Source organism: Mercenaria mercenaria, chromosome 15 (assembly GCF_021730395.1).
Source record: "Mercenaria mercenaria strain notata chromosome 15, MADL_Memer_1, whole genome shotgun sequence".
NCBI classification, from domain to species: Eukaryota; Metazoa; Mollusca; class Bivalvia; order Venerida; family Veneridae; genus Mercenaria; species Mercenaria mercenaria.
This window is the reverse complement of record NC_069375.1, coordinates 30,463,346-30,535,434: the sequence shown is the minus strand read 5'-3', so window position 1 is coordinate 30,535,434 and position 72,089 is coordinate 30,463,346. Positions and strand designations below refer to the sequence as shown.

Sequence of the window (72,089 nt, the reverse complement as noted above, 5' to 3'; positions counted from 1 at the left end):
CTCTTGTTTAAAATTCTATTTTAAATGTAATACTTTGTCACAAGGAAGATCTAATTAGGTCAAATTTTGCTTCAGTTGAGCGACTAAGGCCCACTTGGGCCTCTTGTTTTCTGAAGTCTTATTATAAAACTTACTGAATGATTTTCCAGTCAGTAAACTGTGATCTTTCAGTGCAGACCTCGGGCAAACTTTTGACTGTATATCTTGCAAGTTATGCAATAAGTGTATATTATCAGGACTCCTTATAATAGTTAATGTTGTCTGCTGTGTTAATAGTTGTGCACAACTTAAATAAGTCATTAACCTAAAGAAATAATAAAGTAACTGACAGCCATATATTCAGAGTTGAAATCGTTTGGAACTGAGGATTTTTTATTCGGACATTTAACCACAATATATGTTAGAAACGTCTTTGAATTATTTTGAAATTTATTTTATGCTATCCCGGACATAGATTTTACAACATTAAAGCAAATATATACGTGAATGATGTAGTTCGGAATTTCAGTTTTGGAAATAGTCAACTCATTAAAACAACTAAGCAAATGTGACTGATGCCATTTAGGTTTCGGGATTACAGACAATTAGAACAATAACTATCGGTAATTTCATTACGTCAGTCACCCAATGGATATCTCAAAAAATGGCATATTATAACAAATGGTACTTTCATTTTCTTAAAATATGCTGGTTTTCCTGTGTTTTAAATACAGTTTTGTTCTAAATATAGTTTTAACCTTTACCCTGCTAAATTTCTAAAATGGACTAGTCTGTCATAAAGTTTGGGCAGTGTCATTTATTATTAGAAGGGGTGTTCACTCAAAATTTAGTGACCGAATAGCAAACAATGCAGGCCATGATCGGCCCGCACATCTTGGCCTGCACTGGTCGCAAAGTCAGAATAACTTGCCGCCAAAAAGTACATCATTTTGCTAAGGCGTAGCCAGGGGTGGTTCGACTGGTACGGCCGCGTTGAACTTTTTTTCCGGCTAAGATTTTACTGATAAGATAAAGATACGTTTTCATGCTAATTGTACATTTATGTGTAATTACAATTTTCCACTTTTTATTTATATGTAATATGTCAGACAGTCGGTACACATTTCGGAAAGAAATCCAAAATATCTTAGGATTTCTATAAGTTTACGAAGCTCCAAAATGACAAGTGTGCGTTATTAGCTCCGCTATTCAAATAATAGGTATACAACTTATATAGGGACAAAAAAATATTTTTTTTCTGAAAGTTCAAGGCTTACGCCTTTGATATTTGGTATGTAGCATTTCCTAGAGGATCTCTAACAAGATTGTTCAAATTATGCCCCTGGGTGAAAAGAGGACACACACTGGGGTCACTTGTTACATGAGTTATATAGGAATAGATACTTCGAAAATTATCAGATCATATTTCCTACACTGTTTAATTATAATTACCTGATGACCCCGAGCAATAAGGGGTCACTTGACTGTGACATTGACTTACTGGCCTACTTCCTTGTTTTTTTAAGATGCAGCCTTGAAATTTGGATGACATGTACAGTTTTGCACACTGGTCTTAAAACTGACTTTCAGTGACCATGAATGTGACTTACTGACCTACTTTCTAATTCTTTAGCATCAGTTTGCCATTTTAAACATGTGGCTCATATTACTAGGTGAGCGATTCAGAGTCATATGACCATGTTGTTTTGTAAAACGATATTTAAATAATTCGTCCTATAACTGATTCTATTTTCTCGTGTTAGTTTGTATTCTACTTTATTTATTTTTCTATTACTCATTTCCAGGGGTAGGTCATACAAATACAATGTTTACGACATTATTGTTCTTTTTACAGGTCATGTAAACGTAACAAAAAGTCATGCGAATGGACATCAAAATGTTGACACAGATCGGTATTTGAGACTTAAATCTTCAGGATATAACTTCATAAAACTGGCGGATAAATCAAACTGCGAAGTTCTTTCGAATGGCGAGTAAAACAGTTGTGTCTCTTCGTAGGAACGATGATACAATATTTACGTTGCTGTTCAAGGTAACAAGAAGAAGTTAACATTTAGCAGTGTGAGAAAGGAAATTTACTTCTGCATGACGGGAAAATGATGTTTGCATGCATACTTTATCGGAGGCAGCTGCAAAACCACCAACAGGAAACTCTTTTTGATATTATGTTGTGATAGACTGTTTGACTGTTTTCGGCCCGCTTTGGCGAGACGGTATTACGATAGTTTTATACGAAAATCTGCGATAAAGTCCGGAAATCTCGCTTGTGGAAAGAAAAAAACTTGATTATGATGTTCCCGCTAAGGAAAAAAATCTTGCGTCGAACCAGAAGCTGTGTGAATACATCCCCGAGAAGAAAGTCACTGCGTCGGGCCAGCTGCAGTTTTTTACTATCATCTGAAGATTGTATCTTTCAGGAATAAAGTCTTTTCGCTGGACCAGCTACTCTGGCTAACTGTGACCTCTTTTTCTCTGTCTCTCCTTCCGGTGGTGCTCAAACTCCGGAGCTCTCGATCAATAGGCGGACGCCCTACGACTGAGCTATCATGGCACACGATTCCGTTAACAGTGCTGTGATTGTGTCTTATTGTAGAGCGATGTTTAAAAATGTTAAAATAATTATTTACGACGTTAAGTCAGCAACGGTCGCATACTAGCGTTTTTATAAAGCTAAGCTTATTTACATTAAATTCATTTACAATTAATGTGCGAAGCCACTGCTGCGACGACAATTTATATTGGAAGCGAGACAAGAACAGACGAATACAATACATATCACTTCGCGCTAAGGTAACCACAGAGACAGTTTGCTGAGGTATTGACTCAGTAAATACTCTATATGAAATAGGGGGACTTTGAGCTGCTGCAGCGCGCACTGAACAATGCACACACCGCGGGCCATTTGAAAGGACTGTGGCTTAGTTATTTTTTCTTGAGGAATGTTGTCAGTGCAGTATACAAATTGAAAAAATGACTTATTTTCCGTGACAAGTTCTGTTTTTTTTTTACGACGAAAATGCTACCAACATATCAAGGATATCTGTTAAATAATTTGAGCCAAAAGAATGCATCACAAGAAAGGAATGTATTTCTTCAGAGCCAAAACTGCGAACTATTAGAATCCGTTATTTTCTGTCATTTTTTTCGCGCCATTTTCCTATTTGTTGATGTCTGTATACCTACTGAATTGCAATTTTGCACTTTTGAAACAAATTTTTTTAAAATGCAGAATTTAATTGAATCCTTATTTTTGAAAACGAAGGACATTCAGCTATTAAAATGATAAGATCTCGTATGCTTGATTTATTGTAAGACCGATTCGGCCTTAATTGGTTCGAAAATTGTAGTAGATTGACAGTTTTCATACTTCGACAGTGTTTCTGTTATGTAATGACGGACAGTTAACCAAACCAGTGTTCATTTATTTTGTACCTGTACAAACTTCTTCTCCGCAAGTAACTGCCAACTTCCCCACATAAATCAGAGGTGGAGGACAATGATTTCAGGTAAAGTGTCTTTTATCAAATCGTCACAGAGAACATACGCCTCGCCCAGGAATCGAACTCACGACCCTGCAGTACGTAGATCGGCGCATTCCTTAAGCTTAGCGGGCGGACTGAAACAAGTACTAAATAACCCTGGATTCTACAAATGGTTTGATTGTTGCAGCTATTTTTTTATCCACTGAATGACAGATATTACTGCACAAGACCAATTATTGCTTAGTTTTTAGCTCACCTGCCACAAAGTGACAAGGTGAGCTTTTGTGATCACCCTTCGTCCGTCGTCAGTCCGTGCGTGCGTCAACAATTTCTTATCTGCACGATAGAGGTTTCATTAATGATTTTATTTTAACCAAACCTGCACATAACTTTTATCACCATAAGGTCTTAGTTCCTTTCTTGAACCGGCAAAACTACATTATGGGTTCCAGAGTGATGGGGTTCCAGAGTGATGGCCCCTGAAAGAGCCAGAATTAGCTTTTTTGACCTTATCTGCACAATAGCAGCTTCATTTATGATTTGAATTAAATCAAGCTTGCACACAACTTGTGTCACCATAAGATCTCGGTTTCTTTCTTGAACTGGCCAGATCCCATCTTGGGTTCGAGAGTTATGGCCCTTGAAAGGGCCAAAATTAGCTATTTTGACCTGTCTGCACAATAGCAGCTTCATTTATGATTTGACTTTAACTAAACTTGCGCACAACTTGTATCACCACAAGATCTTGGCTCCTTTCTTGAACTGGCCAGATTCCATCATGGGTACTAGAGTAATGGCCCCTGAGAGGGCCAAAAATAAGCTATTTTGACCTTGTCTGCACAATAGCAGCTTCATTTATGATTTGACTTTAACTAAACTTGCGCACAACTTGTATCACCACAAGATCTTGGTTCCGTTCTTGAACTGGGCAGATTCCATCATGGGTTCTAGAGTTATGGCCCCTCAAAGGTCCAAAATTGGCTATGTTGGCCTTTGCAACCATATAGAGTATTCTTATATGGTTTGACTTGATACGAACTTCTAAAATATCTTCAACAACAATAAATCTTGGATTCCATGAGTTATTTAATATCTGATTACCTCCCCTGATTGTAATCAAAATGGATTTATATCAGTAAGTACTTATAGGACTTATTTGAAATTTCATTATTGTCATTAGTTGGACTGAGACAATCAGGGTAATGGATTAACCATGGATATTGTCACAAGTTACCAATTGCTTTTCAATGTTGGAAACATGTAAAATTGGAAAAATATCATTTTTTGATACTAACAATATTCCCCAAGATACGGTTCATGAATCTGGAATTTGCATTATGGTTACAATCAGTTGATGGCCTCGTGGAGCAATCAGTGGAAAGGGGTACATTATTGACTGATGAATTTATAGGACATAATAAACCTCTTCGTTTATTTTGTTTAATCTAAATGGAAATATTTACACCCCATTAAGCATCTGTAACAAAATGAGATTTTTGTTGAGAATGCCAAAGAGGTTTGATTATATGTCTTTCATGGTAAGAAATAGTCATATTAGGTAACTCTTGATAGAACATTTATCGATATGAATACTTTACTAATATATTGCTGTATAGGCTTGTACTCTGTATCTTCTACATGCATATACCAATGCATCATTACCACCCCTGATTTTAATAAAAATGGATGTTGATATAACTCATTTGGAATTTCATTATTGTTTTTAGTTTGACTGAGGCAACCAGGGTAGATAATATGGACTGATTTTATGTCAAATTACCTCTCTTTGTTTCAGATTAAAATGGTTGTATCTCAGTAATCAATGAAGACACTGATTTGAAATGTCATTTGTGCCATCAGATGGACTCGGACAATCAGGGTAGATAACTTTTAACTGAATTTATGACAAATTACCTCCCCTTCATTTTATGTAAACGAATATATAAGTATGTAAGGAATATCATGTTAGTACAAAAATGCAGCATTTGAGCCTAGGACCCTCTATGTCAAAACTTGATCTTATCATTTTGAGCAATGGTACTCCGGTGAGCGATAAAGGGCCATTATGGCCCTCTTTTTGTAATTGAAAAACGTACCACGTAGAAGTTGCTTATTATGAAAATGATATTTTTGTTTTAAAACTTACTTACTTTAAAATATTTTGTGTTTTTAGGATAGATGATACATCGGTTTTTATCACATGACGTGTTTAAAACATGTAAAGGTAGCTGTTCCTGTTTAATTTTGCTTCTTACTGTATTTTCTTTCGATATAATAATATCTTATAGTATCAATAAAGTTGATTTATTTCATGTTGAGATTTTAAATATTGTTATCGCTTTTTCTGTCTGTTCGACCTTTACTCACATTTTGCTACTGGTGCATTACCAACCTTTAGAAACATCTTTAAAACGATAAAGCGGGACAGCTCTATCTATCACGAAATCAATAATCCTATATCAGCGCTACCAGATGCATTCGTCGATTTCCGTATTAATTGTTGTTGTTGTAGTAACACGAGGATGGGGGCCGATAATTAACAGCTTTGGTCATTTTCTGATGCATTTTCTGGCGGGCGGTTTGCGAAACGATATACTTGAATGAAGTTTTAATAATATTAAAGTGTCGAAAATTTATATTATACTTTATCAGTTGTCAAATAAAAGTGATATTTAAGAATACAAATATGTTATCTAAAATATTTAGAAATCGTTACATTTTATACATTAATTTGATTAAACACATAAATTTACGTTCTTTTCAATACATGAAACATCATGTTAAACATATATCTACGTCCAAAAAAAAAAAAAAAGAAATATTTACGCACAAGAAACAGTCTGTAAACAAAATAAATATTCAAGAATATGAATAGGCCATCTAAAGTATTTTAAAAGCGTAACATTTTTCTTTAAAAAATCTAACACATAAATTTACGATCAGTGTAGATGATGATCAGCCTGCACATCCGTGCAGACTGATCATGATCTGCACTGTTTGCAGGGGTAAACAATATCCGGTCAGAGTTGTTTCAAATCGGGTCATAAAAATACGTTACCCCAATTACTTCAAGTGATACTATTAGGTATTTTTATGGTTTTTGCGTTGATATGTATATATTTCACTTTCTTCTGTCTTTTCTGTAGTCTTTTCCCTTTCCACAGTCAAAATATATTTGGTCCGTTTTGACATGACTTATCGCAGAATTTTCCATTCTTTCACATAATTCATTCCTTTCCCCAAATATATGACAGAGTGCACCCGCATAACACTACGTGTTTAATTACAAAAAAGGGTTGTTTTTTTTTTTAATTGATACATAGACTAAGTGCGTTTATTCTATTAGAAGGATTTGATTTTAACTGCATGAAGACAGTTTTAAACAGCTGGCCGTTTGGGAAAAGTTTTCTTCAATTTACCCCAATATTTGCAATATAGAGATATTGCCCGAAGCTATTCGAGACAAAAATGTACTAATTGTGAGACTCTTATTCTGATTAGGTAGATCACAAATAACACGTAACGTTCCGCCAAAGGCGGTATTGCACTTTGATCCTCTGACTAGCAGGATGGGATATTGTGTCATCCGGTTTCCATTAATTGTTTAGCGGGAGTAGCATTTTGCGCATGTTTAAATATGTATAATCTTTAGTAACTATGATAGTGTATGTACAATTTTGCGAAAAGAACTTGTGTTTCTTCTTTTTATTACGATATTTTTAGAGACATTCCTTATGATAAGTTTTCTGATTTTCGTTGAATATTATAGTTGAATAATAAATTACATATTATATAAGGTTACGCATTTCTCCCTTTCTTTTTTTTTGATTGATTTTTAGACAGATGAGAGTTTATAGTACATACTAGGAAGAAAAACTTATCTATTCTAATATACGCTAACTTCCGTATAAAAGCTGTATTTTTTGCCCTAATGTGAATAATCTATCAAATCATCACACTAAATCTAGCCTGTATTCTGTGACAGAGTTTACTCTTAGCGTAAATTTATATTTATAATTATTTAGCCTCAAAGGTTATTTAAAACATTTCATACAAGAATAATTATGATAACTTGGCATACATCATTCTTGTAACAGTGGATTGAAAAACGCAGCAAAATCCATTAAAAATGTATAAGATCATCACCGAGGCATTTGGAAATATATGGATAATTTCACCTTATACTTCTTTTTATTATCTGTTCATACAGTATGTTTCTTTTGATTTCATTTTGGTTGTGCGCTTGTATGTTCAGTCTGTCATAACAAGTAGTTTAATATGTATAGTAATTATAGGAGAAGGACACAATAAGTTACACTAACTTTGTTTCCTAATCCTCATTTTATCTTTAGAACTGTTGCATCATGTTATGCATACTTGTATAAAATACTGTTTAAACTAATTTCACCTTTTCATTTAATGACTTATGTAAAACAGCATGTGTTTGAAATAATAGAGAAGTTCACTGAAATGGAATTAAAAATGTATTTTAACACTTGTTTAGAACGAAACGATATGACATAAAAATCAAAGGCCTGAATGGCCTGAGTCGGCTAATGATTGATGTACTGACTGTATAGTCTACCAGTTTCAGTTTGTTTTTAGTTTTTTTCTTAAAATTTCATAACACAGCTCGATATGTACCCAAAATATTATATCCGGATACGATTACACTTTTCTCCAGTTTGAACAATATATTTTACAAATTGTGATGATACGAAGACATTTAGCAGCAATTGGCAGTATCTGACATTGAAGTTTACGGTTAAATTACCTCTTATTTAAATCTTTTCATAAAAAAGTTGTTTCGTTTCGCAAAACATGAATTGAGTCATAGAAACATAGACGATCTACTTTCGATTTCAAAAACTACAAGAAAATACAATTTAATGTTTCGCCGATTTGTTTATTTCTCGAAAAATAAGAATTAAAATCATTTTTAATATCAGTAGTAACTAAACAAACCAGTAAGAACTTCTTCTTCCGATAATTTATCCGTTTACTGACTGCAAAATTCAACCCACGCAAAGTTTATAGAAATCATACGATGCGTGTTTACGTTCAATGTGGGAGAATTAAGGCTGATTGGCTATGTTACCTAACGCATCCAGACGATTCAGATTTTGTTTTTAAAAAAGCATTGTGTGCGTTTCTGTAATTTTATATACGTTTTCATACGCTTAGAAATTATTAGACATGCGTATTTGCATTATTTCTATACGTAATTTACGCTAATACGCATCTTATCTGGAGCCCTGCTGGAACTATTTTTTGTCTTTCGCTGGATGTTACCCAAGCTTTGTAAGCCTGCGCAATTCTTAAAATGCACATTTATGCTTAATGAGTTACATTCGAGAATTGCACAATTACAAGTCATAAATATGACAGATTACATCGTATATTGGTCATAGCAAAGGGAATTGACGCAACTTAACTTCATTCATGTAGTGAACTGTTTGAAGTTTGAGAAATCTAATGGAACTACATCCCTTCACTGTGTTATTTGGTCCGTTTAGAGAATCATTGGATAGCAAGGACTCGTCAAAAGGCTTTCAGCCTTTAGCCGACTCAAAAATCGGTAATTAATGAAGACCAATTAGTAAATATATTTCAATTCCATTTAAATTTTGAAATGGAAGCAACAAAAGTTAAAAAATTCCATTTGTGATCAATCACAGGCATCACGCAGACGACGCGAGCTGCGCATGCGCTTTACCATCTCCAATCTACACGCTGCGCATGCGTATAATGCAAAAAACTCGTCTCCCGCTTCCGCACGCTTACACGGTTTAAAACTAATTTGATTGGCTGCACGATTAACTAAGTGTGTAACGTGAAACGTTTATGAATGGTGCCACGTAAGGGTTTAATCGTGTGCACGGGGAACCAACTATGTATTGACAACAGCTTGGTATTATACAGCCGAGTAGATGGATATATAACATACAGCAGCCAGTCGTCTTTTCAGCCTCATCCGAGCGGAAATGATCCAAAAGCAAAGCGGAAAATAAAGGCAAATCGAGTAATATACATGTATAGGTATAATGCTTGTCTTGAAAATAATAACATTAACAGCCATTGCAGTTTATCTTGTTTATATATGAAGAATTAATATAGATCTACATGGCTTTGTTTTGTGGCTCTAAAGTAAAACAATGGATTTATCTATTATTAATTTTGCTTATGATGTTGTGGCGAAGTATGAGTCATCTTGTAAATTATTTCAGAATTAAGCACGTCTATTACGGTTAAATGTTTCAGGAATTTTATTCAAGTAAATATAGAATATGGAACAAAAATCAACAATTCAACAGCGACACATGTTAAAGGACTTTTCAGTAAAATGTCCTTTTGTGAATTTTTTTCATTTTATACGAATAGTGGAAGAGGCACAGTAAATCACAATTTGACAAAAAAATTCATCAAAATTGAGTTTGATATTTGGCGCATTTTTAAATTTGACAAAATCATGTTCAAATAATGCAGGAAATGGAAAAAGTTCATTCACAGAGGGGCAATGTTTATCTTTTTTTAACATTTCAGAAAGCAAAGACACTGATGATTTTGACTTGGCACTGTTAGCTGCAACTTCATGGCCAAATGCATCGACATTAGAAACGTCTAAAGACAATACAAGTCAACACGTGAGTATTCAATTTAAAGAAAAACACTACATTTTTAAAGTGTAAAGTATCTTTTCTACTTCCTTCTGTCAACTGTCAAGTTGTGTTTAATGTCATACCGTCTCAGTTATAATTCATATGGCGATTTTCTAGCTTTTCATTGTGGATAGAGACACAGGGGTGCTCATCCGGATATTATTTCATCGACCTTCCGTAAATCAGCCGGATGGCTTCCTCACATGCAGAACTCTACGCCAAAATGAGGCTCGAACCAAAATCAGTGAGAAACAAGTGATTTGAAGTCAACGACTTTATCCATTCGACCGCGGAGACCCCCGTTACCTATCAAGGTGATACAAGCATTGCTGCTCTATGCTAACTCGTTTGAAGTTATTCCAATCTGAAATATTATTTGATTGCACAGCCTTTTGTTTAAGTCTATCGCGTTTTCTTGATGCTCTGCGTATTTCGGAGTTGTACCATGACTTATCACAGGGGCGTACTGTTACAAATAAGGTTGGAATACATGATTTAGCCATGTCAAGAAATTTACTGACAAAAGATGAGAAAGCTTCATCAATTGAACCATTTAAAAGAAATGACCAGTCTGTTAATCTTATAGTACGGTTTAGTTTATCAAAATCTGCATTTTTATAGTTCCAAACACACCGCTTAAAAGGAGCACTAAATTTAAATTCAATTTTTATATGAGCATATGTGGCATAGTGATCCCTTATAAGTCGGTCTGTTTCAAAAATACCAGATTCATATGTGATAATGTTGTTTGAAATGGCAATTGGATCAATTAATGTACTTGAATAGTCACTTACACGAGTTGTTTCTTCTATAATATTTCTCATATTATTCAGATTTGTTTATATTAAATGAACATGATACACTATAGAATTTAAATTAGTATTTTGGTTAAAGAATAATACGCCTTGTATTCGGCCAACTTGCACGAAGGCACGAAGACATATCGTTTGTATGCAAAACAAATAATTCAGTGGAGTGATTTCTGATTCTTCGACAAAAAGGAAGGAGACACCGACAATCAGAGTAATTGTGATAGATTGTGATAGATTGTAATGAAGAAAAAAAACGATTGTTTGTTATTGTTTTGACCGTTAGACTTCAAATGCGACTGAAAATGTTACGTAGAGATAGCACCTAAATTACGAAATTAAAAAAAAGGCGAGTGTTTATATATATATATATATATATATATATATATCCAAAATGTACTGTTGTTGAACAATACGGATAATATAGCGATATATATATATATATATATATATATATATATATATATATATATATAATGCATTTAAGACCGAATATGATACTACAGTCTAATTCTGTAAAATAAGAGAAGAACAACGAAGACTATGTTTTGTACTTGTTATTATTAACATTTGCTGCCAAGTGAAGTTATTATTATTTATCATCACCAATGAAACATTTGGCCTGAGTTAAATTGATACAGGCCACAACGCCGCTTGATTCAGAAAAAAAGATGACCGTTTCCTCGACAATCTGAATTCAATAACATTCCTTTCTTTTAATTCAAGTGCAGAAACCTTGATCCATTCCGTTGTGGTAATGCAAATACATATCTAACAGTCTCTATTACCTGATAAAAACTGGTTTATGAAATTCGCTGCATAAATGTGTCTTTTGTCACATCGTTATTTTAAAAGATGTCAAAAAGGAAGTTCGACACATTCTTATTTCGTCATTGACCTAATAAAGCAAAACGTCTCATACCCCTGAAATAAAGGTAATGTAAAGTTAAGCAGGCTGAAAATATTATCTGAATGACGTGCTGCTCATGTGGACAATAAATAGGAACAGACGTTATTAATTCTAATTATTTTCACAATTTCCGGTTAATAAGCCTACATGTTATGTATTTGTTTAGGTTGGCGTGGCCCTCACCCTGTATTCATGAATCTTGCAACATCAAGCCGTAATAATGAAATGAATGAACTGGCACGCAGAAAAGTGCCATTCAAATATTCCAAAGGACATCGGACATTATGCTAGGGATTTTGCCCTAAGTTAAATGCTATTTCTTGACTTCAGTAGCTGATAGTTTTATATAACAGCTTAAAATACTGATAAATAAGTTATATTTCTATCAACCTGTCACAAAAGATAGTTTTATTTTATATTCGTTTTCTTGAAATTCGAACAGTTTGTAACTAAGGGTCATATTTTTGAAAAATTTAAAATGTGTATTTTTAGTTAAAATAAGCATTGGTATTTAAGGTATGTCTACTATGAAATATTTTAACACAGTAAATAAACTGATACCATGCAGATTATCAGTTTTATTGACATTTTTGAAAAAAAAAAAAAAAAAAACGAAACAGAAAAAATAAAAGTGGAACAAAACATTTGGTCCCTAACTGTACTTCAGTTATTTCCACCCGAGTGCCCATGATAACACTGATGCATTGATCATATCCTATTGTTTGTTTTCTATACCTCTATTGCTATACTGTATTTATACACATGTACAATACTGACCGGGCATTATGTGGAGGATTATTATTGAATACATGCAGTGGTGTAGCTGGCCATACATTGGCGTAGTTGGCCTTTTTCAGTTGAAACGGAGGAGTGCAGGAGACTGCCTATTCCACTGCGGATTCAGGGATGCCTTACTTTTAGCATTTTATATCAGTGGAACTTCACTAGCTAGTATCAGCATTTATATAGATATTCTTGGGGTGTCTGTGTTAGTTCTTTGAGGTCCTTACTAGTACTTCGGTTGGCTTCGAAATAAGTTTCAGACGTGTGAGCGAATTGATGTTAATTCTGGGGGTGTCAGTGTTAGTTATGGGCAAGTCAGTATTAGTTCTATGGGTGTCAGTGTAAGTTCTGGAAGCAATTAGGTTAGTTAATGAGATGGTGTCTGGTGTAGTTCTGTTACGGTATAGGATGCTGGATCAAATAAAAGCAAATGTTGCTCTTAAAATGCATTCGCTTCAACTGTGTCCTACAAAAGGTAACAAAAAGGCACCTAAGTGGCACTATTCCCATAGAAGTTCGTCTGTATTTCTTTGTCATGTTTACATTGAAGACACATATGTAGTATGTCGAAGCCACTTGCTTGGTTCTTGACTTATGACAGATGCAGTTGTCTCAATCCTGATAACACTCAATCGACGGACTTAGAGTGTCTGCTTTCTAGCTTCACTTTCTATGTCCCCTATTTATTTACTTTAGTGTTTTCTGTGCTTGAAATATTTACAAAAATGAATAAAGCTGTAGATATGTAAGGTTTAGGAAACACATGCAATAAGTGTCAAATATTTATGTAAAAATTTATTTGCTGACACCCTGTACTTAGTTTTTTTTTTCAATTTTAAACACTTTCCCACCTGTGACCAAGTGCCATTTTTGCAGCATACGTATATAATAATTATTTACAAAGACATGTGAACTATTTTGTTGCGTCACTGGTGGGAAAGATGTTTAAAACTTAAAAATGATTTATGTTCATATTTTAACAGAAAAGAGAATGAGAAATGTCTAGAAAGTCTTCTTCTTTTGTTCAAAAACTTGTAAAATGAAGTCGCATTTATCAAGAAATGGTCTTCAACTATTATAACTATGCAATTTCAGAAGTCTATCCCTATGTCACGTTTTCCTTAATCGGATAGGCAATCTGAATAGGAAAATGTCCGAGGTCCTTTAAATGTAAACACAAAGTCACCGCATCCGAATGTTCAAACGAAGTAAGTATAATACTTTTGTTCAGCACTACCACACTAATGCATCAAGCACCACCACAATCCGATAATATTATAATACAAAATTAATTCAGAATTAACAGTTCTGTCTATTATTCAAGAATTTTAAAGGTGAACTTACGTTTATAAAGGTGTAGCACTGTTGAAACAAAACTGCATGTCCCTTTTTACTAAAATAATTAACCTAAATTCATCTTAAGGTAGCTGTATTATTTTTAAGGTAGCATTCCACAGACAGCAATCTGCATACATTTTAAGGTATTGACATTAATTTTTAAAGTAGCAGTTCTAAGGTAGTGAGTTTTATATATCTTAAGGTATTAATTTAATAGGAAACGAAAATAAAATAAAATAAGGTATCATGCATCCTTAGCCAGCACTACAGACACTATATTTCGGTTCAGCCTGTGCTGGAAAAAAAACCCCAAGAATATATGACATTATACATTCCTTGTGAAAATGTTGTGGAAATGTAGCAAAATTAAGCAGGCTGAAACTATTATCTGAAAATATTATCTGAATGATATGCTACTCATGTGGACAATAATAAGAACAGACGTTATTAATTCTAATTAATTTTCACAATTTCCGACTAATAACCCTACATGTTTTGAATAAAGTCCGTTCATATAGCACAAACTATGGGATGTCAAACTATGTCCGGAGTCATGTAACGATGAATAATATTCATCGAAATATGGTGATCTAGTGTTTATTTGTTAAAAAAGGTGAAACTGGTGGGCCAGAGAAAAGATCTGTGTTCAAGTTACTATTAAGTCTTAAGTTATTTGTACAAGAACAGATGGAATTGGTTTAAACTGTATTTATCTCCACAAATTTTATATACAAACATGAGTACTATATTTAAATTAACAAAGTTTGATAAAAAGACATACATCAATCAAAATAGTACAAACAAAGAAATTGACATCACTATTGCATGTTATACATGTAGAGTTAGGTGTAAAACACTCACATATTATTGTGTAAAAAAATTAGTGCACAACTTACAGACAGAATTTCAGAATATGTTGCGATTAAGTAAATTTATGTTCTCTTATGAAATAAATTGTTTTAATTTTGGTGGGTATCGTCTTGTCTAACATAACGCATCACTGCTAATCCGCCCCTGTATTTGTATTTATTGTCGTATCAGTTCAAATACTAGTCTGACAAGTTTTAATCCCACGGGATTTTCATGGGCAAATTTAGTGCAGTGACAAGTACATTCTTTATCGGAAATCCGTAGAGGACAGATCGTTTACAAAAATTTAAAGAAGATTACGACGGAAAACTGCAGCGCTACTGTTTCGAGAATTCACAATTGAGATGAGTATACATTATATATTTTCTTTAGATGTCTGCGCTTATAATTTTGATTGCTGAACTTTCTGTTTATACGGCATTTGAATATGTCCTCTGGAAAGTAATGGAGACACGTGTTCATCGTACAATCAGCAAGATATTGGCTATTTGGTTTTATTCAATCACTGACTGAATCAGTCTGAAGTGAATTTTAGTTATTAAAAAAAAAAAATAAATAAATAAATAAATAAAATTAACAGACATAGTGAGCTGACAAACACTCACAGGTAAAACATGGGTGTGGTCGAGCGGTCTTTTGTTTGCATGTACATACGCAAAAATGCAGTACGTTAGTTACTGTACATTATTCTCGGTCATTATTATTTATGGACTTTAATCATATGTACAATATGCATGTACTGGTTTCACCCGAGGTGTATTGAGGATTATGCATTTCTAACGTACATTGTTGCGGAAATATTTTGTAACATGATTTAGTATCGCTAGGATTAATCAAAGAATTTTGCTTTGTAGCCTAATATAATTAAAAAAAAAAAAATCACAAACTTTTAAGTCATTAAATCAAATAGAAATATACATTTGGTTGTTTCTTACCAATTGTCAAAATTATACGTTAAATATCTTGCTTCAAATGATAAAAAACATGCTGCATAGTCTAGTTACAGCTTAACAGATCCGATGAGAAAGGAGCGACATACAATTAATTGGTTCCATGCCGTTTTCAACAGTATTTCAGTCAGATGGTTAAAGTGTTCGTAGAGACTGCACATGGGAAAATTGGTATGTAATAAGGTAATGTAAGCTTACGCTTTTTACGTGTCCAGGAACGAAACTGGCTATATTAACTTGATTAGCTAACTGGCAAGAGAGTGTTCCAGTTGGGTTCGTACCATGGCATGAAACATTAACAGCTGACAAGAAAGATACGTGTATATTGGATGTTTTCATAATGTAACATATTGGTTAGCTGCTGTTTGTTAGATATCGAAAGAAATGTAAGATATATTTTCATTATACATCACTAGGGTAACCTAGATCTCAACTGTTGTAATGTATAATAGTAAATGGTAAGTGATGCTTATGAAAATTAATAACATACTGTCACAATTCTAAGTCGTAGAAATATTTCTTAAAGCACGAAAGCGTCATGTTTAAATCAAATAATTCACGGATTTATAGATATATTATTTATTCATTGTAATGAAATTACAAAGCTCTTTCAGAACTGTTAAACAATATAATCCGGACATGTTCGAAGTTTAAAAAAAAAAAAAATCACAAACTTTTAAGTCATTAAATCAAATAGAAATATACATTTGGTTGTTTCTTACCAATTGTCAAAATTATACGTTAAATATCTTGCTTTTCATACTTAAGTCTGGTTACTGTTTCTGAGAGTATTTTACATAAGAATAAAATCCAGCAAAACAACGAAACTTATGGAGAACGGTGCTATAGAAATAAAAACACAAACATTCTGAACTAAATGGAATAAGCCACACTATACTTGGGAGTGCCACGAGTGATTTCCCATGAACCAAGTTAATCGAACCGAATCTGCTAATACTTTGCATGGTTCCGTTCTGCAAAAGATTATCATATACAAGGACTAATATAAATTAATACAGATTATTGTTATATTTTGAACAATATTCAGCTTTAAATGTATTTCTTAATGACTAAAATATGGATTTGGGTTATCAATTTTGTTACACGCTAATGAAATGCATACACATAAATTTTAGACGCAGTTCTAGCCTATACGATTTGATGCGGATTATCCATTACGTCAGCAACTGTAACACCAGCATTAACACGGTCAATCTCTGGTATAAGGGACTGCAGAAAACTAATGTCGTCAACCGGCTATTCTCCTAATGTCTTTAAACAGTTTAGCTATAGGAGCGGCGTGGCATGGTCGGGATCGGCAGCTATTGAGGCACCTTGTGTTGAAAGGTAACTGCTGTACCTGGTTAATTTTATTAGATCCGATTTATCTAGGTCCGTTGCATGCATTACTTAGCTGCCTGCATGTAAAAGAATAAGTTATAAAAATGCATTGATATGGAAAACGAAATAATCAAGAAATATCGAAAATAGGTGTAAAACAGAATTGAATCAATTATGAGAATAATGTTAATAATAATAATAATAATCATAATAACAATAATGATATGAATAATAATTTCAATAATATGAATGCAAAGAAGACGTCACATGAAACTGTCCAAGCATATACTGTTTATGACGTAACAAGTCAGTGGCAGTAAGACTCTTCTAATTGAAAGTCTTATGGCTATTGGTTTCCTATTCGTCCGCCTGTCCGTCCGTTCGTCTGATGTTCGTTCAAAATAAATAGATAATACATTTCGACTGAAACCTCAGCAAAAGGTTTCATGATGACCCTAGCTTATAGTAATCGAACTATTGGATAATATGTACATGTACCTGAATGACATTGTAACATTTAAAGATATACAATATGTAAAATATGCAGCGAGTTTCATAGATTTTGATACATCTTAAAAAATTAAGGTACATAGCAAAAAGTAATTTCTAGCTCTAGACTTTTAACTGTTTGTCAATGACCTACTGTACCTATTGAGTAAACGTGTATTCACTGCATACCTCGTTTTGGCGAATTTTATTTTCATAAAATGTTGAGTGGCCCTCAATACACGTAATGTGCATTTCAATATGACATATTGTAAATCTTATTAGTACTAAAATCTAAAATGCATTACATTCGTTGAAATCTATAGTTATCATCTTATATCACAGAAATCGGTGAGAGCATCTTTGTCACGTTTCTCATTAGTGCGAAGTACTAGAACCTACAATTTCCTATTAGGTCTGGTATGTTCTGCTCTTATTTTCATAGATTTCTGCACCTTCGCGCTGCTATGTTGCTTCCAGGCATTTTAGCTGGAGCTTTGTCTTTCATATTTTCTCATCATTTTCATATATACCATGCTATATATTTACAATATGCCATAATTTTCATTTGAAAATTTACAATAAAGTCACGGCCTTATCCCACATAATTTTGTTTTGTTTTTGCTATATTAGTTGGTACATTTACCTTTGTCATAGAACCGATGAACTCCCTTATGCAGTCAGACCCGTACTGTAGACAGCCTCCAAAAAATATAACCTGCTTACTATGGTCACACGTCACCTGTCTTGCGAAAATATATGTTATCACAAATACCGGCATTTTTCAGTCCCCAAGGGAGGTTCTGCAGCCGGGTTTGACTGTATATATATATAAATACCCTAGCACCCACCAATAAATTAAGTAAATTATTTCCTTTATGATATAAATTTTTTAATTTGGTGGGTATCGTTTTGTCTAACATGAAACGCATCACTGCTAAATGCACCCTGTATCTGTCTTACTGCATAGGTTCATAAATAGTCCGGTATATTTATTTTCTTTCGGCATATTGATGCTTAAGTACATGCATACTTGGAAAGATTATGATTTTCTGTCTATATATATTCGAAGGCGTTCTATTGATTGCATTGTGTTATTGGGATATTGATTGTTATATGAACGTAGTTAACCACCATCATTGAAACCACTTTAAGTGTTTGTTTGGTATTAGTAATAGTAAAGGAAAGAAATAAGGCGTGGATGCGTAATAACTGATTATTAGTAAACATACTTATTGCATTGATCTGATTTCATCAATTTAGATTTTATTGTCGTGACTTAATGCGCTTTACAAATGTAATCTTTATTCGGTACAGTAAACAGTCCTCTGTATTAATGTTTGGCTCAAGTCAATTCTATTTCATTTAATTTTTGTCGTATTAGGAGCAATATTTAGTGATCCACAAATATTTTATTCTTGTATACTCGGCAGATCAAATAAAGCTCAACTTGTCTAGGTTGACCTTCTCGTATCTGCAACTCGCGCTCGTTGGTCATCTCTTATTATTGGTGTTTTGGGCGGTCTCTTTTAACCGTTGTAGAGGGGTCCTTGTACCATGTGGCTGCATTCACTGGTCCATGGATTGACTGTGTCTTATATAACAGGGTTGTTCAAGTTATCGGCCATACGATTATTAGTGATCAGTCGAAAGTTGCATTTGTTATATGTAACGTGTAGGTCCGTACATATTTTTATAATTTGTGGATCACTTTGCTAATAACCTCTAAACACATGGGTTATGTTGAAACAGACATGTAAATCCCCTTGTTTTTCTTACGTTTCCTGTCTGCTGGTTAGCTCAGTCAATCGCTTGAGTTGGATTATTTATTATTGTAGCATAGTTTGCTATAAACCATTCCCTCGCACCGGTCCGTTTGCCATATTTATTACATTGAAACAATTTTTTTCATATTTTAATATTTTGTGCGTTTGTTTGCTGAAGACTTTCTTGATTACATCAGATTTATTTTGATCTTGGTGTTATTGTTCATTTGCATTTACTTAATCTAGGAAGAATATTTTGTTGTTATATCATTATGCATAGAGATCTGTGAGAGCACTTTGTCACGTTTCCATTAGTGCGAAGTACTAGAACTACAATTTCCTATTAGGTCTGGTATGTTCTGCTCTTATTTTCATAGTTTTCTGCACCTTCGCGCTGCTATGTTGCTTCCAGGCATTTTAGCTGGAGCTTTGTCTTTCATATTTTTCTCATCATTTTCATATATACCATGCTATATATTTACAATATGCCATAATTTTCATTTGAAAATTTACAATAAAGTCACGGCCTTATCCCACATAATTTTGTTTTGTTTTTGCTATATTAGTTGGTACATTTACCTTTGTCATAGAACCGATGAACTCCCTTATGCAGTCAGACCCGTACTGTAGACAGCCTCCAAAAAATATAACCTGCTTACTATGGTCACACGTCACCTGTCTTGCGAAAATATATGTTATCACAAATACTGGCATTTTTCAGTCCCCAAGGGAGGTTCTGCAGCCGGGTTTGACTGTATATATATATAAATACCCTAGCACCCACCAATAAATTAAGGTACGATAACAGAATTGAAAATATTTACCCTTTTGTTGATCTTAATTTATATATAATAAGGATATCTACTGTGATTTCTGCTAACACTGAAAGGCACATTTTGAAGAAAATTGCTAACTCTCTGTAAATGTAAAACTTCAGCAAGGTCAAAATAATATGTGAGTGTTTTACACCTTAATGAAGAAATAGTCAAATATAAACATATCTCTGGACAACACTGTGTAATTGTTAGACAGACAAACATACATACAGATAGGCTATTGGAATATCTTCTGTTCATATTCTACACTCTAGACAGACTATGGATTCATGCTGTATTCAAATCCTACAATCGCCCATTGTCTGTTTTTTCAGACACGAAGGCAGGAAAGAGCATGTCAATGACAGGATAGTAGGGTGGTAGGATATCGCTATTGTACCATCTTATTGCCCTTGTTCTACAATCCTATCAGTTTACTATCCTTTCATCCTGTCATCCTACTTTCACAATCGTATTTTTTTACAACCGCCATCCTGTATTCTACCATCCATCATTTCCGTATTGAAAGACGCAACAACATTCAGGTTAATTAGCAGTAAATTAAGGACTAATTTAGTATAACTCCTCATATTACGCTTATGACGATGGATACCTTCAGGATTGGAGTGTCTAGCATAACTTGCTTCACAATCGTTCTAAAATTAATTAGTAAAAAGTATGTTTAATGTATAATTATTATGTATTTTTCTTACTGTTATATGTAACCAGCATGTGCTATTTTAGATTTCTCTCACTCGCATTTGCTTGCTTATCATATCTCGGTCATGGTCAGACTGTGATGATTAAGCGGCCTTTACATTTACAGAAAGGAATACACGTGTCATTTATTTTGAGAAAGTGCATACTAATTTTTGTAAAGTTGGACAGATACATGATAGCCTTTGCGTAAAAGATAAATGGCCACTGTACTGCGTAATGGTATCATTTAAAACTGAAACGGAAGATATATGCTATTCATTCATTATAATATTGTTACACACACCTGGTATATTATTTAAATTTCTCTGTCTCTGCTAAGTGTAGGTACTAGTAATACAATCTTATAAGCATGTGTAATTGTTGGTGGAAAGGTTATTTTGAATCTTTCTATATTTTGTTTCATGCATTTAACAACCGACTTCAAACACGAGGTGTCATTTCAAATATTGATGGAATATGGTAAACATGCGTAAACTGAATTCCTGTCTTTGAGACATTATATTTTAGAAGTACACGGGTACTGTGTTCTAGGTTGTTCTGGTATATTTAAATCAATCATGTGAGTATTGACATAAATAATGAAAAAAGGCATTTGACTCATCATGCTACTAACGATAGTTTACAGGGTACAAATATTACATTCCCTTTTCGATTGACTAAAAGAAGTAAAGCGGACAATGTCGATGAATAGACCCTTGATGAAAATCAAACTTGCAGAGTTTAACGAATGAACGGTTCTTTTGTATCGTCTATGATCTATAAAAGAATAGGTAAAACGGCTGACTTTCAATTCAGAATAATATTCCTTCACGAAATGGCAACAGATTTGTACTTCGAGTAGGTAGGTGTACATAAAACCATTCATATATTCCTATCCGAGTGGAACTGATGCAAATTAAGGAAAGCTGAAATAGTATTGATTAAAGCAGCCATATGTTTTCTTATAAGTAGTATGTATAGATAATGGTTACAGCAAAAATAAATGATCGTTTTTCAAGTTTTATAAATAACAAGAATATCTAATTTAATTCTGAATGGCTTTATTAGATGCTGTAGAGTTAAACAGTGGATGTCTCGATTAATATTCCTAGGTATCCTCTTATTTGTATTGTTGCAGCAAAGTATGTTAAATTCACATAATAATCGTCTATATATAGAGCTCAACTTGTTCTGTTTAAAACAACATTTGTCATAGGATATCTACTTTTTATAATAAGTAAAGTTATATAAAGGAACTATTACAATTTTGAAAAGAACAGGTCTTATAGATTTTAAACGACATTTCACTTTAATATCTATTTAGAAAGATAGATCTTTTTATGCGGAATACTATATTAATGATAAAAGAATAAATGCGCAATAGCTAAGTCTGAACTTACTTTAAAATCTCTATTGAAGTCTTTGGTCCCTTGACAAAACTGTCAAATTTCAAAGTTTTGCCAAATCTTTCATCTATAAACAATTTAATTTATCATCAAATTCAGACAGCAAAGAAATTGTTGAATTCAAATCGGCGCCATCAGATGCAACTGACAGAACTTCTCCAATTGCCTATACTACAACGTCGTTTCGGTCTACGGTATGTGGAAATACCAAATCGAGGAAACTACTGACTTTCGAAAGATGTTAACTTCCTTTTCTTTTTAAGTTCGTTTGCATTCTAACTTGATTATCATTTTTACAAAGTATTATGCAACCGTGTGTTATTTAGAAAGGTGTCAGTGATTAGATTGAAAAATTGCTGTTTTTCTTGCGCCACTCGTGAAAATATCAATTATTGTGTTCCCGAGTGTAATATGTGTCGATCTTAAACTGAAACAAACAATTTTTCCATTTATTTTATGTATTTTTAATGTTTTTAACCAAATTATATCCAGTTTGTCCGTGCATCGTCACGTGCATCGCATCATAATGTCGTGACGTCAGGATGTCTTTGTAGAAAAACTGTAAATAGTTCCATTACGTTTCCTGTTTTCTTGTACATTTTATTGTAATAGAATGTGAATATTTATGATCTTTTTATTATTTTTATACATCTATACCTTTACTGAAGAACATTTTGCAAGGAATATTCTATCATTGATAATTCATATTATTTCGCATTCAAATGAAGTTCCTTGCTAGTGTAAAATAAAAATGATATTTTGACTGTTTCAAACAATGCAAATATCAATTTTATTTCGCTGATAAATTTCAGTAATTCACTGAAGAGCATAAAATAAAGCAAATTACAGAGACTTTTTTTTCGATGTTCTAACGAATATATAAAGAATGCTTTTCACTTCTGAATGACAACATATTGACAACAGCTTGGTATTATAAAGTCGAGTAGATGTACATAAAACATATAGCAGTCAGTCATGTTTTCAGCCTCATCCGAGCGGAAATGATCCAAAAGCAAAGCGGAAAATAAAGGCATATCGGGTAATACTCATGTATAGGTATAATGCTTGTCTTGAAAATAATAACATTAACAGCCATTACAATTTTTCTTGTTTAAATATGAAGATTTAATATAGATCTACATGGCTTTGATTTGTCGCTTTAAAGTAAAACAATGGATTTATCGATTATTAATCATCAGCATTAGCTTGCTTATGATGTTGTGGCGAAGTATGAGTCATCTTGTTAATTATTTCAGAATTAAGCTCGTCTATTATGGTTAAATGTTTCAGGAATTTTATTCAAGTAAATATAGAATATGGATCAAAAATCAACAATTCAAAAGCGACACATGTTAAAGGACTACTCAGTAAAATGTCCTTTGTGAAATTTTCCCATTTTATACTCAGTGGGAGAAGCACAGTAAATTACAAATCGTCAAATTATTTATGAAAATTGAATATGATATTTGGCGCATTTTTAAATTTAACAATATCATGTTCAAATAATGCAGGAAATGGAAAAAGTTCATTCACAGAGGAGCAATGTTTATCTTTTTTTAACATTTCAGAAAGCAAAGATTTTGACTTGGCACTGTTAGCTGCAACGTCATGGCCAAATGCATCGGCATTAGAAACGTCTAAAGACAATACAAGTCAACACGTGAGTATTCAATTTAAAGACAAATACTACATTTTTAAAGTGTAAAGTATCTTTTCTACATCCTTCTGTCAACTGTCAAGTTGTGTTTAATGTCATGCCGACTCAGTTATAATGCCATATGGCGACTTTTTAGCTTTTCATTGTGGATAGAGACACCTGGTGCTCATCCGGACATTATTTTAACACCTGTGAATACATGGGCAGAACTATCGACCTTCCGTAAATCAGCTGGATGGCTTCCGCACATGCAGAACTCTACGCCCAAATGAAGCTCGAACCCGAATCGGTGAGAAACAAGTGATTTGATGTCAGCGCCTTTATCAACTCGGCCGCGGAGACCCCCGTTAACTATCAAGGTGATCTTAGCATTTCTGCTCTATCAAACTAATATTATGAAAACTGTTATTTCAATATTAAACTAAGCAATAGTTCATGTTTTATTTTCAGCAAACATCCATAAGTGGTACTGAAAGACCGCTAGTAGTTCAGGAACTATGCCGGACATTTAAAGTTTCAAATATCTCGGGTGATTGGCAGTTGCGTGGAAAGTTTCTCATAGATCGAACTCTTTATTACTGCGATATTCCTAAATGTGGATCAGCCTTTATGGATCACTTTCTATCGGGAACTTTTCAGTGCAATGGATTGTGTGATGAAATTTCTATTACGTCCAATGAACTGCGTCTACCTATGATTGGTACTTCGTACTCATTTATGTTCGTTAGAGAGCCATATGCAAGATTATTCTCTGCGTATGAGAATAAACTGTTCCTTCCAAACAAACACTGGACAATTATAGGAACAGACGTTATCAAAAAAGTAAGACCTCGTGCATCTTTTGTCAGCAAGATATTAGGTCATGACGTCACATTCCTTGAATTAGTTAAATATGTACTGAATTTGTACGAACGTGGAATTAGACTTAACGATCATTTAGCTCCCATGCATTTGCATTGCAAGACTTGTGAGATCAGATTTAATTTCATAGGAAGGCTAGAATCAATGTCAAGCGACCTTGTCGATTTACTTGAAGACTGGAAAACAAAAGGCATAGTTTCTAAGAATATCTCATCTGCCAAAGAAATAGAAGCAAATATGGTGTATAAACGTTCATTTGGACCATACAAACACATGTTTACTATTTTAAAGCAGTATGGGGAGGTTCTGTCAAGATACAAAGCATTTCAAAGAGCTTGGTCAAGCTATCAGATTCGAGGACTTATTCTCAAGAAATACAACATGCCTTTTGCAGAAAATGACGTTGTAAATGTAAATTATATTCAGTTCGGAGATGAAATTAAAAAGGCTCTTGATGCAAGCATGGGACACAAAGACGAACTCAACGCCCAGAGGGAGGAAGCTTTTATTCAAGCTTATAGCTCTGTGCCAATGCACCTAATGCTGAAGCTCAAAGAATTCATGAAACCAGATTGTTTGTTGTTTGGTTACGATGACATGCCAGAATTATTATTTAATAGAACAAGTTTGCCAAATTCTGACAGATTTGATTATTTTAAATGGTTATAACCTTATGATGTTACATAGAATTAGGTCTTGGTTTTATTGAACGAACATGATAAACAATAGAATTCAAATTGGTGTCTTGGTTAAAGAATGATACGCTCTGTATTCGTCCAACAAAGACAGACTTCTTGTATGCAAAAAAGTAATTCAGTTGAGTGATTTTGATTGTTTGACAAATATAAAGAAGATACCGACAATTAGAGTAAATGTGTTGGATTTTAACAAAGATATTAAAAAAACGATTGTTTGTTATTATTTGGACCGTTAGACTTCAAATGCAACTGTAGATGTTACGAAGAGATAGCATCTAAATTATGGAAAAAGTGTTTATATATAGCATTTAAGACCGAGTATGATACTACAGTATAATTATGTAAAATAAGAGAAGAAAAACAAAGACTATGTTTTGTACTTGTTATTAGATAGTTATAAGATTTGCTGCCAAGTGAAGTTTAATTATCTATCATCACTAAGCCTGGGTTAAATTAATACAGGCCACAACGCCGCTTGATTCAGAATGAAGATGACCGTTTCCTCGACAATCCGAATTCAAGAACATTCCCTTCTAGAAAAAATGCAGAAACCTTGATCCATTGCATTGTAATGCAAATACATATCTGACAGTCTCTAATACCTGATAAAAACTGGTTTATGACATTCGCTGCATAAATATGTCTTTTGTCACATCGTTTTGAAGAAAAGTAAAGAAAGAAGTCCGACAAAATCTTCTTTCGTCATTGATCTAATAAAGCAAATCTTATGATACCCTTGAAATTACCGTTTTCGCATAAAAGGTAATGTAAATTAAGCAGGCTGAAACTATTAGCTGAAAATATTATCTAAATGATGTGCTACTCATGTGGACAATAAATAGGAACAGACGTTATTAATTATAATTCTAACACGATCCGCAGCAGTTGCTATATTAACATATAGAGAAATCGCCTATACATGAATCTACGATAAAATATAGCTGTTCCATTCCACCCTACGATTGTAACACGACTGTGAGATTCTACTCTGCTTCTGTTATATACCCACTAAATACTCGACTTTTTCAGTGCTATGTAGTAGTAATAAAAAGTACATCAAATTTTCTGAAACAAACAATTTCTAACTGATGAATTTATTTGTTTATATTTTTACCGTAAGAAAATGCTTCAGCCCGGTAAGTTTCAACTTCAACACCAGTGCATCTATGTCTGGTCGTGTGTGTAGTTTACAATTTCTGCGTTGTAGGCACCACAAATGTCAACTAGATTCTACTTTGACAGTAAATAAATTATAATTCATGTTCCAATCTTCCAGACTCAAGTGTTTTTAAAACGTGTTTATATGCCGCCGCAATGTTCTGGCGTGTATGTTTCAGTGCCATCATGTAGATGACGTGCACTATTTTTAGAAACTGCATATATAAACTTTGAATGAAGTATTTACTTCTGATCTCTATATCCGACCTTAGATGTTATTGAAAATAACATTTTTACAGCAGTAACTACTTAATAAAAGTTTGCTGAATATCGGAAAATTCCGTTTTATGCAACGCTTTTCTTTCGTGAGGAGGTTTTTATAATAGCATATGGCCAGCCGAATGACATATCGAGCTAAAATGTAGTGCTGTTAAATGCGAAGAATTTGCGTGGTTAGAATCGAAATAATAAATATGTTCCAATAATTTTATCAGTTAATAAAATATGGGCTGTCGTTCGGATGCGAATATTAAATCACTCGTTCTACGCACTCGTGATTTAATTATTACGCGTCCGAACTCCTGTCCATATTTTATTAACTGATAAAATATAGGCACATATTTATTATTTCTTAATTAATTTTCACAATTTCTGCCTACATATAGACCGGTCATATAGCACAAACTATGGGATGGCAAATTATGTCCGGAGTCATGTAACGATGAATAATATTCATCGAAATATGGTGATGGTGTTTATTTGGTAGAATGGTGAATATGGTGGGCCAGTGAAAAGATCTGTGTTCAAGTTACTGTTAAGTCTTAAGTCAGGATATTTGTACAAGAACAGTATCAATTATTATGCATCATCTAATATGATACATATTTCTCGATTGTTAGATCTGCTTAGCATTTGGAAAAGTTAAAGACTAGAGAACGTAATCAATCTATTACCAAAACAAATGTCTACCGCTGTCATACACCGTGTAATAAATATTTTACTAAATTTTACCGTCGGAATTGAGATTTGATTTTACAGTTTCACAGAAATCTTATAATACTTCTGGAGTTCAGCGATTTCTTCATAGATAAAATAGAAAAAATCAGAACTAATATTGCATCCCAGGATCAGAATGAATCATTTACTCCAGAAGACGGACGCATATCACTATGTGATACCGCGCGTTTGACTAGTTTCCGTCAAGCAACAGAGGAGGAGGTGAAAAAGCTTGTTCAAAAGTCAGCTAATAAGTCATGTGAATTAGACCCTCTTCCTACATGGCTCTTGAAATCTTGTATAAACGAACTTCTCCCAATATTGACGAAAATTGTTAACATTTCTCTAGAAAGTGCAATCGTGCCAGAATCATTTAAAACATCACGAATAAAACCATTGTTAAAAAAGCCAAGACTTGACCAAAACACACTCAAGAATTACAGGCCTGTTTCCAATCTGCCATTCCTTTCAAAAATCCTTGAGAAAGTGGTAAACAGAAGAATTGGGGAACATCTGACGAACAATCAATTACATGAAATAAACCAGTCAGCATACAGAAAATTTCATTCGACTGAAACCGCATTGTTAAAAGTTCAGAACGACATTCTCGAATCCCTTGACAAAGGTGACGTCACAGTACTTGTGATGTTGGACCTGTCGGCTGCATTCGACACCATTGACCATAACACCCTTCTTCACAGACTCGAATTTAATTTTGGATTCGCCGATAAACCCCTTCAATGGGTGGCATCATATCTAACAGACCGCTACCAAACAGTACGCATCGATGGCAAACTCTCTGAAACAGTCCTAATGAAATTCAGTGTTCCTCAAGGATCTGTTCTAGGCCCAAATTTCTACACGATGTACACAAAGCCAGTCGGGTCCATCTGTAGAAACCACGGTCTAAACTACCACTTTTATGCAGATGACTCCCAACTCTATCTATCGTTTAAACCAGTTGACCAAGCATCAAAGGCAGCCACAATCACACGAGTTGAACAATGCCTAAAAGAAATCATCTCATGGATGAATTCAAACATGTTAAAATTGAATGCAGACAAAACTGAAGTAATTCTTTTTTCGAGTCAAAAACACTCCAAACATGTTGAAAATCTAGAACTGAAAGTTGGCGAATCGAGCATAAGACCATCAAAAACTGTTCGAAACCTTGGTGCTACGCTTGATTCGAACATGCACATGGACCATCATGTTAATTCTGTGACTCGAACATGCTACGGCCAAATACGACACGTTTGTTATATTCGACCATATTTGACAACTGAAGCCACAAATACCCTGATAAACTCGCTTGTGACCTCACGATTAGATTACTGCAATGCTCTTTTGTACGGCGTGCCAAAATCAACAACGAGCAAACTGCAAAATGTCCAAAACACAGCTGCACGTCTTATTACGAAAACAACCCGTTTTGAACATATAACACCAATCCTTAAAGATCTTCATTGGCTTCTAATACAAGATAGAATCAAATACAAAGTTCTCATTCAAACATTCAAGGCCTTGCATGGACAGTCGCCGGTGTATATGAGAGACTTACTGGAGGTGTACGTGCCAACTAGAAATCTGAGGTCAGCAAGTGCAGCAACAACGCTTGCGCCACAAAAAAGTCGACTGGTTACCTACGGGGATAGAAGTTTCAGGGTTGCCACCGCAAAACTATGGAACTCTCTCCCTGACAATCTCAGAAAAGATTCATCACTTAATTCATTCAAAAGAGCTCTCAAAACACACCTTTTCAAAATTTTCTACAACACATAGATACCAACTGTGACTGTTTTTACCAATAATAAATATGCCATTGTTATTTTTGTAATACAAAACTACAGCAAGTCATTCGTCACTGACGAAGGTCTCTTAACTGTACAATTCATCATGTAATTAACTAAATTGACAATCCAGCTTTTATTTCATCATGTCACATTTTATGGGTTATGACGTTCTGTGTGTGTGTTTTTCGCAAGACGAGTTTCACTTGAAGTGTGTGATATTTCTATCTAATACAGTACATGATGGTACCATTTACCGGGAGGCTGAACCACTATATGCAGCCCGTCTGGACGTACCAGATGTTTAAAGTACTGGTATTGGCAATAGGTGTAAAACGACCTCAAGGGTGGGGGTGCGGTCATGGCTGTTTGTTGCAATAAGGCTGTAAATAGTATCATTGTTCATTTATGATATTGTTGTAATAACTATTAATTTTTATTATTATGTACAACGCCATTGAATATATCATTTATAAAAAAAGGCGTTTAATCAAATTGTTCAGTTTCAGTTTTGTGATTGCATATGTCATGTTTTGTTATTTTCCTACATATCTGCGATGTGTCACATGTTTAATTGTGAAGCGCCTTTGAACGTACATTCCATATGAAAAGGGCGCTCAACAAATCTGGTATAATATATAAATATACTTCTGCGACATGATGTATCAAAGTCTGACTTTTATGTAGATGCTTATTACAAACTTCCTAAGATTATGGGTAACTGAAAATATTCAAGTATGTTTGGAAAGATTAAATAAAAGGCGTTATTAAAAGAGGTTACAACGAGAAATTATTTTGAGACACACCGCATCTTTGTACTTTTATTTTCCCTGTCCTGTATCACTGAACATAGAAGGGAAAAATAGTGAGGGTTTACGCGAAACGAATTTGTTTCAACACCCCAGTGGTGGTATTTATTCACAGGTTAAAATACACTGTAAATGTTAAAATGGAAAACAAAACATATGGGCTTTAGAGCCAGGTTGTCTCTGTTCAGAAGTGGTCTTTAACACAGGTTTGACTGTACTTATATATAAACTTGTAAACAAAGAGGGTTAAAAGGGTAGAGCTAAACTGCTTTCCAGTTAAATCGAATCATGCTGGGTGAGCAGAAATAATGCAATTGAAGCATTCAAGTTATTAGAAATTGATAATGAACATCCAGGGCTCGTGGGTTCGAGCCCCACTGTGGTCACGAACATGACTTCTCATATGACGCCAGTACTGATTTTTCCAGGAAACGGACTCGAGAGTGTTTACAATAAGCTTGAAGCTTTCATTACAATCGAGCTAAAACAAATTAGTATATACCAGTTGGCAGGTGAAAAACTTGATTTTTTTGCTAAAATCAGAACAACCCTGACATATTTCAGACAGTCAAAAACATTTCTTTGTGACATCAATTTTACATGGAATACTTATAGATTTAGGTGACACTAAAGTGTTAAAAGAAATTTAGTACACAAGTCATAGATATAAATATTTATTCGCCTTTCCTGTATCAGTTGTGGTCCGACTGTGGTATTTTAGTGGCCTTGACACTTAAATAAAGGCTTTGTGAAGTTGGACAGATATACGTGTTAGCATTAAATTTTGCGATAAAGCCAACAGTCACTGTATTGTTGAACGATATGATTTAAAAGAAAATGAAACACAGGTGTGATCCAGTCATTTTAATACTGCAACATTTACTCGGTACATTGTTGAGCTTCCCTGTCTCTGTTAATTGTAGATGTTATAATTGTAAAATCACATATACAGTAACTATTGGCGGAAAGGTCGATTTGAATCTTACTACTATTTGATTCTTACATTTTACAACTGATTTCATATACGAGGTATCATTTCAAATACGTTAGAACATTTTTAAATATTCTTGTTTTGAGAAGGCAAACTTAAGAAGCACACGAGCATCGTGTTCTTGATGGTTCGTAAAGTATTGTGATACCATGTTTCAATCAATTGTGTTTAGTTTTGGTACAAATAACTAAAAGGGAGTGTTTGAAACACTCTGCCGATAAACGATAGTTTAAAGGTTACAAATATTACCTTCCTGTTTCTGTTGAAACGTACATTTCATTTTAATAACTAAAACGGGTAATAACGGATGAGGAATGTGCCGACGAATAAAACCTTGATGAAAATCAATTTTCAGAGTTTAACGAATGAATGGTCCCTTTGTTAAGCCCAGATAGTCACATAAGTCGTTCTTTTCGACTATGATATATTTAAAAGCATTTGTAAAATCCATATGTATTCAGAATTATATCCTTTCAACATTACTCAAGAAATGGCAACAGCTTGGTTCTTTGAGTAGGTAGGTGTACATAAAACCATGCATATAGTCCTATCCGAGTGGAACTGATGCAAATTAAGGTGAGCCGAAACAGCATTGATTAAAACAGCCATTTTTTATACCTTAAAAGCTTAGAAATAAAAGATCGTTGTTAACATTGTGGTGTAGCTTTATAAATAACAAGAATATTTAATTTAAATCTTAATGGCTTTTATTAGGCGCTATAAAGTAAAAAAGTGGATTTATCGATTAATATTCCCCGGTATCCTCTTATTTGTATTTGCGCAGAGAAGTATGTTAAATTCAGGTAATAATCGTTTAGTTATTCGTTGTATTTTTCTGTTTAAAGGTCGCTGTATTTTTCTGTTTAAAAGAACATTTGTCTTAGGAAGGGACTATTAAACGTAAGAAAACAACAGCTCATAGATTTTAAGCGACGTTTTACTATAATGTCATTTTAGAAGTATAGATGTTTTTTTGCAAATGCACATTTATGAGTATGAAAGAATAAAAGTGTCATTGCTAGGTCTTAATTACTTTAGAAGCTGTATTGAAGTAGTTGGTCCATTGCCAGAACTGTCAATTTTCAAGTTCCTAGATGATACAATTATTGCTTTTGCCAAATATTTGACTGAGGAGCAATTTATACATGTATATTTATCATCAATTTCAGAAAGTAAAGAAATTGTTGATTTTAAATCGGCGCCATCAGATGCAACTGACAGAACTTCTCCCATTGCCTCAACTACCACGTCGTTGTGGTCATCTACAGGAAATACAGATCGGCATGTGGAAATGCCAAATTCAGGAAACTACCAATTTTTGAAAGATGTAAACTTCGTTTTCTTTATAAATTCGTTTTTTTTTTCTAATTTGATTACCATTTTTATAAAGTCTTATGCAACTACGTGTTATTAAGAAAACTCTCAGTAATGAGAATGCAAAATTGAAGCTAAAAAGAAATTTATTTATGACGTATGTAATGCAAGCTAAATGCGTGAGTTACATTTCATTTTGGTAATAACAGAAATGTATTTGCATTAATTGATGGATTATTATATATAAATTAAAGAAGCACGCATATTCAATCCTGATTGCACGAGTAAATATCATTTTCTATGGTTAATTCAATTTTAAAAATACAAAAATTCAAAGTACACCAACGACATCATACGAAAATGATGTTTGTTTCGTAAACAGAAAAAAAACAATAACAACAAAAAACAAAGACTATCATTTATCAGTTATCAAATAATTAAGTCCTTTGAGTGGTTTGTCGTCATATATATCACGGTTCAGATGCGCTGGAACTGAACCATTAAGTGGTTAAGTACTGAAGCATCCGAACGATGAGCCGTGGTAAATAAGACGGTAAACCAGGTGAAGGTCTTGATTGTTTTCTTTCTACATGCTCATTGAAAAATTTGATAAATATTATGCTGGACTTCATTTATCCGAGAAGTAATGAACCGGACGTCATGCGGCAATTTGACGTCATAATTGGCGTCATAATGTTCTCATACCGGTCGGTGCATCAACCGTTGTATATCGTAGAATATACAGAGCTTGATCTTCTTCGTTTAACGGGCGATCAAATCGAACCATGATAGAATATAAAAATAACGCTCAAAATCAGATAATATTATAATGACGTAAAGTAACGGCTTTCTACTGTCTGCATATTAAACGTTAGTGATGTAACCTCGGTCTAACTGCGATGAGTAATGCTAAAGCTAGCTACTGCTTAGTGACAAATATGTCGATTTCTGATGTCTATAACGACAATGACGTGTGGTGACCATCGTTTCCGCGTTTTCAATGTTGATATTGGAATGAGTATGCTACAAGTTTTATTATATATTCGGACAGTATTGTAATTACATAAAGGTACTTGTGCATATTTTTGTCTACATATTATTAAACACGTAGTATTATACATATAATAATGGTTTCGGTGACATTGCTTTTAGATTAACTCTCGTTAATAATAATATATAATGTATAAAGAACACCAGTTTTGCACAACACTACTTTTTACCAGAAAATAGATGTTGGTATGTCATTCTATTTAATCGAATATTTTCAGCAAACATCCATAAGTGGTGTAGAAAGACCGCAAGTAGTTCAAGAAATATGCCGGAAATTAAACATCTTTAATAACTTGAATGATTTACAATTGCGTGGAAAGTTTCTAATGAATCGTTCCCTTTATTATTGCGATATTCCTAAATGCGGATCAGCCTTTATGGAGCAATTCCTGTCTGGAACTTTTCAGTGTGATGGATTGTGTGACGAAATGTCTATAACTTCAAATGAACTGCGAAGCAGAACAATACGAGTGATGGGAAATGCATACTCGTTCATGTTCGTAAGAGAGCCATACGCAAGACTATTTTCTGCGTATGAAAACAAACTTTTTCTTCCAAACGAACACTGGAAAATAATAGGAACAGATGTCATCAACACTATTAGACCTCATGCTTCTCGTGTAAGCAAGATGTTAGGGCATGATGTAACTTTTCTCGAATTAGTTAAATATGTGTTGAATTTGTACGAACGTAGAGTTAGATTAAACGATCATTTATCTCCTATGTATATGCATTGTGACACTTGCGAGTTCCGATTTAATTTCATAGGAAAATTAGAAACAATGTCTAGTGATCTTGTAGATTTAGTTGAAGACTGGAAAACAAAAGGCATAGTTCCTACTAGTAAGAATATGTCAGCAGCGGAAGAAATAGAAGCAAAGATGTTGTATAAACGTTCATTTGGACCATACAGACACATGTTTACTACTTTAAAGCGATATGGAGAAATGCTTTCTAGATACAATTTTTTCCAAAGGGCCTGGTCAAGCTATCAGATTCGAGGACTCATTCTTAAAAAGTATAATATGCCTTTTGCAGAATACGAAGTTGCAAAAGTAAGTTATGCTCAGTTTGGAGCTGAAATAAAGAAAGCTTTGGATGCAAGCATGGGACATAAGGACGAACTTAAAGCTCAACGCGAAGAAGCACTTGTTCAAGCCTATAGCTCTGTGCCAATGGACCTAATGCTAAAGCTCAAAGAATTCATGAAACCAGATTGTTTATTGTTTGGTTACGATGACATGCCGAAATTATTATTCAACAGAGCAAATGTAAAAACTTCAGTCAGCTATAATTATTTTAAAGGGTTATGATATATAATGACACTTGTTAGCATATTTGGTCTTGGCTGAGTAAAATGAACGTGAAACGTGCTAGAATTTAAAGTACTGCTTAGAGAAGAACAGGCATGAAAAGGCCTTTTTACAAAGACATGTGTTGTACTCGCAGTACCAAATACTCAGTTGTATTACTTTAATTCTATGGGCAATCTTTACATTAAATGCAATAAAATCACAGAAGACGTGGAAAACACGAGTAGAAATTGCACTCAGTCTGAATATAAAAATGCGAACTAAGATACAGATGTAATATAAAGTGATTGAATATAAATTATTTTCTTTTACTCTTAAAAGGCAATTATTTGTCTGATTTTTGCGTTCAGGCTTTAATTAATGCATATATTTGTATGTGCTTTCTCTGATTTTGGCTGAGCTGTATTGTTCTGTTAAAGCCTTTTTGGAACCAGGGACAAACATATTAAAATATAAAATGTAATAGTTACTAGAATTACATTTACCCAGCTTTTGATTGTGGAATAAAACACCAGGTGCCGGGGGCAATACCTTCTACCTAGAGTGGCTTTCTCACATTAAAGAATTCTGCACCCCAACTGAGGTTTTTAATCCTTCAACAATATCAACAATCGGTCATAGAGATTCCTCACTTCTTTAAATGACAGTCATTATACTCATCATAAAATCTAAAGCTACCCCTGCCTGAAAAAATTGTCAGAGGGACACGTCTCTGATGAATAACGTCGCCCTCGGAAGAGAGAAAGTCGCTTTATGACATATCTTGTGTCTCCTTAACTTAAACAACCCCTACGCATAAAAAAACTATGCAAAGCAAGTTAAGTGATAATATAAATTATAGTGATATAATATAACGACAAAACTGATTTCATATTTTATAAATAATAGCTACTACTACTTCTCTATATCTCCATCAAGATGCTAAACTACGGAAGGTCGATGGTTCTAACCAGATGCCCGCGTGCATGTTATACTGCTCGGAGGGGCACTTGTGACCTTCCTCAACCATTTCAAGCTGGAACATCCTCCATATGACATCACTTATACCGGCGTGAATGTTACTTCTATAGCTGATACGTTTCAAATACAACTGCTATCCTCCCTGTCCTGCTTATCTGCCTTCTGGTTCTCTTCCTGCTCCTTACCCCCTCCCCCACCCCTCCTACTAATGATATATACAATGATATTTATAGTAATAACCGAAAACAGAATTTTTCATGAATACGGAAAAAGACAAGAATTCAGAGAAATTATGGCTTTGTAGTTGCTTCTATTGATACAGCATATTCTTATGTCAAAGATAATTTTATTGATAAGATCGTCAAAACAGCGGAAATGACTGAAAGAAAAATTCCTGATCTTTTCTCAGTTGGAGTGGCATTTCATATTTTTGTAAGCTGGTTTCTGTTCTAGTTAGTGGACCTATACTTGACATTTTGGTAACATGTTCAAGGAAAGTTTTTGCATTTATAGAAATGTAAAGAAACGTTATTACACAATCATGTTTTAATACCAATATTTTAGCTGTCAGTTTGGAAGATGTCCCATAGTGTTGACCGGTCAGACAAAAATATCCTTTAGAAGATTGATGACCCCTACTTTTCTTAGTGCTTTAATTTGCGGTAAATAGATCATTTTTGAACATAAGGCTAGTTTGGCTGTATGTTCTGTTCTATATAGTACCTATAGCATTTTCACTACTGTGCTACTTCTAATAACAACAATGGTAGAAAATGAAAATTGTCCAGATATAGGTATAAATGGGATTCTTTGGTCAGATTTTGATAGAAAATGAACATTTTATTGCAATTATGCAGAAAAAAGTGATTTAAACAATTATATTTTCACTGTTTTAGTTGTATTTTGAAATCATAGTCAAAACACATGCTCAGATGTTCCATAGTGTAGACCTGTCAGTCAAAATCTCTTAGAAGATAAATGATCCCTACTGTTCTTAGTGCTTTTGTGGTTTATTAGTCATTTATGAACATAGGGTTTTTCAATCTTGTTTACAATGGGTCTAGCAATGTGTGACAGCTCTCAGAAGATTGTTTATTTCATATAGAACATATGGCAATTTTTTTACTACTGTGATACCTAAAACGTTCATATGTTGTATCACAATGCATGTTTTTCGTATGCTCGTTCCTATAAAATGCACGTTTTATAGGAAGGAATGGCGTATACATATAAACAAGGAAGAGCCACTTTAAATTAATTATTAGAATGCAGCTCTGTCCGACCGAAATTCTTCAGCATTTCTTGTTTATGTTGGGTTAGAGTCATACCGACATAATCATGTCATACGACGAGGTTTTCGAGCTTTTTTAAGGTGGAGGAAACCCCAAGGTGCCTCTCCGGGCACGTTTTCAGTCATGGGAGGGCAAAATGGTAGAACCCTCGACCCACCATAAGCCAAATGGATATCTTTTTCACATGAAGAATCCTACACCCGATGCGAGGTTCTGAAATGACACTGGTGAAGATAAAGTTATTCGATATTGTATATAAAATTATGGATGTACAAATGTAAATATTGTGAAAATTACGCCGATACCGCGAGTTTAGGTCATAAAATGACTTTCAAGCTGAAATGGCAGAGAAAGATCGAAAGTTCCACTTGGGCACCATTTTAGGCATGTGTAGAAACACCAGCCTTCAGTAAGTAAAATGGAATGATTCCTGACATCGCTTCCTTCTGCGTGTATAATAATCACCTAATACAGGTAGTTTCCATTTTAAGTTAGAAATACCCTAAATAGCCCACATAGACCCCTTCCTTCGGGCCTTCTCCTATCTTTGCTCAACCGATTCTTTCTGTAGACTGCATTTTGCTGTTTACGGCCTTCACAGCAGCTGTTTCAATTTACGACAACTATCACGTGCAGGTTTACATTATACTCGGACCAAGCATAATGACACTGGCTTACCTGCCTTGCACGAATTTACAAATAATGGAAAAAAGAATCTTTATTCAAAGACAAATATCATAACCAAGTCATAGTTTGTACAAACATAAGTTTTTAATAGTGTATATTATATTAGTTATATTCTAAATAACAGTTAAAAGTTTTATAAAGTATGATATTCAGTCATTCACCCAACAATTGCAGTAGTATTAGGTGGGACGACAGTATTTGGTGGGACGACAGTATTTGGTGTGACAGTTGGAGGTGAATTTGGTGCTACTGTCGAACTTGCCTGTGAAACCACTACTGCTGCCGTCGCTGGCGTTAGTGGGGCAGTAGATACCGAAATAACAGGAGGCTGTGTTGCAGGTGGTTTAGTAGGTGGTGGTTGTGTTGTCTGGGTGGCAACAGGAGGCTGTGTTGTCGCTGGATTAGTAGGCGGTGGTGGTTGTGTTGACTTTGTTGTTGCGGGTGTCGGTGGGTTTGTGGCTAGTGGAGCAGTGGTCGTCGGTTGGCTTTTTTGTTTCAAAGTATCGAGATCCAAAGCCCCACCCTTCCACAGGTTGTAAAGTCGGTCTAAAAGAAATAAAGATTTTGTTTGTATCAAGTGAAATTTCACAGCAATAAAATATTACGACTTCTCTATACTTAATAACTTAATTTTAAGCAATTTACAAGGAAAACTAATCATGCTTTGGTGTGTGTGCGTGCGTGCGTGCGTGTGCGGATGTCTTCTCGAAATGGTATCATTTCTTTATGCATAGGCGACGTAAATGAACAGCACTCAAAACAATCAACAAAAAATAATTTGAAAAAAAAAAAAAAAAAAAAAAGCGAAGCATTTAAAGCTTGGTATCAAATATAGGGGATTACCTATGACCTGTTCGCACGTGCCGCTGTTACATAGTCCATCCCCACAACAAGCAGTGCACTGATTCGTGGCTGCTCGTTTACCGGTACCAACATTACCACATAATGCAGGATCTGGGTTAGTTACGCACTCGTCTTTTCTTTTAAGTGCTTCTTTCGTCAATAAAGTGCAAATCTACAACACGTCCATTATATTGTAATAATAAAGATTCATCATTCAAATGTGCAAAATCTTATAGCGTTTTTAAAAAACTAAAACCAAGTTTAAGTCTCAAAATTCTGCATTTCCACTGGCTTATTTCCGAACTGACCTCACAAGCAGTCGAACAGAAGCTAGATTTTTGTAACTCGTCTTAAAGCTCAACTTTATTATCTTGGACACATTTAAGCACTTGAAATCAAAGCGACTTTTGTTCAAGCATATTTAGGAATTTGTATCATTATTTTTGCATGAAACCCTTTTCAAGTATATTATATATTTAAAAAAATTTTTTTATTTCTTGTAAAACAAAAGTATTTTATCAGCCCTTATAGTTTGTCTTAAATAGTTTTAACAGCTTTCTAATAATTGATAAATTATAAAGTATTTCTATAAGATCACCTCCAAAATTATTGAAGTAGTTGATAAGTCCTAAACATGTACAAATCAAAATTGGAATTTAAAAACAATGTTAACGTTGTGATACGTACGCGTTTCGGTAGACATGTGTACTTGTGGCTATCCTTTCCGCTTAAATCCAGTCTTTCCGCCCCGCACGCCTGTTGATAACAATGATGATGTTAAACATATGGTTTTATGTTTAAAAAATGATTTGACTTTATTGTAAATCTTATTTAAGGTTAACATCTAGCAAATGAATGAAACAACTAAGACAATGATCTGAAACTCTACACGTACTAAATACTAAGCGATATATTGGGTAAATGGTAAGTAGTAACAGGAAATAGACTTTGAAAAGACTCATATAAGTGAAACATATAGTTTTGGTGTATACCAATGTCTGCATCGATTAACGTCGCTTCAAACAATAACAAATGTGTAAAAACAGTTTCCCTCGATCCATTTCATACATTTGACTGTAACATAATACAGTTTTCTTATGACATAAAATGATTTTAAATTGTTTCTCATATTATTTATACCGAGTAAATGTTGGGAATATCCGTTGTAAGTTTTCCGCCAGGAAGTAATGTAAAATGACTGTTTTAAAGAACTGCAGGTGGTGACTTATCGACGATTTAACAATGTGTAAAGCTATTATGTAGATGTTTCATTTACAGGACGTGACGTATACAGGAAGTGACGTATACAGGAAGTGACGTACCTCGTTAGACTGACACGTGGTTTCAGATAAACAGTCCTGAGGAATATCGACATCTCCCTGCTCAGCATCTCCTCTATTATTATCACATAAATAACATCTCGTAGAATTTGTATCAGCTGTGAATTTAAATCATTGCATTTCACATAAATTAGCACTGAAAGCTTGTTTTGTACTACTGCTGTGAACGTTAACCGTTACATTACACTTCAAAAACCATTGATTACGTTTTGTATTAGCTGTGAACATAAATCATTACATGTTGTTTTTTGTATTAGCTGTGAACATAACTCATCAAATTTCACTTTAAAAATCATCGAAAAAAAGTTGTTTGTTTCTATAAGCTGTGAATGTAAACCAGTAGGCCTACATTTCACTTAAAAAGTCTCTAAAACTTGTTTTTGTACTAGTTGTGAACATTAGCCATTGCACTTCCCTTTAAAAAAACATTGAAAGTGTTTTTTTTTTATTATCTTTGAACGTAAATCATCACGTTTCACTTTGAAAAAGCGCTAAAAGCTTTGCTTTTTGTATCAGCTGCGAAAGTGTTGTTTTTGTGTTAGCTGTGAAAGTGGTGTTTTTGTATTAGCTGTAAAAGTGTTGTTTTTGTTTCATCTGTGAAAGTGTTGTTTTTGTATTAGCTGTGAACGTTAATCATTAGTTTTACATCGAAAGTTTTTTTAGCTGTGGATGTGAAATATCACATTTCACTTTAAAAAGCATTAAATGTTTTGAAGAGGTTACCAGTTTATAAATGCATTACTTAAACATAGTTTTGGAAATGCATGGCGGACAAGACAGGTACGCATATTTAGAAAATATAAAATGGTACATACCAGTACGATAGGAATTGTAAACGATGTAGCTTAGTATGTACTGCCGTTTGATATACTAAGCAAGAACATCAACAATGACTGCTTTCATTTTACCAACATACATGATGTTCGTGAACATAGCCAGAGTAGCCAAAGTTTCTAGGATTTTAACATGTTCTGGCTACTCTGGTCAGCCAGAGTAGCTAGAGTAACGAGGATTTCATTTGCTCTGGCTACTTTGGATAGCCAGAACAGCCAGAAGTTCCGAGATGCCCATTTGATCTAGCTACCCTGGCTAGCCAGAATAGCTATAGAAAATACAGTAAAACCTGTCGCAAAATGACACTTTTTGTAGTCTCAGGGGTGATTTTTTTGTGTTTTATGCATCAAGTGATTCATCAAACGGACTTCAAAGAATTGTCTTATTTTTCAGACAGCAGCCAGAGTAGCCCGAGTTTCTAGGATTTTAACATGTTATGACTACTCTGGTCAGCCAGAGTAGCCAGAGTAACCAGGATTTCATTTCCTGGAAACTCTGGCTACTCTGGCCAGCCATAGTAACCAGAGCAAATGAAATCCTGGCCCGTGTTCACAAAACATGTTTCGATCTCAGCTGAGATTGAGTTTGAAATTTTAACACAATTTTACGAAATCTTCTAGGTTAAATTCCAACTGAAACTGACCATAAATACTGAATAGCCATTTGAAAATAGTTATTAACTTGAAATTCAGTTTTAAACATGCTATTTAGATAGAAATGACATATTAAGTTTCATTATCAAACTCAGCTAAGACTCAAATGTTTTGATAACACGGGGTCTGGTTACTCTGGCTGACCAGAGTAGCCAGAACATGTTGAAATCCTAGAAACTCTGGCTACTCTGGCCAGCCAGAGTAACCAGAGCAAATGAAATCCTGAAATCCGACCAGAGTAGCCAGAATATATTAAAATCATAGAAACTCTAGCCAGAGTAACCAGAGTTCTGGCTACGCTGTCTACTCTGGCTGAATTCTGGCTACTCTGGCTGCTCTGGCTACTCTGGCTGCGCTGGCTAAGTTCACGCAGTTACATACATGCTCAGATACTATTTATCACTTTTTACTGAATTAAATATCTGTTTGATATATTGCTACGTTACTACTAAACTTCTGAACAAAATGATCTTTAGATATGAATTAAGGTCTACATATTGTCTTTTTACATTTTATATTGTGGTATCGGAAGCATCAACAACGGCCACAGTAATATTACCTAAAGCTATGCACAATCAACATGACTAAGAACTAAAACGCACCGTTGTTGATTTCACAAAGTCTGGCATAACAGCCTATTTTACTGAGAAACTATAATTTAGCAAAGACTGGCATTACATTCCAGTTCACTGAGCAAATGTATCATCCGTTTCATATTTCACAAAGTCTGACATTACAACCTTGTTTATAGAGATATACATATACTGCTTACTGTATTTAAATGCGTCCAATCTGACATTAAATTCAAGCTCATGGCACAATTTCTTACTGCATTCTGTTACATAAAATTTGGCATCACGATCCAGCTCATTAAGCAACTGTTATTAATTGCAATCGATAGCAAAAGGTCTGGCACCATAGTCCAGCTTACTGAGCAACTGTTTCAGTACTTTACTGATGTCTGGCATCACAGTCCAGCTTACTGAGCAACTATTACTGTAACAGTACCTTACTGTTGTCAGATATTACAGTTCAGCTTATTGAACAACTATTACAGTACCTTACTGTTGTCTGGTATTACAGTTCAGCTTATTGAACAACTATTACAGTACCTTACTGTTGTCTGGCATCACAGTTCAGCTTATTGAACAACTATTACAGTACCTTACTGTTGTCTGGCATCACAGTTCAGCTTATTGAACAACTATTACAGTACCTTACTGTTGTCTGGCATCACAGTTCAGCTTATTGAACAACTATTACAGTACCTTACTGTTGTCTGGCATCACAGTTCAGCTTATTGAACAACTATTACAGTACCTTACTGTTGTCTGATATTAAAGTCCGGCTTACCTAGCAACTATTACAGTACCTCACTGTTGTCTGGCATCACAGTCCAGCTTACTGAGCAACTATTACAGTACCTTACTGTTGTCTGATATTACAGTCCGGCTTACCTAGCAACTATTACAGTACCTCACTGTTGTCTGGCATCACAGTTCAGCTTATTGAACAACTATTACAGTACCTTACTGTTGTCTGATATTACAGTCCGGCTTACCTAGCAACTATTACAGTACCTCACTGTTGTCTGGCATCACAGTCCAGCTTACTGAGCAACTATTACAGTACCTTAATGTTGTCTGATATCACAGTTCAGCTTACTGAACAACTGTTTCAGTACCTTAATGTTGTCTGGCATCACAGTTCAGCCTATTGAGCAACTATTACAGTTCCTTACTGTTGTCTGATATCAGAGTTCAGCTTACTGAGCAACTATTAAAGTACCTTAATGTTGTCTGATATCACAGTTCAGCCTATTGAGCAACTATTACGGTACCTTACTGTTGTCTGATATTACAGTCCAGCTTACCTAGCAACTATAAAAGTTCCTTACTGTTGTCTGATATCATAGTTCAGCTTACTGAGCAACTATTACAGTACCTTACTGTTGTCTGATATTACAGTTCAGATTACTGGGCAACTATTAAAGTACCTTACTGTTGTCTGATATTACAGTCCAGCTTACCTAGCAACTATAAAAGTTCCTTACTGTTGTCAGATATCACAGTTCAGCTTACTGAGCAATTATTACAGTACCTTACTGTTGTCTGATATTACAGTCCAGCTTACCTAGCAACTATAAAAGTACCTTACTGTTGTCAGATATCATAGTTCAGCTTACTGAGCAACTATTACAGTACCTTACTGTTGTCTGGCATCACAGTCCAGCTTACTTATCAACTATTACAGTACCTTACTGTTGTCTGATATTACAGTCCAGCTTACTTAGCAATTATTACAGTACCTTACTGTCATCTGGCATCTCAGTCCAGCTTATTTAGAAACTATTACAGTACCTTAATTACTGTTGTCTGGGAACTCAGTCCAGCTTATTTAGCCAATATTACGGTACCTTACTGTTGTCTGGCATCACAGTCCAGCTTACTAAGCAACTATCACAGTGCCTTACTCTCATCTTGTATCTCAGTCCAGCTTATTGAGCAGCTATTACAGTACCTTACTGATATCTTGCATCTCAGTCCGGCTTACTGAGAAAATTTGGCACAGAGGATATTACATGAGTGTCTATTCATATTAAACGAGTTGAATAGAATAATAAAATGAGGGGCTCTGTCGAGCATTTTATCAATTTTATTCAACGAGTTTAATAAATTCAATGTAGAAAGTCACAAATGTAATATTTTTTTTTATCACATTTCCTGCCCGAAACATAAAAAAATTCTTTACTATTATAAACAAGTCTAATATTACAGTTCAGCTTATTGAACAACTATTACAGTACCTGACTGGTGTCTGATATCACAGTTCAGCTTATTGAACAACTATTAAAGTACCTTACTGTTGTCTAGCATCTCAGTCCAGCTTACTGAGCAACTATTACAATACCTTACTGCTGTCTGATATCACAGTCCAGCTTACTTAGCACTTATTACGGTACCTTATTGTCATTTGATACCACAGTCCAGCTTACTGAGCAACTTTTACATGTACAGTACCTTACTGTTGTCTGATATCACAGTCCATCTTAATGAGCAACTATGACTATAACTTACTGTCATCTGACATCACAGTCCCAGCTTACTGAGCAACTATTACAGTACCTTACTGATGTCTGATATCACAGTCCAGCTAACTTAGCAACTATTACGGTACCCTACTTAAGTCTAATATCACAGTCCAGCTTACAGAGCAACTATTGCAGTACCTTACTGATGTCTGTCATCACAGCCCAGCTTACTGAGCAACTAATACTTATTGTATTTACTGCACTTAGTCTGGCATAACAACCAAGTACAATGAGCAATTATTACAGTACCTTACTGTTGTCTAGCATCACAGTCAAGCACGCTTAGCAACTATAAATTATTGTTTGAAACTGCACTAAGTCTGGCACTACAGTCAACCTCAATAAGCAAATATACTTATGGACATCAGATCCAAGCTCACTGAGAATTTATTACTCACTGTTCCTGATTCCACAAAGATTGGCATTACAGTCCAATTCACTGAGCAGCTATTTATTAGTGTATCTGATTCCACAAAGTCTGGTATTACATTCAAGCTCACTTAGCAGCTATTACTTACTGTATTTGATTCCACAAAGATTGGCATTACAGTCCAGCTCACTGCGCAGCTATTACTTACTGTATTTGATTCCACAAAGCCTGGCATTACAGTCCAGCGCACTGAGCAGCTATTATTAACTATATTTGATTCCACAAAGATTGGCATTACAGTCCAGCTCATTGCGCAGCTATTACTTACTGTATTTGATTCCACAAAGTCTGGCATTACAGTCCAGCGCACTGAGCAGCTATTATTTACTATATTTGATTCCATAAAGATTGGCATTACAGTCCAGCTCATTGCGCATTTATTACTTACTGTATTTGATTCCACAAAGTCTGGCATTACAGTCCAGCACACTGAGCAGCTATTATTTACTATATTTGATTCCACAAAGATTGGCATTACAGTCCAGTGCACTGAGCAGCTATTACTTACTATATTTGATTCCACAAAGATTGACATTACAGTCCAGCGCACTGAGCAGCTATTACTTACTGTATCTGATTCCACAAAGTCTGGCATTACAATCCAGTGCACCAGATTTCTTCTTTATATCACAACATCTAGAACATGCTACTAGATCGCTTCTCTTCTGTAAGCCACGCCTTCCAACTGAAGGTGATCCACTTACACCGGCCTTGCATACCTATAACGCAAACCTGTTAGTTTTAAAAACGGTTGAAATATAGTTACGTATATCAGATTCATTTACTTCATTGGGGCTGTCTAGAAACAGAGAGAAACACACGGAAGATTTATATATATGTTGCAGAATTTCTGTGTACATAAAGCACGCGACATCGTGCAGTCATCCGTACTGAACACCAGCAGGTATCGGATAAGTTCATACTGTAAGAACAACAAAACATGCCATATGTCCGTTGTTGTTCACAGACTATCTTACTAGACTAAGATCTGACTGCGGACTCCGAAAGCACTAGTATGGTGTTCCGTTTGGACCATCGATATTTCTAAAACACGAATACAACTGTATAATAGAGACAGTAAATTAAACGGTAAATATATTTATTCCGCTGAATAAACTTCAATGGATTGCCAGTATATAAAAAGGGAATTTCTACTTACAACTTTAGATCGGCAGCCCCCGGTGTATACTACAGTCGATTGGTCAGTAATAAGTTCATCCATGAAACATGTCTACAACACAACAGACTAGGGCGTAATATTACATCTTATTACGTTTCTATTCCCGTTAAGTTACAATGGATCGGAAACGTCAATATTTTTACATACACTGACGCATGAATTTCATATCGGGTGCGTGACGTCATTTAATGTGAGCCGTTGCATTTATTCTATTATTTAGTTCAGTATTGCTAATTTTATTCAGGCTATTGAACAAATTCATAATATTTACATTACATTTATACATGTAGATACGTATACGTAATAAAAAGGTTATAATTATCCTCGAACCCGTTCATTAGCGGAAGGATATTCCGCTCCAAAATTCGCGGAATTTTTCCGCTGCAGAACTCGTACATATTTCCGGATATAAAGCTAATAACCTATGACTAAAAAGTAACATAGTTATAGTTTATTAGATTTGTACCGAGGAGTTTCGGAGTGTAGACATTGCACAATATAATTCCGCGAATCAGCGAGTTGACATTACTCGATGCATAATATTTTCATTACACACGCATCCGCCCACCCAGATTATTATTATTATAGAAATAATGCAAATTTGGTTTTTAACCGAGTTAATAGACTTTTTGCCGCACTGAAACACATTAAAATAACGCAGCAAATGACGTTACCCACCTGATATGAAATGCATGCACATTTTTGAAGGTTATTATTTGTTTTGTACCGAGAAATATATGTACAAAGTCCTGCAGATGAAAGACTGCAAAACTTTAGGAATCATTCTTTGTTTTTGTCGAGGTTTAACAGTGTTGTCTGCAATAATATTGATAGCATATGCAAAATGTCAAGAAATCACTGTCAGTAGGCAAAAAACAAATGACGGGTTCTCTGTTTTGTTCAGTATAGTACAATTTCTTATTTATCTCCTTCACACCATTATTTGGGTTAAAGACACTTGCTGCAATTTCTTCTTTGAGAGATGGAGCAAAAATTTCCCAGTAATAGAATTTGTTCAAACTTTGTATATGAACACAGTTTCATGTTAGAAACAGAAACAAGAGCACCGCCTTGCGGGTGCTGACTCTCATCTGATTTTTTTTGTGTAATAGAAATATTGTCCTACCCATGATTTTCTAAGTCTTAAAAGGGCCATCATTCTTGCAAAAAGCAGGATAGAGTTATGTTTCTTGATGTACAGTGTCCACTTATGATGGTGAAAAACTGTTGCAAGTTTTAAAGCAATAGCTTTGATAGTTTATGAGAAAAGTTGACTTAAACATAATACTCAACCAAGAAAATGATTTTCTAAGTCCAAAAGGGGCAATAATTATTGCAAAAAGCAGGATGGAGTTATGTTGCTTGCTGTACAGGGTCAGCTTATGATGGTGAACAAGTGTTGCAAGTTTCAAAGCAATATCTTTGATAGTTTAAGAGAAAAAGTTGACCTAAACATAAAACTTAACCAAGAAATCTGATATTTTCTAAGTCCAAAAGGGGCCATAAATCTTGCAAAAAGCAGGACGGAGTTATGTTTCTTGCTATACAGGGTCAACTTATGATGGTGAACAAGTGTTGCAAGTTTTAAAGAAATAGCTTTGATAGTTTAGGATAAAAGCTGACCTAAACATAAAACTTAACCAAGAAAACTGATTTTCTAAGTCCAAAAGGGGCAATAAATCTTGCAAAAAGCAAGATGGAGTTATGTTTCTTGATGTACAGGGTCTGCTTATGATGGTGAACAAGTATTCCAAGTTTCAAAGCAATAGCTTTGATAGTTTAGGAGAAAAGTTGACCTAAACATAAAACTTAACCAAGAAATCTGATATTTTCTAAGTACAAAAGGGGCCATAAATCTTGCAAAAAGCAAGATGGAGTTATGTTTCTTGCTATACAGGGTCAGCTTATGATGGTGAACAAGTATTCCAAGTTTCAAAGCAATAGCTTTGATAGTTTAGGAGAAAAGCTGACCTAAACATAAAACTTAACCAGGCAACGCCGACGCCGACGCCGACGCCGACGCCGACGCCGACGCCGACGCCGACAACCGCTCAAGTGATGACAATAACTCATCATTTTTTTTCAAAAAATCAGATGAGCTAAAAATGCAAAAAACAATCAAAGTCACCGTGCTTGTTTAGGAGTTATCTGCCCTTAAAACGAGACTTTTCTTCAAATTTGCATAGTCAAGGGCGGATAACTCCTGAACAAGCGTGGTGACCTTCGATTTTTTTCATACGTTTGTTTCTAACATGACACTATGTTCATATACAAAGTTTGAACAAATTCTATTATTGGGAATGCCGCATGCGTCCTTATGTCGCCGGCTGCCAGTTAGGGGTTTGGTCGGGGTTTGGGCTTGACAATAGAAGAGGAACACCTCATAATTGTTCTGACATGTATTGTCTCAAACCAATATATATCGATGAATTAACCAATCGATCAACCATCAATCAACTGAAACATATACAAAATACCATAATAAATAGATAGCTACTATATAAAAATACAAGTACTGTATTGGGCAATACATGAAATATATTGATGGTCAAGCAATAACAGGATCACGATAAATACCGTTTACATAGACAATTGAAATAATGTCAACAATTCATCGGACCATTGCTATAATTACCAATATATCAATCGACAAATAAGTACATATAATTGTAGATAAAAACTAGCGGTACATGTTTATAATAATTACCTGCAGAAATATGTATATATGACTACAAAATATTGGATTTCTGTTAGCACGGAAAATATGGCGTTATTGATGTTTTGCTAAAAATGGCGAATGCGAATGTTACTTGTTGTGAATGGTCAGTTTAGGTCATGTGATTTAACTGTCCGAGTAGAGGGTCAACAGTACATATCTGTTTATGGTCAAAGGGAAGCAATGACTAATTTTACTAAACTATAGTAAAAGCTACTGTTGTAATACTGCTACACTACATTTACGAATCAGAGGTGTTTATTAGATTGCAGTTAAAATGGAAACGAAACAATAGACAATATGTATCATCAATATAGTTTATTTATTATTTATTTCCAACCTATGACACATTCTCCCCCGGTGGAGAAATGTCGTCCCGACATTTCAAATAACAACATTACGCCAAACAAAAGAAATGTTGAAATATAATTCAACACCAAAATGCATAAATGTACAGAATACACGTAAAAAAACACACTAATAACAAATGACATTTTACAATATAATTATGCAAAATACACAATTACTCTGCGATTAGATTCATGAAACTTGTATCGAGTCAGCTAATAATCTGCTTACAAGATTTACTATCTAAGTTATGTCAGGATTATGGGCTCCAGACAGACAGACGGACTGACGTGCATACTGTCGTACGAACGAGTAAATACAGAACAACCAACATGTGACAAGAAATTAGAGCTTGTCACAAGGAAATTCTACAAAGATTAACTATATGTTCAAGTCATATATATAGGCATAAAGAATATGAAATATGTGTACTATATACAACTGTATACCCAATCTGACTAAAGTACATCTCCTATATTATGCTACGCATAGGATCTGAAAACGACCTATTCATTGCCTCGTTCTGACGGCTCTTTCGCTAGCCAATCAGAGCCTAGCTTACAACATCTTGCAAATCTACATGTAGCATTGACTTTTGTTATTTACAATTCTTATGTCGTAATGTATCAGATAGCCGGTTAGCTCAGTCGGTAGGCCACTTGCTTTGTAAGCGAGGGGTCCCGGGTTCGAGTCCTGGAATAACCGCATATTTTTCTTATCCTTTGACAATCGAACAAGTCGTCTGATTGGATAACATAAAAATAACAATAATGGAAATCCAAAATATACAGAAGACGAATGTGAATGGGTCGTTCTCAGATCTTCGTTTAGAAGATCAATACTTTAGTCAGATTGACTGTATACCTGACCTACTCATTAACTATAAACCCAATCATCTGACTGTCTCCATTTGGGCGGTCTGATGGTGCGTTTTGGTCGGCCTGTGTCAGCTTCCGTGTCAGAAGGAGATGGACTATCTGGTGGTGTGCTAGTGTCGGTCCCTCTTCGCTGGGGTATAACGTACTTCGCTGCCTGTTCGGATCTTGGCTCAACCTTTTCTTGTTCAGACGTTACACCAAGAGGTAGTAGAAGGTTCTTGTGTAAACGCCTTACTTTCTTGGAGTGCGGAATGTCCTTCTTGACATCGTATACCGGTTGGTCTGAAAACGGCTGACTTACCACCACATAAGGGTCCTGTTCCCACTTGTCAGCAATCTTTTGTTTGCCACGTAAAGTCACGTTTCTCGCAAGCACCAAATCACCCGGTTGTAATTTCGCTGCGCGCGCTTTGAGGTCATAATGCCTCTTATTGGTATCGGCCGTACTAATTGCCGTTTCACGAGCTTTCTTGTACGCGACCGTAAGTCGATCCCGAAGTTTCCGTACATACTCGTTCTTGGACTTCGCACTAATATTTTCAGTGCTCAGACCTAGAAGAGCATCTACAGCTAACTTCGGTTGCCTACCAAACATGAGGAAGTAGGGTGAATAGCCGGTGCTTGAGTGAGGTGTGACATTATAGGCATGCACAAGTGGACCAACATGGGATTTCCAATCCGACTTCTGTCTTTCCTCTAATGTACCCAGCATCTTTAGAAGACTTTGATTAAATCTCTCACACTGACCGTTCCCCATCGCGTGGTAGGGTGTTGTGCGAGATTTAATCATTCCTGCTAACTGACAAAGTTCCTTAATGAGGGAAGATTCGAAATTAGCTCCTTGGTCACTATGGATTCTCGAGGGGAACCCATAGTGCACAATGAACTTTTCGAAAAGTACCTTTGCCGTGGTTTTAGCAGTTTGGTTGGTCGTTGGGTAGGCCTGAGCATATCGTGTGAAGTGATCTGTGATCACCAGGATATGCTCAAACCCGCCCTTAGACCTCTCCAAACTGAGAAAGTCAAGGCAAATAAGGTCCATGGGAGAAGAAGAAGTAATGTTGACAAGGGCTGCGGTGGACGGGGGTGTCTTACGACGGATGCAACGGGGACATGAAGCTACCCTCTCACGTATGAAGGAGTCTAGACCAGGCCAGAAAAACCTTTGTTTGAACAAGGACAAAGTCCTATCTCGCCCTTGATGACCGAGATCTTCATGCAATGCCTGGAAATCATCCAAACGAAGGTTCTCTGGCAACAGAAGCTGGTAATATTCCTGTCCGTTAACAATACCTCGGCGGTACAGAACACCATCCCTGAAGACGAATTTGTCCCAGTCGCGACAATACTTCATCACGGGAGTAAATTTTCCTGAAACCCGCTTAGCTGACGGTTTCGTACCTTCCCGTAAATGACGTATTATCTCTGATATGACTGGGTCTTGCAGTTGAGCTGCTTTCCAGTCCTTCGAACTCAAGGAATGGCTAATCAGCACATCATCTGGAACGTCTGTAGGAATATCAACATCAGGGAGCGACTCCGGTGTTATAACACTGAGAGCGTACGGTGTTTCCTCTATTGTTGCGCACGCTGCAGTTGCCATGGCAGTGATAACAGTCTGTCCTTCATCCTCTACAGTTGCATGGTCCGGTATTCTTGACAATCCATCCGCGTCCGCATTCTGTTTCCCCGCGCGATATCTGATGGTGAAATTGTAGTTACTGAGTGCGGCCATCCAGCGTTGTCCTGTTGCGTCAAGTTTGGCAGTTGACGTTACATGCGTAAGAGGATTATTATCAGTCACAACCTCGAATACCCCGCCGTACAAGTAGTCGTGGAACTTTTCAGTTACCGACCACTTCAGGGCAAGATACTCGAGTTTGTGAGCTGGATAATTCTTCTCTGACGGTTTCAATGATCTGCTGGCGTATGCAACAACGCGGTCCATTCCGTCTTGGCGTTGATAAAGCACCGCACCCAGCCCTGTTGACGACGCATCCGTATGAAGTGAGAATGGCAGTGAATAATCGGCATAGGCTAATATAGGAGGGTTGGTAAGTTTCTCCTTCAGCTGATCAAAAGCTGATTGTTGACTGTCTCCCCATTTGAAAGGTGTTCTCTTTGCCGATTTACGTTTAACAGTTGCTGTTTTCTTCTGTTTTCCGGTTGGATGGCCTACCAAAAGATCATTCAACGGTCGAGCAATGGAGGCAAAGCCTTTGATAAATCTCCTGTAATAGCCTATGAACCCTAGGAATTTTCGTGTTTCTTTGACGTTTTTCGTAGTTGGCCACTTTTTTACTGATTCGATTTTATCTGGATCTGCCTGGATGCCTTCTGATGATACAACATGTCCGAGGTAAGTAGTTTTTGTTTTAAAGAATTCGCATTTTGATGGTTTTAGTTTGAGATTGTATGAAGCTATTCTTTCAAATACTTTGTCGAGTCTTTCTATGTGTGATTCAATGTCTGAGCTGAATATGATAATGTCGTCTAGATATATTAAGCAATCCTTGAGGTTTAGATCTCCCATACACCTCTCCATGAGTCTCTGGAACGTAGCCGGCGCATTGCAGAGTCCAAAAGGCATGCGCTCGCATTGGTAAAAACCTAGGCCAGATACTTGAAAAGCAATTTTCTCCTTATCTTCTTCTTCTATTTCCACCTGCCAATATCCTGTTTTGAGGTCTAATTTTGAGAAATATTTGGCTCCAGATAATAAGTGTAAGCTTTCTTCAACCCGTGGTATTGCATATGCATCCCTCTTTGTCCGAGAATTCAAATTTCTAAAATCTATACAGAAACGGATAGAGCTGTCTTTTTTCCGTACAATTACCACGTTTGATGACCAAGGACTCTTGGATTCCTTTATAGCTCCTATTCTTAGCATTTCTTGTAAGTGTTCTCTAACTTCATTGAAAATTGCCGGTGGAATACGTCTACAGGGTTCCTTAAAAGGTTCATTGTTTGTAAGATTGATTTTATGCTTTACTTCCGTTGCATGACCTAGATCAGATGTTGACTTAGGAAATATCTTGTCCCACTTCTCAAATAATTCATAAACTTTGTTCTTTTGTTCTGGTGTCAGATCCGAATTGCCAATATCAAGTCCATATTTCTTGTATTTTGTATTATTTTCTTGTGCTCTAATATCTTTGTTTTCTTTTTCAGGTTGTATGGATGCGGAGAAGGCGGTCTTCAGAGGAGCGGTGATGTCGGCTTGGCGAATGACTTTCACTTCCTGCAACTGGCATATGTTTGATTTGGCTCTTATCTTTATAGGTTTTGCAGAGATGTTGCACATTTTGACGGGGATTCTGGCAGTTTTAGTCTGTGATCTTGAAGAGACTACACGTGGACAAATGATTGCGCTTGCGGTAGAGTTGTTATTCTCTATAGGTTCTGTTAAGGCAGCATCAAAGCTCACAGTTTTCCGTAAGAAGCCAGTTACTGTTCTTGATTCTCCTGGTTTTAGTAGGATGTCCGTTGTCGCCGTTACTTTGCCTATGTCTGTTGTAATTGACATGAATGCAGACTCCCATTCCTTTGGTATTGAATTGTTTTCATTGGTGCTCTTCTGGATTTCTCTAATGATGTTGGTTCCTATCAAGACCGGTGATTGTGAGTGGAAATCTGTATTTGGTACGACTAGAAGTAGAGTCTCTACTGGCTTACTCGATATTTCTGTTTCTACAGTTGCCTCTATATATCCTATGTAAGGTATTGATGCTCCATTAGCTCCTTTAATATCTAGATCAAAGTCATCTAGGGTTTTCAACTCAGGCCTTGGGTCTAGACTTTTGTAGAAGGTTTCTGACACTGTACTTATCATTGAGCCACTGTCAATCAAAGCTGTAGCATCGATTCCATTGACTCTTACATGGCCTTTGTTAGAATCGCCAATCAACTTATAAAATATGGCCTTTTTATCAGTGGGGCTACTTTGAAAATTCCTGCTCTGTTCTTGCCCCGTGATCAGAGCGTCCTCTAGTTTAAAGACTCCTTAGCACTTGTTTCTTCCTTCTTTGTGTCAGCCTTCGCATTGTCGTATCTTTCGTTATTGTTCTGTATAGGCTTTCTCTCTTGTTGATCTGGTTTTCTCTTTTCTGATCCACGACTATCGTAGTCTCTGTTTCGTGCAGTATCAAATCTTCTGCTTTCATCTCTGTATCCTCTTCCTCGGTAACCAAATCCTCTTGATCTAAAAGGAGCTCTACCTCTGCCTCTGTATTGGTTCCATGATTCTTGATATCCTCTATTAGATGACCTACTTTCAGAATTGTGTCTACTTTGATTTCTGTCTCTTGTTAATTCTTCAAGCTTTGTCTCCATATTTTTCATTTTATCGGTTAACTCCTTCAGTATAGTAAGTTGTTCTTTGTAACTTGCTTGCTGACTATTTACTTGTTTTGGAGTATCTGTTACTTTCGTATCTTTCGTCAAACTCATTTCAGACTCTTCTTTCCTGATTTTTCTTTGAAGGTCTTCGAAATCTTTGGCTGTTTCGTATCCAAGTCTAGTCGCATTCTTGAGATCATCGTTGTATAAGTATCGCCAAAATTTACTTCTAAGCATTTCATCCTTCTGACTTTTGTGTATTTGATTTTTCTCAAGTGCTATCTGTAGCATACTTTCTAATCTAATTCCCCATTCTGCTAAGGTTTCATCTTTTCTTTGTTTGGATTGGTAGAATTCTCCTAAGACTGATTCTCCGGATCTTACATTGCCGTATATAGTTTCTAATTTATGAACAATTTCTCTTGTAGACACATCTGTACCTAATGTTAGAAGTATTCTTTTTGTATTTCCACTTAAGGAATTTCTAACAGCTTGTCTCAATATATCCTCATGATATAGGCCAGATTTCATCATCACTTCGACCTCTATCTTCCACTCTTCAAAAGAAGTTTCAACTAACTTCGGCACTGTTGGTTTATATATATGTGATTTAACCTTCTCTCTTTCTGTAATCTGTCTTTCAACTATATCTACTACTTTATCTTCATCGTCAAGTATCGGGCTACGCCACTGATTTCTATGTATAGTTTTCTTAATTGTAGGCTGAATATCTGTGCACTCACAGTCGTTACTCATTTCTTTCTCAATCACTTTCAAAGCTTTTTCCTTTTCAAGCAGACTTCTTTCTAGAGCTCTCTCTTGTTCTTTTAGATCGTTTAATCTCTTTTCTTTAAGACGCCTTTTCTCTTGCTTTTCCCTCAGTAATCTTTCAACTTCTATTTCCTTGAGTCTCATCTCTTTTAACATTTGCTTACTCTTAAGCTTCAACTCCGCTGTCTTCTCCTGTGATTGAAGTTTTTGTATTCTTCTTTTTATTTCAGTTTCTTCCTCATCATCTGCTTTATCTATATCAATATTATTCTCTACAAAAGCGTTGTTGCCTTTCAAATGCTTTCCAGTATCAAGATCCTCATCATATGTATACTTGTCATTATACATTCTTTCCGTTTTATATCTAACTCTATCTGCCTCAAAATGAGCTTCAGTAATGCCTTGTTTCTTATGAAAGTCTGTATCTTGGCTACCTGGTAGGCGATTTTGTTTACCTTGCAAGGCATGATCTTCATGTCCATCTCTTCTGGTACTGCTTAACAGAGCTAGTGAATTATCATACTCTGCAGCTTTCTTTTCTATCCATTCTAATTCTTTTTCAAATTCAAAGTCATTTTCTCCATCTCTTTGTATACTATCAATCTTATCTCCAGTATGACTTTGTGCATGACTAACTCTTTGTTTGTCCTTAACATGAGTTAGGCTACCTGTAACATCTCTTGTTTCAAAATAACCTAATTGATCTTCATATACACTATCAGTGTCACTTATATCTCCTTTTTCTTCTTCAATCAACAACTGTTGTTCTCTTTCTTTAAGTCTTTTCATTTCATGTTCTATCTTTTGCTTTTCCTGTTCTAAAGCACTATTTCTTCTATCCCTGTCTCTTATGGTAGTGTTATGACTTGGTAGCCTCAAGTCTACAGGTTCAACTTGAACCCTACTTTCATATCTCCTACCCTGCTCTATGAAGCCTTGCTCCTGACTTCTACTTTGTGGATGTGTCTGATAGTGTATGTTCTCATGGTCTACAGGGTATGTATCTCCATAGTCTGTCTGACTATATCTTCTGATTATTTCTTGTATTTCTCTTTCCTTATCAACAGCAGATTTTTCTCTTTCTAATGCTTCTTTTTCTCTTCTCTCCCTTTCTATTCTTTGTCTTTCCTCCTCCTCTAAAGCTAACCTCTCTCTGTTTTGTCTCCTTAATTCTCTAGCAGATATATATTGAGCCATAGTGAATATTCTTATCACAACAGTATTCTTTCACAATCATATACAGTACACAATATCTGTACTATACATCAAATAAAACACAGCTGTAAAAATAACTTCAGTAATTTCCAATTGAAGTTTCACAAACAAACACAATAATTCACTTTTATATCTGAAACATCACACAACAGTTTAAATAAAACTGTTCTGTTCTGTTTATATGTAACAGTATGTGCACATTTTATTGAATAAGGAAAAGTGTTACAGTATTATATTTTAGTAAATAAAAATACTGTAATTGAATAAAGACAACTATTACAGTATCTTATTATATCTAATAAGGATACTGCAATTGTCCTATAGTTGTGAAAAAATATATGTACCTATATTCAGTATTGAAATAATATGAACTTTCAATATATTTCAATTCTGATTGATGAAAAAAAATGCCAAAAAAAATTTTCAGTCAAAGGTAGGATTCGAACCAACGCCTATCACGCTATCACGATTCCAAGTCCAACGCGCTATCCTTTCGACCACGCACTCCGCTGTACTACACTATATATTTTTCAAGTAGCAATAAACATTTATCGATACTCGGTTTCAGTGTAAATGGCTAGGGAATCTTTCAAATTTATTTTCGAATGAAATGAAAGCCGATGGTATTCAATTGATTTGTATCGGTAGTGTATTTGAAAGTTTAACAACAATCAAATTTTACTACCTATTACAAATACTATTGAATACAAATACGCCGTTTTATTTTCGAGTTTTATTTACACGATGTACGCGTAATTTAACACGGTAATTTTTCTGATCGGCAAAATTCGCTAATTAAGATATTTGTAAAGTCTTAATCAGGCTTTACAAATTTATAAGGGTACACAACTTATGACAACGTGAAGTATAATTCTATTCCACGCTGTGCGAGTATATCAGTTCCACAATCACATAGAATAACTCATTATTCTATGTCAAAAAACTTATGCTAAACACGTTTGCTTTGATTCTCTGAACAACACTAGATAATTTAAAAAGATGGCAAAAATATTTTATTAATGTCACCTTAGACTTTGGGTTACAAGTATTAATTTGAGACTGTCCCCAATACCTGGACAAAATCTAGTTCAATGATATAAATACACCTCTGTATATACTAACTACCGACGGACTACCTGACGTCTAACGGTACCTTGCTATTGATATTTACTGTATAAATGGGGAACTATTCACCTGTCAAATGTCACCTGTGTCTATGTATATTTTGATTGTTTAATATGTAATGTGATGTTGTCCTAGATTTTGTAGGTCTGGATAATAAATTTGTATGAACAATTTATGAACACCTTCAACTGAAAAAAATACACACACAAAATAAAATAAGCAAAAAGAAATATATACACTTATCAAACAGATTAATCAATGAATCGTTGAACACGAATCACAGTTTCTAAATTAACTATAATATATAGGTCAAAAGTCACTATCTGGTAGAGAGACACAGTTCATATACACATCCAGCGTTGAAAAAAACCTGATGATGTCTCTAGTTGTGACTTCCTATTAGTTTCTAATGGTACAGGGGCCCTGATTAACCAAATGCATGCATGCTAAAGTTCGGGTGTCCGTAAACAAGTTCAGCTGAATATAGCTATATGTTTTGTATGTTTTGGCCATATGGTACCTTGGATGCTGAGAGTATCTCATACCAATGATTCATCCTGCACGTGCTGTATATCCATCAATCGGTTGAGGCATTGTCAATCATGTTGGGCGCCATTTGTCGCCGGCTGCCAGTTAGGGGTTTGGTCGGGGTTTGGGCTTGACAATAGAAGAGGAACACCTCATAATTGTTCTGACATGTATTGTCTCAAACCAATATATATCGATGAATTAACCAATCGATCAACCATCAATCAACTGAAACATATACAAAATACCATAATAAATAGATAGCTACTGTATATAAATACAAGTACTGTATTGGGCAATACATGAAATATATTGATGGTCAAGCAATAACAGGATCACGATAAATACCGTTTACATAGACAATTGAAATAATGTCAACAATTCATCGGACCATTGCTATAATTACCAATACATCAATCGACAAATAAGTACATATAATTGTAGATAAAAACTAGCGGTACATGTTTATAATAATTACCTGCAGAAATATGTATATATGACTACAAAATATTGGATTTCTGTTAGCACGGAAAATATGGCGTTATTGATGTTTTGCTAAAAATGGCGAATGCGAATGTTTACTTGTTGTGAATGGTCAGTTTAGGTCATGTGATTTAACTGTCCGAGTAGAGGGTCAACAGTACATATCTGTTTATGGTCAAAGGGAAGCAATGACTAATTTTACTAAACTATAGTAAAAGCTACTGTTGTAATACTGCTACACTACATTTACGAATCAGAGGTGTTCATTAGATTGCAGTTAAAATGGAAACGAAACAATAGACAATATGTATCATCAATATAGTTTATTTATTATTCATTTCCAACCTATGACACTTAAGTAGTAAACTTCTAAGTCTAAATTAACATTTGTAACAAATGGATAAATCAACATACAAATGCTCGGTAATCATTTATTTTGACCACAGTTCTTGCGTAACATACACACATAATTACGTTGTTCAGTCTTAGTATGTAGTATTTCATTTGATCTCATATATGCCCCGCGCCATGAGAAAACCAACATAGTGGGTTTGCGACCAGCATGGATCCAGACCAGCCTGCGCATCCGCGCAGTCTGGTCAGGATCCATGCTGTTCGCTTTTAAAGCCTACTGCAATTAGAGAAACCGTAAGCGAACAGCATGGATCCTGACCAGACTGCGCGGATGCGCAGGCTGGTCTGGATCCATGCTGGTCGCAAAGCCATTATGTTGGTTTTCCCATGGCACGGCTCATATATGTTTGGCTTTTTATAAGACAGTTTTCGCTATTATTTACATGTAACTATGATAAACTATGATAAACACATTTTTTTGGTCTTTTGCGCAAGTACACGTGTTACTATACGCTGATTATTTACCTCATCATCTGCGCATTTCACGGACCCTGAACATGAGTCAAGACTTGGAGCTCTGTCACATTTCTTACATGTTAAAAATGTTGTTTGTCCATTTGCTATTGCTGCAAAAGAATTACATAAATAGACGTAAAGTTTGTTGTTTTATTTTGCATTTAAGTCGGTGGTGAGCTTAGATATGTTCTGCACCTTATTTCTAAGTAGTTTTAAACTATCCAACATTACGATAAAACAAAATAAAAAAAAAGTTCCAGCAAAATATTCTTTGTAGGTTTCTTTTCATATTCAGATATGGATTTAATTTACATATAAAACAGCATTTCATTTCTTTATGAAATCTCTTTATGAAATGTAGTAGTTTAGATTTAACTTTCTAACCGTTGCTGAGAAATAACATCTTTGTCAATGTTATGTACAACTCCCCGGTGCATTTTAGACGTTATGTTAAATACGTCTATATATTTTCGACAAGATATGGATAGCATACACAAGGCAAAACATGCTGTAGCTATTAAACTGGATCTATTATTTATGTACAGTAATGTTAATACGTACCACAAGAGCAAGCATGACCATAGATACAACAAAATTGCCAAGACGTTTAACTGTCAGAGATGCCTGAAGTGTTTCATTTTTTGCAAGTTTTTTTTAAGCCCGGGTGAATATAGCGTTAATTTTGTCCGTACGTAGGTCCCGAGACCTTGTTTGTCGAACTCTTCCCACACTATAAGCCTGATTTGCTTCAAACTTTCACAGATGAACAAACTTGGTGTGCAGATGACCATATTTTTTTTTTGCTGTGACTATTTGGCTTTGACCAATTTTGCTGCAGTTATGGCTTTGATAGTTTTGCTATATAGAATATAGACAAAAATCTTATCTGCCCAACTGATAGGATATGCTTGAAAAGTTTCACAATGGAAGGACCTTGACTTGAAGATGACCATGAATAATGGACTTTTTCTGTGGCTATTTTTCTCTATAATTATGGCCTTTTCTTGTTTTCACAAAATAGGCCATAGTGAAGAAATTTGGTGTGTTCAACTCATACACTTTTTGAAGGAATGGAAGTTGCTGAGATGCACAACCTTATCTGAATATGACTATAAAGGTTTTGGTGTTGGTAGTATTATTGACTGGATATATTGCCCCACTGAAGGTAATGCGATATTTGTATGATACAGCATGTCAACTACACTTTAAAATATGAAAACAGTATTCAGAATTCCATTCAAGTTTGAAACTATCTTAACTAATAATACACAGCTAGAATTGTATTATAACCGGTACTTATTCCACCTAAATACAGAAGTCTCTCATGATATAGACATGAATGTATTTACATTACCACACAGAACATTCTGTTAGAATTAGGCAAGAGATAAAAATAGAACTTGAATTTTAGTCACATGTTCCTTATCTCTCACGACGAAAACAAACATGATATTTTGCGACTTGACTTCTTGGTTCATGTAGTAAAATGTATCGACTTCAATAAAGATTGTTATGAAAGACACAAAAGAAGGATAGATAAGACAATGACGTTCATAAAACCCTCACGACCCTTAAGCAGAATTCTATTCAAGTAAAAAATATTGTAGTAATGATCTCTTAAAAATAGAAAATCGAACAGCATCTTCTATCCCCTCCACACCCTAGCACCGATTAAACTCTCATCATGAAAAAATATTGGATCGACTCAGTGTTTCAAAATGAGCAGAAATAATAACAACCTGAAGTCATGTAGCCGATATAACAACAACTGGCAACAATATAAGGTATTATCTCAGATGGAACGTTTCAGGTTCAGCAAACGAGTCATTTCTGTTATACTTACCTGACAGTAAACCGACTACAAGAAGAGCAAGGAGTGAACACGTATGTCCTGAAAAACAACAAACATTTGTCAGTGTATACGTTAGTCAAAAATAAGCTGTTCTGAACGTTACCTCCGTTCTTACAGCTGCAAGTTTTATTTAGCCGTCTGCTTCAATCAAAACACATGATATACTGGAATACACCTATAAAATTAAAATGCATCATATAACACTAACACATGAAATAAAAATATAATCAAAACGCAATAAAGTGTACTGAAATAGGTAAAAACTATATAATCAAAACGCAGTAAAGTGTACTGAAATAAGGAAAAATTATATAATCAAAACGCAATAAAGTGTACTGAAATAAGGAAAAACTATATAATCAAAACGCAGTAAAGTGTACTGAAATAAAGAACACTTATATATTCAAAACGCAATAAATTGTACTGAAATATGGCAAACTGTATATACAAAACGCATACTGTTATACTTGCATGATACCATAATGGAAAAATAGTACTTATATAATGAAGCTGAAAATACAACACTGGAATAAGGAAAACTTATATAATCATAACTCATATCATAAAGGCATAATTTTGTACTGGAATAAGGAACACCTGCATAATGAAAACGTAAAATACAACATTGGAATAAGGAAAACCTATATAATCATAACTCATATTATAATGGCATAATATTGTACTGGAATAAGGAACACCTGCATAATGAAAACGTAAAATACAATACTGGAATAAGGAACAACAGTCCTATATATTCAAAAAACGTATTATAATTGCATAATGTTGTACTGGAATAAGGAACACCTAAACAATGAAACTGCAAAATACTATACTGGAATAAGGAACACTTTAAAACGAAAATAAGTCATGGTATTATATACTAGCATAATGTTATACCGAATTAAAGTACACCTTAATGTATGATCGAAGTGCGTAATAGATTTGATAAAGAGTCACCTATGTAATAAAAACGCATACTGTTATACTGGAATAATGTGGAACATCTATATACAGACTTAATAAAATGCTGTCCATACTCGCAATAACACAATGCTTGATATTTCTCCACATATTTGTTAATATTACATATATTTGAAAGGTGTTATTCTAGAAGAAAATACGCAGTTATTAATGCCTTATTCAAATTTCAACGAAATAAAAAATAAATCAAAATAAATCAGTAATCCAGACTATTTTTGTATTTTGCTACACGAGGGCATCAGTGCTGTTTTCCTTTATATTATGTTTACTTTTCTACATATTAAAATTCTTCTTTTAATTAATGCAATAAATTGTCATTATGGCAAGATATCGAGTGCGGATGTCGTCAGCTGACCATCAACCAAATGCCTTCCAAATAGACAAGCTATTTGCTTCTTGCATTTTTTATGGGTGTAATTATAAATAATATTACATGCTATGTTCCTAGTGAATACAACTGCGTTTGGATATCAGTAACTGGGTTTATTATTGGCATTTATCGACATTGCGTAATAGTTTGATAGAGTTAGATCTAGTAACTCATGCATTTTTTCTGGCGTTCTCTCGTACGTCGGAATACATTATACAAGTGTCATTAAAACAACAACAAAAACATATACATCTTTAATACAATTATATACATATAAAAAACAACTATACCTCATCCAATCATTAGTAAAATCCACTTTAAAATGTCAAGTATTTTATACGATCAGTTTTATTTATTTAATAACATTCAAACCAAACGTGATCATAATAGATAGAAAAGAAAATATTTTCAAAGCCTGACAAACCTTTCATTTCCGACACAGTAAGTTGTTTAAATGATTTTTTTTCTTATAGTAAGCGTGTGATATCTACATGTGTTGACGTAAATGCATATATTATAACTATTGAACCTATCTTTGGCACAACAGCGGAACTAGGTCATGTTAAAGTCCAGCGAAATGTCAGCGGTTACACAAGTGTAAATAGGGGCAAAATACTGCTATTTTTAGCTGCAGAGAAATTTCTTTTCTTTTAGTTCATGACATTTATATAATGATTGCTTATCTTTTTTGTAAATCCATTTATGTCATAATGACATAAAAGATTACTTTCATATCTTGGCAGATTCAAGATGTCAAATTCTAATACGGTCCGCGTGATTTTCCTATTTTAAACACGTGTGTTTTTATGCAACAATTCATTTTTCTGACGTCAGAATTATTAGGCCATGGCGTCAAACGGCATAGCGGAGCACTGAAAAAAAAACACAGAAAAAACATGCAAATATCTGATGGATGCCGTCAAGGATCTACTTAATATTCCTTGATGACGTATTAGAATCGAAATAATAAATCTCAAGCAGTGATTTGCTTTTGAATAAAATCATTGTCATTTAGATGCGTATTAGTATATACCTCGGGCTACGCCCTCGTGGTATAATCACTTCGCATCTAAACACAAAACAATGATTTTCATCAATGACAAATCACTGTTTTGGATATATTATTTCTAAGTAACATCATACTAGTGACCGCCACTTTTAAATTAAGAAACCAATATATCACTATTCTCAACGAAAAGGTCTTACATCGTAACAACATTCGAAAGAGGCATCGTTGAGCAACACGTGAAAAACTGCTTTGATTCTGCGTTATGTGAGTATAAATTGATTATTTGGAACATTTTTCAACCCTATACGGAACAGCTTTAGGTTTAAGACTTATCATTCTGAATTCATATCTAAATACTGAGCTTTATAAAACATCATTAATTCAGCGGATATTGAAACAAAAACGTACTGTTTCCTATATTGTAATAAAATTTACATCTGTTATACAGTTTGTAAAAATAAATCTAAATAAGTAATACGTGGCTACATATCTCTATAAAAACAAGAGGGCCAAGATGGCCCTAGGCCGCTCACCTGAGAAACACACCATAACACACCATAACAGTGTAAATATGTTTGACCTAGTGATTTCATGGGGAAAAAAATTCTGACCAATTATCATTTAAATTGAAGCAAAAATCTTGGGAATAAATAAGTATTTTCTTTGATTTGACCTAGTGACCTAGTTTTTGACCACAGATGACCCATATTCGAACTTGACCTAGATTTCATCAAGGCTATTATTCTGACCAAATTACATGAAGATCAATTGAGAAATACAGCCTCTATCGCATACACAAGTTTTGTCTTTGATTTGACCTAGTTTTTGACCCAAGACTACCCATATTCGACCGTGACCTAAATTTCATCAAGGCAACCATTCTGACCAGATTTTATGAAAATCCAGTGTAAAATGCAGCCCCTATTGCATACACAAAGTTTTTCCTTGATTAGACCTAGTGACCTAGTTTATAAACCCAGATGACCCATATTCGAACCTGACCTAGATTTCATCAAGGCTATCATTCTGGCAAAATTTCATGAAGATCAGTTGAAAAAGTTTAGCCCCTATTGCATACACAAAGTTTTTCCTTGATTTAACCTAGTGACCTACTTTTTTACCCATATGACCCATGTTCGAACTTGACCCAGATTTCATCACAGCATTTATTCTGACCAAATTTCATGAAGATCAATGGAAAATGCATCCTCTATTGCATACAGAAGGGTTTTCTTTGATTTGACCTAGGGACCTACTTTCCGATCCAAAATGACCCATAATCGGACTTAACGTAGATTTTATCAAGACAATCATTCTGATCAAATTTCTAAAGATCAATTGAAAAATACAGCCTCTATCGCATACACAAGCTTTTTCTTTTATTTGACCTAGTGACCTACTTTTTGACCAATGATGACCCAAATTCAAATTTGGCCTAGATTTCATCAACGCAATCATTCTGATTTAATTTCATGAAGATCAATTGAAAAATACAGCCTCTATCGCATACACAAGGTTTTTCTTTGATTTGACCTAGTGACCTACTTTTTGATCCCAGCTAACCCATTTTCAAACTCAGCCTAAATTTCATTAAGGTTAAAATTCTGACCAAATTTCAGGAAGATCAATTGAAGAATACGACCTGTATCGCATATACAAGCTTTTCCTTTGATTTGACTTAGTGACCTTCTTTTTGATTTCAGATAACCTATATTCAAACTTTACCTAGTTTTCATCAAGGCAATCATTCTGACCAAAATTCGTTAAAATTAATTGAAAAATACAGCCTCTATCGCATACACAAGGTTTTTCTTTGATTTAACCTAGTGACCTAGTTTTTGACCTCAGATAAACCATTTTCAAACTCAGCCTAGATTTCATCAAGGCAATCATTTTGACCAAAACTCATGAAGATTAATTGAAAAATACAGCTTCTATCGCATACACAAGGTTTTTCTTTGAATTGACCTAGTGACCTAGTTTCTGAACCCAGATAACCCGTTTTCAATCTCGACCTAGATTTTATCATGACAATCATTCTGACTAATATTCATGAAGATTAATTGAAAACTTCAGACTCTATCGCATACACAAGGTTTTTCTTTGATTTGACCTAGTGACCTAGTTTTTAAATCCAGATAACCCATTTTTAAACTCAGTCTAGATTTCATCAAGGTAGTCATTCTAACCAAAACTCATAAAGATTAATTGAAAAATACAGCCTCTATCGCATACACAAGTTTTTTCTTTGATTAAACCTAGTGACCTAGTTTTTGATACCAGATGACCCATTTTCAAACTCAGCCCAGATTTCATCAAGGTAATTATTCTGACTAAATTTCATGAAGATCAGTAGAAAAATACAGCCTCTATCGCATACACAAGCTAAATGTTGACAGACGACAGACAGACAGACAGACAGACGACAGACGCCGGACATCGAGCGATCAGAAAAAGTCACCTGAGCATTGCTCAAGTGAGCTAAAAAGGGCATTTCTTTTTTATGGTTTAATATACTACCGCTAATTATTCCGGCGAAAGTAAATTCAATTACAATATATACATTGTATATATATATGTTTAAAAGAACTGGTATTATTTTTATTGAGTTTAACGTCTCACCAACACGATTAAAGGTCATATGGCGACTTTCCAGCTTTAATAGTGGAGGAAGACGCAAGGTGCCCCTCCGTGCATTATTTCATCATGAGGCGAGAACCTGGGTAGAATCATTGACCTGTCGTAAGCCAGATGGATAGCTTCCTCTCATTTAGAATTTAATCCCCTAAGTGAGGCTCGAACGCACATTGATGAATGGTAAGTGATTTCAAGTCAGAAACCTTAACCACTCGGCCACGGAGGCCCCCACCCCTGGTATTAAGACAAGTCTCGAATAAGTGTCATATATAAACTAGGTATGTTCTAAATATTTAATAATTTTTGACTACTTGTTTAATGATGCAATATAATTATTGGTACTTTAAACTATTTCACACGATGACTAAATAAATACGCCGAGTATCAAACACGCAAATAATGCGCTGTACGGTCTGGTCATGTACTCAGTTAAATCACTTATATTCCATTTAGGAAGAAAAATGGTATTTATGTGATTTAAACAGGACTGAGGTGGGACAGACTTATATACAACATATAATATCAACAATGTATTTTGAATAATTTAATTGTATTGATATATCAAGTTTTCTTCTGTTTGAAAAAGAAACCCAACTATTTAAAACCACAAACACATCCAGTTTGAATTAAACGTCTTTATTCACGTATCTTGTAAGACCCGTCAATATATGCAGGGATCTGAGTTGGGGCTGTTTATGTGATTTTCCGCACTAGGCCGTAAAACTCTGTTTTAGGGTAGAATTTGTAATATTTGCCTCCGTTTTCATGTAAAGTTTGTAGCCTTTGTCTCGGTTTTCGTGCAGAAATTGAAACATTTGTCTTTGTTTCCATATATAAATAATAACCTTTGTATCTCCTTTATCTCTTCTTACGTTCAGTGTTAGTAACCTTAGAGATAACCTTTTTCATTGTTTTCGTACAGAGTAAGTTAACTTTTGTCTCTCTTTTCGTGTAGTGTATGTAACTTTGTTCCTGTTCGTGGAGAGTTTGTGACCTTTTTCTGTGTTTTCGTGCAGAGTCAGTAAACTTTGCTTCTGTTCTTTTGTGAGATTTTGTACAATTGTATCTAAAATGAATAGTATTGTGTCTGGTGTGCCTCTGTCTACTATGCAATTGATATAATTCAGCCAAAAAGCAAAAATATTCAAAGCAGTGTTATCCTTTGACATGTACCGAACGTGATAACCTTCATTTAACGAGACTTACTTGACAATTATACCGTCTTTAAAAATAAAACCTGTAAAATTGATGTCAAAGTAAATGCACCGATTAAGTGTTAAATAGCCTGGGAAAAGAACTAAATTTTGACATCTGTGGCATACACAGTACACTTACCAAGTTTGACATAACACGTACTAGGTACAATCTATAGTAAAAGTCAGTTATTTTGATAATTTTTATTTTCGTACCAGGGAAACATTTTATGCATTTCGATGTAAAAAACCTTTTTGCTTAAGTTGATTTCTAGTTTCAAATTAAGTTCTATCTCTCTTTCTGACTGTCTGTCTGTCTGTCTGTCTTCAATACCACCTCTACTCTCTACTTCTGTATGTCTCTTTCCATTCTCATGAAGCAAAATAGAACCTCCAGTAGGGATAATTAAGGAATTCGAAGGTCATACTTATACCATCATACACCTATTCTAAAACGAAAGGAATTTTTTTCAATTCCATTTCAAAAATAGATCCTCCACCGAATTTGATGCATTATGGTAGATTTCTAAAACTACCTGTCACAGAGCTTCATTCTTTAACTGGGAAACAGGTCCGATTTTCCTGATCTTTTTACGACATGTCATATATCCTCTCGTGATTCAAAATAATTTGTTGCTTTATGATTGGCCAATATATTTGCGAACGTTATCGTGATATATCGCTGTCGCACAAGACGTAAGACAACCTATAATATATCAACGTAAAATTGGAAACAAAATAAAGATAACTCGGTCAAACACTGATATAATGTGCTAAATGCCTAGTCATGTACTCGGTCACATTACAAGTAAATATTCCATTCAGGAAGTAAAACGGCATTGTATGTTATTTACACAGGACTTAGGAGGCTAATATAAAAAGTTCTAAAACAAATAAGTTAGAGACCGCCTTGGCCGAGTGGTTAATGTCGCTAACTTAGAAACATTTGCCCCTCACCGAAGTGGGTTCGAGCATCACTTGTGATGTTGAATTCGTCATGTGAGGAAGCCATCCATCTGACTTACCGAAGGTCGGTGGTTCTACGCATGTGTCCGATCAAATAATGTACGGGGAGGCAACTGTGGTCTTGCTCAACCGTCAAAGCTGGAAAGTCACCATATGGCATGCACTTATGTCGCTGTGACGTTAAACCCAACAAAAACAAAAAACAACATATAAGTCAACAAAGTATTCTAAATTATTAAGTTATATTGATATATCAAGTTTTCTTCTGTCTGAGGAAGAAACCCTGCTACTGTTAATCATATATATCATTCTTTATTCCCTGTAAAGCCCCTTACTGTATGGACATATTCGGATCGTCAATGTTTATGTGATTCTCCGCTCCGGACCGAAACACATAGACTTCTGAATAATGTTCTGAAACCGAACGCGAACTATTATTATCTTTTCTAAAAGATGTTCATCTCTGTTGCCAAATCACTAGTTCGGTTCAAGAAGAACTTCAATCGGTTACACTTTTGTTTAAAAAGGGGAGAGAGTAGTGTTCGAAAAAAATATTCGCGAAAATGATATAAAATGCAATTTTCCCCATAGACTCCCATTATGAAAACTTGTGTGAGGTCTATCTTTTTTATTTGCCGAATTCTCTTTAAGTTAGGGTTAAATCAAACTTTACATTTTAGAAAAAAATGATCAAAACGTTCAGAACTACCTTTAAATACCTCCAAAAATGACAAGAATAGCTGTTTTATGCTAGAATTTTCAATTTAGCATCGTGTTTCTGTCGACAACAGAGGGAATATTTTGCAAAGCATTTATTTTCAGTCTAAACATGTAACAGCCATACAGTTTTTGTACGTTAAGTACACTTGTCTGCATATGTCATTACACCCCATAGTTACATGATCCATGTATGTGTTGAAAAGATAAAAAATTGAAGTCTTGAATCATCTGAGTGTTAGGTGGAGTATATTTTTGATTCAATTTTCGCACAATTATAAAACATATCAATCAAATCTAAAAATAACTTTATTATGCGTCTCTTAACTCTCCAATTCAAAAGTTATAAAAACACCAGTTTTATATTAGCATCCGTCTGTGCAAAGTTTTGATAGTTATATTACAGAATTAACAAACAAAAATCGTTTACCACATTTGAACCCCTAATATGATGGACACGACTGATTCTGCCTTTGCGACCAGTGTAGATCATGATCATCCTGCACATTCGTGCAGTCTGCACTGTTTGCCATTCAGTCAATATCTTTTTGGTGAGCACCCTTTTAGATATTTTATGGTACTGTCCAAACTGAAAGATGGACAAGCTCATTATAAAAATTTAGGCAGGGTACGGGTTAATATTAAGTCCAAAAGGAAATTAAATCAGTTCGTCATTCAAGTATTTTTATCTGTACGTTTACAACAAATCTCTGGTATAATGAGCACTTTTTGCTGGCCCCGAGGAGTTTGTTATAACAAAACATCATACTTTCATTTTTTTCCTTTCACGTATGAATAGTATTAATACTGTTGTCGTTTTCTTCAGAAACTGCTTTGTTTGTTTCTCTAATATTTGTTGTTTTTTTTCGTTTTTATATATTAGATGTTAAGTCAACAAAAAGCTACTCAGGTTATTTTATTAAATTTTCTACGTAAATATTTACTAACAGCTACGCTTAAGTATTCACAAGGAACTATTTCGAAATATATTGCACACTTTAGCCACTTTCTTAGAACGATTATTCAATAACTTTGAAGAAAAAGTCTGTATATGAACACTATTTGTGGAGCTACAATGACCAGCTAAACCCCCATTACTGTGAGTTTACTGTCGAAGTCAATCATACGAGGAAGCCATCCAGCTGGTCTACGGAAGCTTGTTGGCTCTACAAAGGTGCCCGTCCGTGCTTAGAATAGTAACCGGTAGGGTACCTTGGGTCTTTTTTGGCTACTTATTTCGCTACTAAAATTATATGTAGTCACTCCGCGATAGGAACGTCAAAGGTATGTTATGTCTCAACGAAAACAGGTGACAATGTCTCAACTACAATTGTTACTGTGTCGCCCAACGTGACCTGACTGGGAATATATACAGATATAGTAATTACATTGATTCCATTTACTTGCGCACCTTAGCTGAATTGTATTTGTATATTCACAAAGTAAAAGAGTCCATGATTTTAAATTTTAAAACTTCAAAATCGTTGTCTGTTATTGAGAAAATAGAAGCATTTATGTAATTTCAGAAGAAAATGTTAATCATATATTTCAAAACTAATAGGCTAGCTATAGACAGTCAGTGGTGAATGAAATGCAATAATCACAATGCCAAGACGCTCAACATGCATGGAACAGATTGATTGAGCTGTTGAGAGTTTAAATAATCTCAATAAACTTTCATTTAACTAGATGTGTGTCCATAGGACACAAGTGCCCTCACTCCTGTCACTGTACATATTTTCATGACTATAGGTGAAATGTTTTTAACACAAATGCAACACAAACTTTTAAGAACTTTATGTGTTTGTTTGTTTTTTTGGGTTTAACGCCGTTTTTCAACAGTATTTCATTCATGTAACGGGCAGTTAACCTAACCAGTGTTTCTGGTTTCTGTCCCAGTACAAACCTGCTCTCCACAAGTAACTGCCAACTTCCCCACATGAAACAGAGGTGGAGGACTAATGATTTCAGACACAATGTCGTTTATCAAATAGTCACGGAGAACATACGCTCCGCCCGAGGATTGAACTCACGACCCCTCGATTCGTTGACCAACGCTCTACCTACTGAGCTAAGCGGGCGGACTTAAGAAAGAACTTTATGTGTGTATTTTAACTAAGTAATGGACCACAACTCTGGCATAACTGAGTGAAATCCCAAAGAGAACACAGGCGCATAACTCGACATGCTATATATTAATCATCTAATGTTTTATGACTCTAGGTAAAGTGCATTTTTGATATAATGGGACACAACCATTTATTCTTGCATAAAAACTACTTTTTCCGCTGGATCCGCCCACGTATAAACGGGAGAAAAATCGTGTGCAAACAAGGCAATTCGCGTGCTGTTAATACATGACTTTTATTTTTGAAATGCTTTGCCAGGGACGTCTGTATGTATTTCTGCGCAGACTGATATTTGGCATCTGCATTTTGTTTCTTCCATAATAACCTCTTCTTGTAGCACTATAGATACAATGTAATCCAAAGTATGTTTAGCTGTATCAGTTTCCAACCCTAAACTTACTGCCCCCATCAATGTACGCACTAGCTTCTCTTAGAGTTTTCTCCTTTTACAAAGCGTCTGTTCGGTTATTGTAAATAACTGTGTATAAATAAGTATCGCGTGTAACTTGTGCAATTGCCCGTTTTTAGGTATTATATTTATGATTTTTGTTAGTATCAGTCAGTTTGTTTTTATCTGATTTTTCGCAGAAATCATATAATAAACCTTGGGAGCTAGTCACTAGCTTCGTACCTATCCGTACTCGAAGTGTGTTCGTACTCAAAATAATTCGAATGTAAAGTTGTTGTTCTTAAAATTGTGTT

The 72,089-nt window shown here is 34.9% G+C and overlaps 3 protein-coding genes across 4 annotated transcripts; 2 read left to right on the top strand and 1 right to left on the bottom strand.

The window, feature by feature from the left end:
- The first annotated feature begins 13,539 nt into the window (after positions 1–13,539).
- Positions 13,540–35,414, top strand: LOC123550094 (uncharacterized). 2 transcript variants are annotated; one of them, XM_053524905.1, is made up of 4 exons: positions 13,540–15,972; positions 16,938–17,148; positions 32,444–32,601; positions 33,857–35,414. In XM_053524905.1, the coding sequence occupies exons 2-4, from the start codon at positions 17,070–17,072 to the stop codon at positions 34,949–34,951; spliced, it is 1,332 nt and encodes a 443-aa protein (XP_053380880.1). In that variant the 5' UTR covers positions 13,540–15,972; positions 16,938–17,069; the 3' UTR covers positions 34,952–35,414. The 2 variants fall into 2 exon arrangements, with proteins under 2 accessions (XP_053380880.1, XP_045194470.1); XM_045338535.2 differs by lacking the exons at positions 13,540–15,972; positions 16,938–17,148 and adding an exon at positions 31,892–32,077.
- On the top strand, positions 23,377–25,895 carry LOC123550104 (uncharacterized). The gene is made up of 3 exons (XM_045338543.2): positions 23,377–23,542; positions 23,883–23,974; positions 24,422–25,895. The coding sequence occupies exons 1-3, from the start codon at positions 23,455–23,457 to the stop codon at positions 25,499–25,501; spliced, it is 1,260 nt and encodes a 419-aa protein (XP_045194478.2). The 5' UTR covers positions 23,377–23,454; the 3' UTR covers positions 25,502–25,895.
- Positions 35,415–37,955: 2,541 nt separating the features above from the next.
- On the bottom strand, positions 37,956–63,268 carry LOC123550084 (uncharacterized). Its single transcript, XM_045338528.2, has 9 exons — positions 63,161–63,268; positions 61,377–61,424; positions 59,543–59,643; positions 46,241–46,312; positions 45,650–45,800; positions 40,056–40,171; positions 39,421–39,489; positions 38,734–38,905; positions 37,956–38,436 (listed from the first exon to the last, which is right to left on the bottom strand). Exons 1-9 carry the CDS (start codon positions 63,165–63,167, stop codon positions 38,048–38,050), a joined length of 1,125 nt encoding a protein of 374 aa, XP_045194463.2. The 5' UTR covers positions 63,168–63,268; the 3' UTR covers positions 37,956–38,047.
- Between the last annotated feature and the right edge of the window lie 8,821 nt (positions 63,269–72,089).

Excerpts from the sequence above, each read along its gene's own strand:
- LOC123550104 (XM_045338543.2), top strand. The coding sequence starts at position 23,455 with ATGGCTTTGATTTGTCGCTTTAAAGTAAAACAATGGATTTATCGATTA. Across the intron at positions 23,543-23,882 it reads GCTTATGATGTTGTGGCGAA|AAAGCAAAGATTTTGACTTG; the intron begins GTATGAGTCATC and ends TTAACATTTCAG. Across the intron at positions 23,975-24,421 it reads AAGACAATACAAGTCAACAC|CAAACATCCATAAGTGGTAC; the intron begins GTGAGTATTCAA and ends TTTTATTTTCAG.
- LOC123550094 (XM_045338535.2), top strand. The coding sequence starts at position 31,975 with ATGGCTTTTATTAGGCGCTATAAAGTAAAAAAGTGGATTTATCGATTA. Across the intron at positions 32,078-32,443 it reads GAGAAGTATGTTAAATTCAG|AAAGTAAAGAAATTGTTGAT; the intron begins GTAATAATCGTT and ends CATCAATTTCAG. Across the intron at positions 32,602-33,856 it reads ACTACCAATTTTTGAAAGAT|CAAACATCCATAAGTGGTGT; the intron begins GTAAACTTCGTT and ends GAATATTTTCAG.
- LOC123550084 (XM_045338528.2), bottom strand. Across the intron at positions 46,313-59,542 it reads TGAAATGCGCAGATGATGAG|ACATGTTTCATGGATGAACT; the intron begins GTAAATAATCAG and ends GTTGTGTTGTAG. Across the intron at positions 38,437-38,733 it reads CACGTGCGAACAGGTCATAG|ACCGACTTTACAACCTGTGG; the intron begins GTAATCCCCTAT and ends TATTTCTTTTAG.